This window comes from Cervus elaphus, chromosome 14, assembly GCF_910594005.1.
Source record: "Cervus elaphus chromosome 14, mCerEla1.1, whole genome shotgun sequence".
Taxonomy (NCBI): Eukaryota; Metazoa; Chordata; class Mammalia; order Artiodactyla; family Cervidae; genus Cervus; species Cervus elaphus.
This window is the reverse complement of record NC_057828.1, coordinates 56,277,713-56,339,033: the sequence shown is the minus strand read 5'-3', so window position 1 is coordinate 56,339,033 and position 61,321 is coordinate 56,277,713. Positions and strand designations below refer to the sequence as shown.

At 42.3% G+C, this 61,321-nt stretch overlaps 3 protein-coding genes across 3 annotated transcripts; all 3 read left to right on the top strand.

Annotated features, from left to right (window-relative positions):
* Positions 1-16,542: 16,542 nt before the first annotated feature.
* On the top strand, positions 16,543-21,297 carry LOC122707455 (melanoma antigen preferentially expressed in tumors-like). Its single transcript, XM_043922924.1, has 3 exons — positions 16,543-16,829; positions 17,769-18,341; positions 20,724-21,297. The coding sequence occupies exons 1-3, from the start codon at positions 16,543-16,545 to the stop codon at positions 21,295-21,297; spliced, it is 1,434 nt and encodes a 477-aa protein (XP_043778859.1).
* A 14,246-nt stretch (positions 21,298-35,543) lies between these two features.
* On the top strand, positions 35,544-38,400 carry LOC122707454 (PRAME family member 12-like). The gene is made up of 3 exons (XM_043922922.1): positions 35,544-35,830; positions 36,253-36,825; positions 37,827-38,400. The coding sequence occupies exons 1-3, from the start codon at positions 35,544-35,546 to the stop codon at positions 38,398-38,400; spliced, it is 1,434 nt and encodes a 477-aa protein (XP_043778857.1).
* Positions 38,401-54,247: 15,847 nt separating this feature from the next.
* Positions 54,248-56,880, top strand: LOC122707453 (PRAME family member 8-like). The gene is made up of 3 exons (XM_043922921.1): positions 54,248-54,534; positions 54,956-55,525; positions 56,307-56,880. The coding sequence occupies exons 1-3, from the start codon at positions 54,248-54,250 to the stop codon at positions 56,878-56,880; spliced, it is 1,431 nt and encodes a 476-aa protein (XP_043778856.1).
* Positions 56,881-61,321: the final 4,441 nt, after the last annotated feature.

The following is a 61,321-nucleotide window of genomic DNA, read 5'->3' as shown; positions in this document are numbered from 1 at the left end:
ACTAGTGGTGAAGAGTCTGCCGGCCAAGGCAGGAGATGCAAGAGATGGGGTTTTGATCCCTGGGTCGGGAAGAACCCCTGTAGTAGGAAGTGGCAACCCACTCCAGTATTCTTGCCTGGAAAATTCCATGAACAGAGGAGCCTGGTGGGCTCCAGTCCATGTGGCCACAAAGAGTCAGACACCACAAGCACAGCCAATCAGAAGAATGTCCATGAGCTGATCACACACCCCACAAACCTCTCCCTCATCCTGTCTTTAGAAGTCTTTCCCTGATAGCCATCCAGGAAGTTAGGTCTTCTGAGCAATAGTTGTCTCTGATCTTTGCTTGGCATCTGCAATAAATCCTGCATGTTCCTTCACCAATCCTAGTGTCAGAATACTGGCTTCATTGCATGCTGGTGTGCAGACCCAAGTTTGATTCAGTGAGGAAAAAAACAAAACAAAAAACATCTTTTGTTTTTGTTTGTGTGTGTGTATGTGTTTTCTTTTTTCATTATGCCCAAGTAAGACAGGACTATATTCTCATTGAAAAAATCCCAATAATACAGAAATAATAAGCATCTCTACTGTACTTCCTTCTCATCCCAGGCCCTTCTTCAGGCTTCCCCATTTGGAGTACTTTCCAGACTTTTCTCTGGTTTTCTGTACATTTCTATGTGCATGTACAAATGTCTGGTACATCTTCCGTTATAGAACAGGCACCTAGCATGGTTTTGGTCACCTTGCTTTTACTCATTTAAGAGTAGGTCTCCCATTTAGTACTAACCAGGCCTAGCTTCCAAGGTCAGACACTATCGGGTGTGTATAGGATGGTATGCATTTTTTACTAAAATAATAATAAAATGAGAAATTAAAAAAAAAAAGAAGAGTAGGTCTCAGGAATTTCTCTAGTGGTCCAGTGGTTATGAATCCATCTGCCAGTACAGGGGACATGGGTTCCATCCATGGTCAAAGTACTGATATCCCACATACTGCAGAGCAACTAATCCTGAGTGCTGCAACTCAGATCCTACACCCCGCAACAACTAAAGCCCAACTGACCTAGAGCGCATGTTCTTCATAAGAGATACCAGCACAACTAGAAGCCCACGAACCTCAACTAGAGAAAGTTCAGGCAAGCATTGAAGTGCCAGACTGTGCACTGCAACAAAGATGCAGTACAGACAAACATTCAATTAAAAGCCTTTAAAAAATCTGTCCTCCTTTGTATTAGCTGGCATATAGTAGTTCAGAAAATGAATGTTCCACAGTTTAACCCCTTGCCTGCTCCTGTATATTTAGGTTGTTCCAATTGTTTCTCTGGGGCTTCCAAGGTGGACCTAGTAGTGACGAATCTACCTGCCAATGCAGGAGACATAAGAGACATGCATTCGATCCCTGAATCAGGAAGGTCCCTGGAAGAAGAAACGGCAACCCACTTTAGTATTCTTGCCTGGAGAATCCCATGGACAATGGAGCCTCGTGGGCTATGGTCTGTAGGGTCAAAAAGAGTGGGACACAACTGAAAGCGACTTAGGTGCAATTGTTTCTGTCCTATCAGCCACGGAGTAAAAAAATCCTTGTACTCACCAAAGCTTCTCTTTGGTTTCTCAAAGTTTCCTTGTATTCTTTAAAACTTAAAATTGAATTTAATTGGAGAATAATTCCTCTACAATGTTGTTTTGGCTTCTGCCATACAACAATGTGAATTGACTGTAAGTATACATATGTCCCTTTCCTCTTGAGTTTCACCCCCAAAAACCTCTAGGTTGTCTCAAAGATGATGATGATGGCCCCATCAGAACAAGATCAAATTTCCCCCCCAGTCAGTCTCTCCCATCAGGAAGCTTCCATAAGCCTCTTATCCTTATCCATCAGAGGGCAGACAGAATGAAAACCACAATCACAGAAAACTAATCAAATTGATCACATGGACCACAGCCTTGTCTAACTCAATGAAACTACGAGCCGATCCCTCTGGGTCTTCCCAGTGCACCAGCCCTGAGAAGGTGGGAGGGGGGATCGGGATTGGGAATACATGTAAATCCATGGCTGATTCATGTCAATGTATGGCAAAAACCACTACAACATTGTAAAGTAATTAGCTTCCAACTAATAAAAATAAATGGAAAAAATGAATAAATAAAAAGCAGAGACATTACTTTGCCAAAAAAAAAAAAAAAAGAAACTATGAGCCATGCTGTGTAGGGCCACCCAAGATGGCCAGATCATGGTGGAGAGTTCTGAAAAAATGTGGTCCACTGGAGAAGGGAATTGCAAACTACTTCAGTATTCTTGCCTTAAGAATCCCATGAACAGTATGAAAAGGCAAGAAGATACGACACTGAAAGATGAACTCCCCAGGTTGGTAGGTGCTTAATATGCTACTGGAGAAGAGTAGTGAAATAACTCCAGAAAGAATGAAGACATGGAGCCAAAGCAAGATACATTTCCGGTTATAAAATAAATAAGCCACGGGGATGTAATGTGTCTGTCACAGCACAGTGACAAATGTTAACAATATTGTATCTTGTGTTTGAAAATTGTTAAGAGAGAGATCTTTTTTTTTTTTTCTTTTTAAAGTAAAAAGTTTATTGAAAAATACATGCAGAAAGGTGCATGGGCAAACTTGAGTCATGACTTTGGCAAGTTTAAATCCTTTACAAGGGGGCAGCTTTCTGGGTCTTTGTCTTCCCTCTGGCCAATCATCTCACTTTGTACCCCGCTCCTGGCTAAATTGTCTCAGGACCCTCCCCTGGGTGCACACACACACACCCCCCTCAGCCAAGATGGATCTTGAAGTGAAGGCTTCTGGAAGGAGACTCATTATGGCCTGGTGTTATTCCCTGACTTTTGACCCCAAGGAGCCTTTCTGCTCATGTGCAGTGTCTCCTTTGTCCCAAAAAAGGAGGATACTTTACCCAAACAGGGTTTTACCCCTTTGTCTTTGCCATGACTATTATCTTAAGGCATTTACAAAAGCTTCCCAGGTGGTAAAGAATCTGCCTGCAATGCTGGAGACGCCAGAGACAAGGGTTCAGTCCTGCAACCCACTCCAGTATTCTTGTTTGGGAAAATCCCATGGACACACAAGCCTGCCGGGCTACAGTCCATGGGGTCGCAGAGTCGGACAGAACTGAACACAGTGTACAAGAAACAAAGACTCGCTATTTATCGTTTCTGTTACTTCCATTTTGAAGGGCAAACAGGGGGCTGATTTTAAATGCCTTGACTGGAGTCCACCTACATCTTGTCTCTGGAAATGCAAACAGGAGGCTAGTTATAAACGTCTAACCTGAAGCCCATCTAGCTCCTACCTCAATTAGGACCCCGAGTTTCCACCGCAGGGATGCGGGTTCCATCTCCGGTCGGGAAACTAAGAGCCCAGAAGCCTCGCTGAGTAACAAAAAAAAAAAAAAAAAAAGAGAGAGAGAGAGAGAGAGGATCCAGGAAGGAGCAGCAGGGTAAGGAAAACCACTCAGCCAGCTGCAAGCCCAGGTCACAGCCCCATACGCTTTGCATTTGGCCCCACCGGGGGCTAATGTCCCAGCACTCTTAACCTCAGTTTCCCTGGGTCACTGCACAGACCCTCTCTCCCCCGGCCCCTCGTCCACCCAACTTGAATCCAGTATGAAGAAGCACGTCTAGGCCGGCCTCAGCTTTTTGTGTGGAGGAATACTCCGCTGGTTACCCTGCTCCTCGCCTTCGCGGATCTAGCGGAGACTCAAGAGAGAGATCTTTAAAGTTCTCATCAGAAAAAAAAAAAAAAAAACATAATTTGATGATATGATGGATGATAACTAGCTTCTTGTGATTATTTCACAATATATATATATGTCACAGGCTTCCCAGGTGCCTCACTGGTGAAGAATTTGCCTGCCAATTCAGAGGACACGGGAGATGTGGGTTCACAGAAGATGTGGGTTTCATCCCTGGGTCAGGAAGATCCCCTGGAGGAGGAAATGGCAACCCACTCCAGAATTCTTGCCTGCAAAATCTCACGGGCAGAAGAGCTTCGTGGGCTACAGTCCATGGGGTCGCAAAGAGTTAGTTCGTCAGGACTTTGTGACTAAACAGCAACAACAAATAGTTGATTTACAATATTCTGTCAGTTTCAGGTGTGTGACAAAGTGATTCAGTTATACAGGCACATATATCCATTATTCTTCAGGTTCTTTTCCCATATAAGTTATTAAAGGATATTGAGTAGAATTTCTCCTCCATACTGGACCATGACTGACCCTGGCCTGATTTCCAGGTGCAAGGACCCCAAAAGTACTTAAAGGGAAAGAAACCTTCTGTGAACTCACAGGAGGGGAGGGGACCAGGGGGACAGCCCTCCCCGCAGCCCACACCCACTGACAGATGACTCTGGTCCCATGTGTATTTTGGACCAGGTGGGCTCTGGGGTCTTATCCTGCACAGGGCTGGATGCAGATGTCCCGCAGCTGAGACTCCTCTACAGCAGGAACTTGGGGGTGCATGGGGACCCCTGCCCTCGCTGGCTTCTGATTCTGTACTTGATAGAGGGGAGAGAGGAAAGGGCTCACCTGTACCCAGGGCATGGGGTGGGTTCTGGTCTCTGTACCTCATCCTCCCCCTCCCAGAGTTCCTGAGTCCAGTGGGTGTGGCCGCAAACACTGCCCTAGCCCCATGGCTTCCCAGCTCAAGGAGAACAAACTCCTCCCAACTCCCTGGTTCATTTGATCCTTGTTCCCCAGGGTCCTGTGAGTTTCTGCTGAGAAACAGAAACCAGCTTCCATCAGCTACACCTCATTAAAGCTGGTAGGAATGATTCCTGCCTGATGTTCCAGTGACTTTCTGATGAGTGTTCTTTCTGCTTCAGTGAAGCCAGCCTGCATGGGGAGACAACATGGTGAGGCACCTCCTGTGAATAAAAGATATGTAAATCAGACCCTTTTCCCTTCATTTGCCCACGTGTGACTTTGAATCAGTCAAGGGCGACCCTCTCTCCGTGGCTTTTGTTCCTCTTAGGCTTGCACTCACCTTCTCCCAGAGATGCAGGAAGGAGGAAATTGCATGAAGAAATGAATGAATGAAGAGGACATTCCGGTGGTACAGTGGATACGAATTTGCCTGTCAATGCAGGGACGTGGGTTCTATTCCTGGGACAGGAAGATTCCACATGCCTGGAAGATACTAAGACCAAGTGCCGCAACTACAGAGCCCTCATGCTACAGTCACTGCAAACCGTATGCTCTAGGGCCCCCAAGCCACAGGAGTGAAGCCCCGGGCATCCTAGACTCCATGCTCTGCAATAAGAGAAGCCATCACCTTGGGAAACCCAAGCACTCCAACTAGAGAGTAGCCCTTGATCTCTCTCTGCAAGGAGAGAAAGTCCATGTGCAGCAAAGATGCATCACAGCAAAGAAGGAAATAAATAATTAAACAAACAAACAAACAACAAAAAAATGAAGAAGCCCCAGAGGAGGTGATGCTGGGCCAAAACTTCACACTCACAGAACTTTCAGGGAATTTCATAACATTGGAAGGATGAAGGATCCAATGTGGGAGGCTGATCCAAACTCAGGATGACAATTTACAAAGCATAAAAGAGATGCTCAGACCCTGTTGTCAGCTATGCCATGAGAAGAAAGCAGTCACTGCTCACACTTCTCTAGAGAAGTTTCTCACAAAGAAATAAAACATGCATTTCTCTACATTTTAAATTACAGTGTGCTAAGTAAATATTAATTTACTAGTTTTCATTCATCTGCATACTTATAATTACAGCAAGAGAGTTCTCAAATTTTTTTAAAGGTTGGAGAGTAATCATAATTTTTTGTACTGATTATTAACATAGTATTATAGCTTCTGTTTGCACATTCATTTTTCTCATTGTGGGGAGGAATAATTCCTCTAACCTCCCTACATTCTTTAATTGGTCTAGTAATCAAGTTGACATAAGACAGATTAAAATGAGAAAAGAAAAGAGGTTTAAATGGAAATGTTTGCAAATCTGACAGGCACAGTAAGTCCCCAGCAGAAGCCAAGAAACTGAAGCTTAGGTATGATCTCAGGACATGGATAGGGAGCTGGGCCCCGGGCTTCAAAGAAAAGGGTGATTTATAGAAGAGCAGGCGTTTGATATTTAAGTTTATCCTGCCATACAGGGGGCTTCCCAGGTGGCTCAGTGGTAAAGAATCTGCCTGCCAATGCAGGAGATGAGGCTTCAATCCCTGGGTTGGGAAGATCCCCTGGAAAAGGAAATGGCAACCCATTCCACTATTCTTGCCTGGAAAGTCCCATGGATAGAGGAGCCTGGTGAGCTACAGTCCTTGGGGTCACAAAAGAGTCAGACAAAATTTAGTGACTAATTAACCACAATAACAATCTGCCATACAGATGTCATTCAGACAAAGTTGTCTCTTGGTAATAGCTCTCTCTCAGGCAGGCCCCCTTTCTAAGTTCTTTCAGGTAGTTCAGAAAGAGAGAGAGAAAGTTTTCTTTGTTTTGATTGGTAGTGTCTTGATTGGCTACAGCTCAAAAAAAAAAAAAGCATACCAACATGGCACATTTTGGGGGTGGTGTTTTGATACCTTCACCCTACTTCACTACTATGGGATAGGTATATGTATGCCTGTATTAATTTTGCTTTTCAGTTTATGTATTTTTTTGTCTACACCAATAGAATGTAAGAGGAAACATGAGAGTAGGATCATGTCACATCCATTGGATGTTTCCCTGAAACCCAGAGTATTAGTTGGCACACCCTAGACACTAAGTAAATACATTTATATACTTTTCTAATTGTGTAATAAATGATAAACGTAATTGTAGGTATTTAAATTACACAAAGATGATGATGGGATAGACAAAAATGTTGTGAAATGATTATCAAGATCAGGAGACTTAAGACGTCTATCTGGGACTTCCTTGGTGGTCTAGTGAAGAATCCGCCTTGCAACACAGGAGACCCAGGTTTGATTCCTGGTTGGGGAACTAAGATCCCATGTGCCCCAGGGCAACTAATCCTCTGAGCCACAGCTACTGAAGCCCACAAGCTCCGGAGCCTGTGTGCCAAAACTAGAGAGTCCCACATGCTGCAGTGAAGATCCTGCATGCTGCAACTAAGACCCGAGGAAGCCAAATAAATAAATAAATATATAAAATAAGAATTAAATAAATGGAAAAACCTTAAAAAAAGACATCTATCACTTTATAGTTAACTGTTGTGTGTGTGGGTTGGTGAGAATGCTTAAAATCTACTTATAGCAAATTTCAACTATATGATATTGCATTATTAACTATAGTCACCATGTGTGTCTTAGATCCTTGAAGAGATACCTGAACACCCATGTTCACTGCAGCGTTATTCACAATAGTCAAGATATGGAGGAATTCCCTGGTGGTCCAGTGGCTAAGGCTCTGCACTCCTGATACAGGGGGGCTGGGTTCGATCCCTGGTCAGGGAACTAGATCCCACATGCCACAACTAAGATTCTATGCAGCCAAATAAATAAAAATAAATGTAAAAAAAAAAAAAGATATGGAAACAATCTAAATGTCCTTTGATGGATGAATAAATAAACAAAAGTATATCTATATGTAGGTAACAGTATATTACTAGGCCATGAAAAGAAGGAAATCCTACCATTTGTGAAAACATGGATGAACTTGCAGGACATTATGCTAACCAAAGTAAGTCAGAGAGAAAAAGACAAATGTTTTATGGAATTGTTTGTATTTGGAATCCAAAAACAAAAGCAAAACAAAACAAACAAACAAACAAAAATGATTTCATAGAAACAGAGAATGGATGGTAGTTGCCAGGCACTGGGTCAGGGAGAATGGAGAGAAGAAGTTGAAGGGTACAAAGTTTCAGTTATAAAAAAATAAACAAGGACTTTGAAATGAGTCAGTAGAGAGGAGTGAGGGGCAATAGCAGATGTTGAGTATTAGGGGTGTTGTGTGTACTGGAGACTAGTGCAGGTGTCTCAGACTCCCTCACTATGGTTCCTGCTGTCCTCAGCCCTGGACATCAGAGGGGTTTTCTCACCAGGGGAGGCCAGTGCCCCTGAAGCCACTGCAGGTCCCTGCCCTCCTCCTTCATTTGTGCCAGGCAGCCGGTGGTACATGAAATTTCATATACCATGACCTTTCTATGGATCAAAGTAGGCAATCTGAGGTCACTTGGATGACAAGGACTCAGTGCCAGACCTCATTCTTTCTCATTTCCTCCTGAAAAGCCCAATTCTCAAAGTCTGGAGGCTGTGATGAGTGAGAAGAAATTTCCAAAGAATATTGGAAATTTGGAAATATAAAATAAGAATTTGGAAATTTCCAAAATTTCCAAAGAATATTTATCCCTTGCCTTGCCCTCAACCAAGATAGGAACCCTGCATCATATCCCACACAACTTGCTCCTCGTCTTTGCATCCAGAATGGATGCTCCTCACTCTCTCTCTCCAGATTGTCCGTTAGTGACTCTGTGCCCTTGGGCTGGGGGTGGAGGCAGACACTGGAGCCTAATGCAGGCCAGGGCAAGCAAATCCAGTCTTTTGGGAATTCACACTTCCAAACTTTGGTCCTCAGTGCCCTCAATGGTGTCAGAAAGAAGTCCCCAGACTTTAAGGGACACAGCCCTGTGAGAGTCAGAAGACATGGTCTCCTGTTCAGGTGCCTCCAATCCCTGTTTTCCAATACCACCAGGAGAGAGTCCCAGACATCCTCCCCAACCACTGTGTATCTGTATGCCTATCCGTCAGGATTAATTGCCAGGACCCAGGGTAATGTTGTCATCAAGCCTTTACTGAGGAGAAAGAGAGCAACAACTCCTTGCTTAAATGGAACCAGAGCCTGTTGAGAACTCGAGGGAGAAGAGGGCTGATCCAGACACCTGGACTTTTAAAGAGGCATAAAGGGCAAGACATTTCAGGGTAAGAAGAGATCTAAGTTGGGAGAGTAAAAGACTTATTGGATCCAAGGAAAACTTTGTCAGCTCCAGCACTGGAACAGGAGAGCCACAGAGGGGACTGGTTCCCAGGGTCTCCCAAGAGTTCTCACCTCTAGGAAGAACAGAGGAGTGAGGGTCCTCTTCTGTAACCCGGGTGGAGTTGCCTCCAGCATTCCTGGGTGCCTAATGGATCCAGAGGAGCAGTGGTGAACTCTGAACCTTGGGGTTAGTCATAAACTTCAAATAACCCAGAGGAGTTTGAGAAGAATCCCTTGACTCCTGCTGGTCCCATTGGAAGGGTGCCCCAACATTGTAGCCACGCTCCAGGTTCTAGGAGAGGAGACGGTGGTGGGCTGAAGAAAGAGAGGGCTCTGAGCCAGCTCATGCTGGGAGAGGAACCTGGATGCACAGAAAGAAACATTCGAAACGCCAGAGCTGGGAGCCAGAGGCAGTTTTGGAATCTCACTCGGGATCCTGTGACTGGAGAATCAGAATAGGACAATCCCCTGATGGGTTCAAAGGGCTGCCCTGACCAGGACAGCAAACAAGAGAGGCAACCAGGACAGGGCAGAAATGCTAAACCCAGGCTCCGCACCAGACCCCGGGAGTCCTACTGGCGCAGAACTGGGGCAGGGGAGGGAAGAACAGCACCTCTGTATACACGGGCTCCCTTCTCCTTGACACGGAGTGTGTCTCCTGAGCAAGCAGGCTCTGTGTGGAGATGGACAGAGGATGTTACACTCTACTCAGGGGAAGGGAGAGGGCTGGGCTTTTATAAATTCTAGAATACTCCAACACTTGGACTGTTCCTACTTTCTTGGCTATCGCAGAAGCCAGAATTCCATACAAATATCCTCAGCTTGGACTCTGATATTTCCTCATTTCCACTGACATCATATTAAGTCTGTCAGTCAGTCCACCCGAACACTTAAGTTGTCTGACAACTTGGGGAGCCTTCTGAACCTTTCACCTGAGGGAATCTACCGTGTGGAAGTTGGCAAGTTCCTCTCCCAAGCCCAGTCCTGAATCCACCTGCTTAAAAATGGGAAAGGAGCAGTGAACTTTACATTTCCCATGAGGCTTACTTGAGGTAGTGGGTAAAAAGTGCTGGCACCATTGCTCACCCAGTTTGTGTTCAGTAAATAGAGGTGTTTATGATTATCCTTGTTACTAATTCACTCTATGAAAGCTCATTAATAAAGGTTTTTGGTGGCCTGGGAGTTAAAATGTCTAATGAATATAGTCCAACTTAACCTTACTTTATGCAAAAACCATTTATATCTGTGGTAGAAATATGGTGAAAGGAATCCTCCTGAAGGATACCAAGGGGGAGAACACACTTCAGCACTCCTAGTCCTGGATTTCTCTGATGTTTCAGTGGACAAGTATCTGTCTGTCAAGGCAGGGGACACAGGTTTGATCCCTGGCCTGGGAAGATTCCATATGCTGCCAGGTAACTAAGCCTGTGCACCATAATACTGAAACCTTCATGCCCTAGAGCCTATGCTCTGAAATAAGAGAAGTCGCTGCAATGAGAGGCCAGAACACAGCAATGAAGAGAAATCCCTGCTTGCTGCAACTAGAGAAAGCTCATGCAGCAATGAAGATGCAGCACAGCCAAAAATAAATAAATAAATAAACAAATAACTAAATAAATAAGTAAGTAAGTAGTGAAATAAAACTCTTAGCTTTCTTTGGCTGTTTTATAACTGAATTACTTGGACATCTCAGTGAATGGAGTAAAGAAAGGCATGGAGATTTCTTGGGGGTAGAGGGAGGGTCTTTCTCTGCATTCTGAAACTGCAAGAAATTTTCTAATTTCTGTGCGATGCAGTCAAGGTGGGAATCATCCCTGAACATGGCAGATCCTTAATATACATATGTGGAGAGAAAGCCTCTTAATTTTGTAGGGAAAGGTGTTGGTATTTGTGAACAGTGCATACTGTGAGGAGAAGAACAGAATTTTATTTTGTAGTGAATGGCATTGCTTTGGCCAGAATTTTTTTAACTTTTCTAATTTTGAGGAAATAGAATTTTCAAAACATATGGGAAAGGGGCCAATAGGATTATGGTTTCACTGCCAAGCCCCCAGGAAAAAGGCTGGAGCAAACTTTCATCTGGGAGTATCTACTGTGTGTGCTGACATGTGTGCTAAATCGCATCAGTCATGTCTGACTTTTTGTGACTCTGTAGCCTGCCGGGATCCCCTGTCCATGGGATTCTCCAGGCAACAATACTGGAGTGGATTGTCATGCCCTCCTCCGGAGGATTTTCCCACCCCAGGGATCAAACCCGAGTCTCTTTCATCTGCTACACTAGAAGGTGGGTTCTTTACCACTAGTGCCACCTGGGGAGAACCTAAAAAAATATATACTGGTAGCAGCAACCATGATGAGGGCAGGGTTAGGTGCAAGTTATCTATGTTCACTTTCTCCACAGGGTCCAAGCTCCCAAAGAACCCACCGTGGCCACCACCAGTGCCTCTCAGTCTTGGAAATGTATGGCTTCCCAGTGCTCCTTCCATTCACATTCTCAGATTTAGTCCTTTCTTGCCAATTTGCTGTGTTGATCCCATCTTTCTGGAAGGAGACACCCTCAAAGATGATCCTGTTTCCTTTTTAATTTATTTGTTGTGGTCTTCAGTCACTAATCATATCTGACTCTTTGTGACCCCATGGACTACAGCGTGCCAGGCTTCCCTGTCCCTCACCATCTCCCAGAGTTTGGTCAAACTCATGTCCACTGAATATGTGATGCCATCCAACCATCTCATCTGCTGTTTCCTTCTTCTCCTTCTGCCTTCAATCTTTCCCAGCATCAGGGTCTTTTCCAATGAGTCAGCTGTTTGTATTAGGTGACCAAAGTATTGGAGCTTCAGCTTCAGCATTAGTCCTTCCAATAAGTATCCAGGGTTGATTTCTTTAAGATTGACTGGTTTGATCTCTTTGCTGTCAAAGGGACTTTCAAGAGTTTTCTCCAGCACCACAGTTTGAAAGCATTAATTCTTCACCACTCTGCTTTCTTTATGGTCCAATTCTCACATCTGTACATGACTACTAGAAAGATCAGAGCCTTGACTATACAGACCTTTGTCAGCAAAGTGAGGGAGGTCTTTGCTTTTTAATACACTGTTTAGGTTTGTAATAGCTTTTCTGCCAAGAAGCAATCATCTTCTAATATCATGGCTTCAGTCACCATCTGCAGTGATTTTTAGAACCCAAGAAGAGGAAATTTGTCACTGTCTCCACCTTTTAAATCCCCCTTCTACTTGCCATGAAGCGATGAGACCACATGCCATGATCTTAGTTTTTTTAATATTGAGTTTTAAGCTGACTTTTTCACTCGCCTCTTTCACCCTCATCAAGAGGCTTTTTAGTCCCTCTTTGCATTCTGCTGTTAGAGTGGTGTCATCTTCATATTTGAGGTGGTTTATATTTCTTCCAGTAACCTTGATTTCAGCTTGTAATTCACCCAGCCTGACATTTTGAATCACGTGCTCTGCATTTAAGTTAAATAAACAGGGTGACAATAAACAGCCTTGTAGTACTCCTTTCTCAATCTTAACCAGTCAGTTGTTCCATATAAGGTTCAAACTGTTGCTTCTTGACCTGCATACAGGTTTCTCAGGAGATAGGTAAGGTGGTCTTGTATTTCCATCTCTTTAAGAGTTTTCCACAATTTGTTGTGATCCACAGAGTCAAAGGCTTTGGCATAGTCAATGAAACAGAGGTAGATCTTTTTATTCTGGAATTCCCTTGCTTTCTCCATGATCCAAGGAATGCTGGCAATTTGATCTCTGGTTCCTCTGCCCTTTCTAAAGCCAGCTTGAACATCTGGAAGTTCTCAATTCATGTAATGCTGAAGCCTAGCTTGGAGAACTTTGAGCATAATCTTACTAGCATGGGAGATGAGTGCAACTGTCTGGTAGCTTGAACATCCCCTAGTACTGCCCTTCTTGGGAATTGGGATGAAGATTGACCTTTTTCAGTCCTGTGATCCCTGCTGGTTTTCCAAATTTGCCGACATATTATGTGCAACACTTTAATAGCATCATTTTTCTAGGCTTTAAAATAGCTCTGCTTGAGTTACATCACCTCCACTAGCTTTATTGGCAGGAATGCTTCCTAAGTCTTACTTAACTTTACTACACAATGTCTGGCTCTGAGTGAGTGACCACACCATTGTTATTTTTTGGGTCATTAAGATCTTTCTTATACAGTTCTTCTGTGTATTCTTCCATCTCTTCTTGTTCTCTTCTGCTTCTATTATGTCTTTACCATTTCTGTCCTTTATTGTGATGATCTTTGGATGAAATGTTCCTTTGATATTTCCAACTTTCTTGAAGAGATCTCTAGTCTTTCCCCTTCTGTTGTTTTCCTCTCTGTATTGTTCACTGAAGAAGGCCTTCTTGTCTTTCCTTGGTATTCTCTAGAACTCAGCATTTACTTGGGTGTACCTTTCCCTTTCTCCCTTACTTTTTTGCTTCTTTTCTTTCTTCAGCCATTCATTTGTAAAGCCTCCTCAGACAACCAGCCTGCCTTCTTGAATTTCTTTTTCTTTGGGATGGTTTGCACCACTGCTTCTTGTTCAGTGTTCTTCAAGAACCTCTGTCCATAGTTCTTCAGGCATTCTGTTTACTTGATCTAAACCCTTGAATCTATACATCATCTCCACTCTATATTCATAGTGAATTTGATTCAAGTCAGTACCTGACTGACCTAGTGGTTTTCCCCACTTTCTTTATTTTAATCCTGGATTTTGCTATAGGGAGCTGATGATCTGAGTCACGGTCATTTCTGGGTCTTGTTTTTTGATGACTTATTTCAGCTTCTCCATCTTTGGCCACAAAGAATGTAATCAATCTGAATTTGGTATTGATCATTTGGTGATGTCCATGTGTAAAGTTGTCCCTTGTGTTGTTGAAAAAGGGGATTTGCTATGACTAGTGGAGTCTCTGGGCAGAATTCTGTTAACCTTTGCCTTGCTTCATTTTGTATTCCAAGGCCAAACTTGCCTTTTACTCCGGGCATCTCTTGACTTCCTACTTTTGCATTCCAATCCCTTATGATGAAAAGGACATCTTTTCTTGTTATTAGTTCTGGAAAGTCTTGTAGGTCTTCATAGAACTGGACAACTTCACCTTCTTTGGCATAGACGTGGATTACTGTGATGTTGAATGGTTTGCCTTGGAAATGAATCAAGAACACACTGTCATTTTTGAGGTTGCACCCAAGTACTGCATTTCAGACTCTTTTGTTGATTGTGAGGGCTACTCCATTTCTTTTTTGGGATTCTTGCCCACAGTAGTAGTAGTTATGGTCCTCTGAATTAAATTCACCCAGTCCCATCCATTTTAGCTCACTGATTCCTAAGTTGGTCATCTCCATCTTGACCTTGATTCATGGACTTAACATTCCAGGTTCCTATGCAATACTGTTCTTTAGAGCATCAAATTTTACTTTTATCACCAGAAATATCCACAGCTAAGCATCGTTTCCACTTTGCCCAGCTGCTTCATTCTTTCTGAAGCTATTAGTAGTTGTCCTCTGCTCTTTCCCTGGGATACCTCTGACCTGGGTCATATATTTTTGCCTTTTTATACAGTTCATAAGGTTCTCATGGCAAGTATACTGGGGTGGTTTGCCATTCCCTCCTCCAGTGGATCATGTTTAGTCAGAATCTCCACTATGACCCATCTATCTTGGGTGGCCCTACATGGCATGGCTTATAGTTTCATTGAGTTATGCAAGCCTTTTTGCCACAATAAGGCAGTGATTCATAAAAGGGTTTTAACTGCTAAACCCCACCAAAAATCTTTTATTCTTCTCGTTCTCCAAGAGGAAAAACAAAAAACAAAAAAACAGACAAACAATATTTTATACTGTGTCATTCACAGGGACCCTTTAGGAATGCCTCCCCCTCCCCACCGGCCCCCTGCCTCACTACCGAGTCCCCACCCTTACTCTTTATTGTGATTTTGAGCCAGCTCTTTCAGAGAAGCCTTGGCTTAAGTCCAGAGAACCAAGCACATGCCCAATTGCATTTCCCTTGCTCCTTTTAATGGGCTCATGATCTGCTGTTTCTGATGTAAAGCCAAAGTGACAGCTTGACACAGAGAGGAATTTATGTTGTTTCCTTTGGGAATGACACCACCGTGTTTTAGAAGCTGCTCTAATCATGGGACATTTTGTTTACGTCGATCTGTCAAAGCATTCCCAAACAATACAACGATGCTTTCAAACTTCATTTTAGCTTTCCAAAGGCAGGAACAAATAATGGCTTTCCTGTCTCACACCCATGGCTATAGCAGACTCCATTTGTTGTTATTGTTTAGTGCTAAGTTGTGTCCAACTCTTTTGCGACCTCATGGACTATAGCCCACCAGGCTCCTCTGTCCATGGGATTTCCCAGGCAAGAATACTAGAGTGAGTTGCCATTTCCTTTCCCAGGGGATCTTCCCAATCCTGGCAGAACCTGAGTCTCCTGCTTGGCAGGCAGATTCTTTACCACTCAGACACCTGGGAAGCCCCCACAAGTGACCTACTAGTGAAAATCAATGTTCCAGGAGTGAATCCATGGTTGAGTCTTTGATTCCCCTCCCCCCATGTATTCTCTCCTGAATGAATATCTGATTAAATCAATTCATCTGGTTATATGTGAAGATCTAATCAGGATTTTCCTGGGGACAGTCCCAAATCTAATCAGGCATTACTTTCTGATTGGATGGTAGCAGTTGGACAGGGAAATGATGTGATCAGAAAGGCTTATAAAAACTTCAGGCATCAAAGAAGAGGTGCAGAAATTTCTTTCTCTGGAGTCACTGCCTTGGATCTATCTGAGCACCCTGCCAGCCACAGCAGAGCTGGTAAGTTACAGACCTCAGCAAAGGATACCCTCATCTTACCTATGGTCAGCAGGTTTCCACTGGTGGTGTGCAGCTATGGATGTCAAGGAGATTTTCCTTTTCCTTTCTTTCCAGATGTGTAAATGTAAGGCTTTGGTTTTGCCCTTAAGTGTAATTTTGCCTTAATCCCAAACATCTGAATTTGTGCTTTGGTTTATGTCATTTAAAAATATCTCGATCAACAAGATTTTATTTTTCAAAGAAAACATCTAAATTTTTGAAATTTTATTTCTCAACATTGAAAATAGTTTGTGAAAGTAGCATTCATATAAGGAGTATCTGTTTCATCTTTCCCAGAACATTAACTGTGGGAACTGACAGTAAAGGCTGTGTTGGGCTACATGAAGCTATTATTCCCATAGTTTTAAGGCTTTAAGTGATGATTTAAAGTTTTCTCCCCCATAAAAAGGTGGAGCTTAACATTCAGCTCATGGTACAAGTTTCCCATGAGCAAAGTAGTGGATGGAAATGGATGGGCTAGTGGGTTGTGTTTCTTCTTCCTTGGTCCTTCCTAGATGCTTGTTCTGGTGCCTGTAGGGGCAGAGCTATGGTTTTCTGCCCACTGAGCCCAGAGTGAAATTGTACAAAAACTGAGGATCTTCTTCCACTGCCAGAGCAGTGACTTTGACTGTTAATTCCTCTGAAGGGTGGGGAGACAGATGAAGGGGTGTTCATGCTTACCTGAGAAAGATGCCTTGTTCCCTGCAAGTTCTCACAGGATTCCTTTAGGAGCAGATTCAGGATGAGTGTCCAGAACCCCCTGAGACTCCAGAACCTTGCAGGAAAGAGCCTACTAACTGATGAGGCCTTGGCCATTTCTACTCTGGAGTATCTGCCCATTGAGCTCTTCCCCCAACTCTTCATGGAAGCATTCTGTGGAAGACACACAAAGACCTTAAAGGCCTTGGTGCAAGCCTGGCCCTTTGTCCGCCTGCCTCTGGGGGGCCTGATGCAGGCACCTCATCTGGGAACCTTACAAGCAGTGCTGGATGGACTTGATGTCCTTCTTGCACAGAAGGATCAGCCCAGGTGAGTCTGATGCAGGTAATCTGGTAGGATATGGGTAGTCCTGAAGAGACAGCGAAGTCAGGAGTGAAGAGAGTGAGTCGCTTAGTCATGTCCGACTCCATGCAACCCCGTGGACTGTAGTCCATGGAATTCTCCAGGCCAGAATACTGGAGTGCGTAGTCTTTCCCTTCTCCAGGGTATCTTCCCAACCCAGATCTCCCACATTGCAGGCAAATTCTTTACCAGCTGATCCACAAGGGAAGTCAAAGAATACTGGAATGGGTAGCCTGTCTCTTCACCAGTGGATCTTCCTGACCCAGGAATAGAACCGGGGTCTCCTGCATTGCAGGCAGACTCTTTACCAACTGAGTTATCAGGGAAGTCAGGAGAGTAGATGGCAAATCGATGGGCCAGTGGCCTCTGATGATGCCAATGAAGAAATAGAGATTTGATCATTGCTGAGCTCACTTTGAGAAATACCAGGTAGCACTAGTGGTAAAGAACTTGCTTGCCAATGCAGGAGACGTAGGAGATGTGGGTTCAATCCCTGTATCAGGAAGATTCCCTGCAGGAGGGCATAGCAACCCACTCCAGTATTCTTGCCTGGAAAATTTCATGAACAAAGGAACCTGGGTTACAACCCACGGGGTCGCAAAAGAGTTAGACATGACTGAAGGGACTAAGCACATGTCTTTCAGCAGTGCATCAGTGTCCAAGATGCAAGGGAATCTGAAAGTATGTCCCAGCCTCCTCCCAGGGATGCATAAGGCACGAGAAGTATAAAGCTAGGGGAAATGAAAGGGGGAAAGGAGATGAAGGAAGGTGAGGCAGAGACAGAAGAGGGCAAGGCAGCAGGTGATGTCAGGAATATGAAGTAAAAGCTCAGATGGGAAGTCAGAGTGTTGCCTAAATTATGTGTGGATCTTAAACCATCCTTGCCAATCTGCTGTTTCCCCACAGGAGGTGCAAACTGCGTGTGCTGGATTTAAGGAATTCTGGCCAGGACTTCTGGAGAATGTGGTCTGGATCCAAGATCCATGTGTCTTCAAGCTCATCAATGGTACCAGGGGCTGTGGACAGTTTGAGGGCTGAGAAACCCTTGGCTCCCTTCGAGGTGTTCATAGAACTTCACCTCAAGGAAAGGAGCATGGATGGATTCCTCACCTACCTCCTAAAGTGGGTGGAGGAGAGGAAAGCTTCCATACACCTGTGCTGTAAGACGCTGAGGATTCTTTCATTTCCCATGGAAAATATTATGAAGGTCCTGAGCATGGTGCGACTGGACTGTATCCAGGAGGTACACGTGAATTGCACCTGGTATTTGCCCACCCTGGCCATGTTTGCTCCTCTCCTGGGCCAGATAAGCAAAGTGCAGAGACTCCTCATCTCCCACATCCACCTGCCAGCTCCCATGGAGCAGGACAAGCAGCACGTTGTCAAAATTACATCTCAGTTCCTGAGGATGCACCACCTCCGGGATCTTCATCTGGAATCCCCCTTCTACCTTGAAGGCTGCCTGGACCAGATGCTCAGGTGAGTATGCATGGCTGACCAGGTAACAGTAAACAACACTAGGATATCAAATGCACTATCCTCTTTGCTGTTCTATCCCGAACTGTGGTATCACACAACCATCCAAATCAAGGTAGTGGTCCAAACTGGGACAGAAGTTCTGGAAAGGGACATTCTGTTAGGAAGCTATAGACTAGGGGTTAGAATATAGTGGGGTGGGTATTTGATTTTTAGTTAGTGTTATCTTTCCTAGATGACTTAGGAAAATGGGTAAGGGAATGTGGCATCGGAGATGGACAACTCAACCAGGCCTGAGCATTTATAAACCGAAGCTGTGTGCCCTCCAGTTCTGTGACCACTATAAGCCTATTTCAAATATCCTATCTGTAAAAGCTTGTTTGTGGATCCAGATAATGTAATTAATATATGGAAAATACATGATCCTGGAGTTGATAGTAATAGAGCCGGGGTCAAAGGGATCATAAAATTTGGTAGATAGTTTGCAGGTAAAGCAGGATGTAAGTGAGCCCCTGCAGACTGTCAACCTCAGTGGATGTCATGGGATCTTGCCCAGGTTGGTCCTCTACACATGTTACCCAGAAGCCTCACCTGCCTGAGATGGGTGCCCAAGGCCTAAGCATGATGGGAAGGAAGCCGGCCTAGGAAGCATTTTAAGTATATCTCTTACTTAACATTCAGTGATGTCCACTCTTGATTGAAGTAAGATGTCAGGCTCTCTTCTGAGCTTGTCCTAGTGCATTCCATTATCTTCATTCATCCTCATAAGGAAACAAAGTAAGTTTTACTCTGCTTGAGTAATAAGGAGAGAGAGCTTTGTAATGAAACTTAAAAGCTTTTGCACTACAAAGGAAACTATAAGTAAGGTGAAAAGACAGCCCTCAGATTGGGAGAAAATAATAGCAAACGAAGAAACAGACAAAGGATTAATCTCAAAAATATACAAGCAACTCCTGAAGCTCAATTCCAGGAAAATAAATGACCCAATCAAAAAATGGGCCAAAGAACTAAACAGACATTTCTCCAAAGAAGACATACAGATGGCTAACAAACACATGAAAAGATGCTCAACATCACTCATAATTAGAGAAATGCAAATCAAAACCACAATGAGGTACCATTACACACCAGTCAGGATGGCTGCTATCCAAAAGTCTACAAGCAATAAATGCTGGAGAGGCTGTGGAGAAAAGGGAACCCTCTTACATTGTTGGTGGGAATGCAAACTAGTACAGCCGCTATGGAAAACAGTGTGGAGATTTCTTAAAAAACTGGAAATAGAACTGCCATATGACCCAGCAATCCCACTTCTGGGCATACACACTGAGGAAACCAGATCTGAAAGAGACACGTGCACCCCAATGTTCATCGCAGCACTGTTTATAATAGCCAGGACATGGAAGCAACCTAGATGCCCATCAGCAGATGAATGGATAAGGAAGCTGTGGTACATATATACCATGGAATATTACTCAGCCATTAAAAAGAATTCATTTGAACCAGTCCTAATGAGATGGATGAAGCTGGAGCCCATTATACAGAGTGAAGTAAGCCAGAAAGATAAAGAACATTACAGCATACTAACACATATATATGGAATTTAGAAAGGTGATAACGATAACCCTATATGCAAAACAGAAAAAGAGACACAGAAATACAGAACAGACTTTTGAACTCTGTGGGAGAATGTGAGGGTGGGATATTTCAAAAGAACAGCATGTATACTATCTATGGTGAAACAGATCACCAGCCCAGGTGGGATGCATGAGACAAGTGCTCCGGCCTGGTGCACTGGGAAGACCCAGAGGAATCGGGTGGAGAGGGAGGTGGGAGTGGGGATCGGGATTGGGAATACATGTAAATCCATGGCTGATTCAAAGAATAAAAAAAAAATAAATAAATAAAAATAAAAGCTACAACTGGAAAAAAAAAAAATTCTATGTACTTTAAGGGATGGGATGGGGAGGGAGGTGGGAGGGAGGGTCAGGATGGGAACACATATACACCTATGGGTGATTCATGTGAATGTATGGCAAAAACCATCACAATATTGTAAAATAATTAGCCTCCAACTAATAAAAATAAATGAAAAAAAAATAAAAAAAAGAAAAGAAAATTCCTTAAAATGTCAACCTAAAAAATTAATAACTTGATCTTTTTCATGAATAAAAATATCTGCTAAAAAGGAAAAAAAAAAAGATTCTATGTACTTGACCCAGTCACACAGAGAGGGTGAAACGAATGGCTGCAATGAGATTGGCCATTCTGGGTATTAATCCTTATTGGATCATTTGACCAAACTTGGATTTGGGCAGATCATTTATCTCTCAACTTGCAGTCAAATTCCACCTCAGTTTCTAAGACCTAATTCCTCTTTCTCCCCAGGTGCCTGATGACCCCCTTGGATACCCTTACAATAACTCGCTGCCTCCTTACAGATTCAGACCTGACCCATCTGTCCCAGAGTCCAAAAATTAGTCAGCTAAAGGGCCTGAATCTGAGTGGTGTCACAATGACCTACTCTAGTCCTGAGCTCCTCCCAGCTCTGCTGCAGAAAGTTTCAGCCACCCTCCAGGAGCTGTACCTAGAGCAATGTGGGATCAGGGACTTCCATCTGGAATTCCTTCTGCCAGCCCTGAGCCTCTGCATCCAGCTCACATCCTTCAGTCTGCGTGGAAACTTCCTGTCCATGGCCACAATGGAGAAGATGCTGCGACACACCTCCGGCATGCTCAGTTTAAGTCGAGAGCTGTACACTGTCCCTCAGGAGAGTCTCAGCTGTCAGGGGATCCTCCAACCAAGTAGACTTGCCCAGTGTCGGACTGAACTGCTGGAGATTCTGAAGGACTTGGGACGTCCCAGGACCATCTGGATTTGCTTCACCCCCTGTCCACACTGTGGAGATAACACATTCTATCATCCTGAGCCCATCATATATAGCAGTAACACCCTTACCTAGTTGGGTGCATCGATGAAAAGCTTTTTTCTGAGTACTTGGAAACTGAAATCTAGGACAAAGTACATCGTGAAGGGAAAAGAGACCCGTGGTGTCAGGCATCTTCTCTGTGTGAGTGTGACAAGGAAATGTGATCTTGCAGGGAGCTAGATTGCACGGGGAAATGTAGTCTCTGTGGCAGTGGAATATTTGTGGACATGTGTCCTGTAGAGTTAGAAATAGGAACCTAAATTTCTTTAGGTGGATTTGAGGTTGAGACTCACATATTGAAGCTCTCCCTGGGTAGATGGTTATAAAGAAATGGTCAGAAATAAAGAGACCCTTATTGTAAGCCTACTGCTGCTGCTGTGCATGATGTATTATCTTAATTTTTCAGTTCATACCACAGGAATTTCCAAACACTGATTTTTTTTTTTTAAAGCCACTGAGTTGTCTATGATCCAAAACCTTACCACTCCCACCAGTTCCTTATTCTATCTGGAGCATCTCTGACCTTCTTGCTTACTTCTGGAGCTGTTCATTGGGTTTATACACTGAACGGAACATAATGTGTACAGTGAGCCACTCAAGTGCAGATCCCAGGAGGACCCTCACTACTGACTCAGGCCATGACCCTGAACATGAGCAGTCCTTGTGATTGTCTTGGTCCCTCCATAAGGCAAAAATATAGGAGTAGGTTGCCATTTCCTCCTCCAGGGGATTGTCCAGACCCAGGGATCAAACCCCAGTCTCCTGAGTCTCCTGCATCGCATGCTGGTTCTTTATGAACTGAGTCACCTGGGAAGTCACTTTTCTGTAAATGTTAGCTTACTAAATAATTGTGTGACTAAATAATATCCATTTAAATACCTAAGATATAAATGCTCTTCAAAAAATTACAAAGGATATAACTATTTTGTTTGGAGTTTTAATTAATCTTTAAAATTTTAGTTTTATTTTAATGTGGATTTTTCAAAATGTTTAACTTGATTAGGCATCTCAATAACATAGGGCTTAGAAACTGAGTTTGACAATCAATGAGCATCAGTTTTTCTTCTGTTTAGAAAATATTTAGTATAATAAAATTTGAAAGCAGGAAGGGTTACAGTTATATTTGTAAAAGTAGATTTTCTTTTTTAGAGCGATTTTTGATTCAAAGTAAAACTGAGAAGAAAGTACATTGAGGGCTCATTAACACATGACCCCACAACACACACAGCCACTCTACTTATCAGCGTCTTCACTGGTTCCTACTGTCCTCAGCTCTGGACATTAAAGGAGTTTTTCCACAAAGGGGAGGCCAGGCCAGGGCCTCTGAAGCCACTGCAGGTCCCAATGTTCTTCCTTGATTTGTGTCAGGCAACCAATGGGGTGTGGTTTGACTTTCATCTCCCATGACATTTCTATAGATCAAAGCAGGCAATCTGGTGTCACTTGGATGACAACAACATGGTACTAGGTCTCATTTTTTCTCATTTCCTTCTGTAAAGCACAATTCTCAAAGTCTGAAGGCTGTGATGTGTGAGAAGACTAAATTGCAAAATTTCCAAAGAATATTCATCCCTTTCCCTGGCCTCAGCCGAAATGGGGGGATCCTCCACTTCCCACCCAAATTGCTTCTCATCTTTGCATCCAGAATGGATGTTAACTACCAAGTGAAATAAGTCAGATGGAGAAGGATAAATATGGTATGACATCCCTTGTATGTGGAATCTAAAAAGAAATGATAAAAATGAACTTACTTTCAAAACAGAAAGAGGCTCACAGACTTAGAGAATGGTTGCCCTGGGGGAAGGATAGGAGAAAGGGGTAGTTAGAGAGTTTGGGATGGATATGCACACACTGCAGTATGTAAAATGGAGAACCAGCAAGGAGCTTCTGTACAGCACATGGAATTCTGCTCAATGTAAGGTGGCAGTCTGGGTGGGAGAGAAGTATGGGGGAGAATGTATACACGTACATGTATGGCTGAGTCCCCTCACTGTTTACCGGAAACTGTCACAACAATGTTTGTAAATCTGCTATGTGTATGTTAGTCACTCAATTGTTAGTCACACATTGTTAATCACTCAGTAGTGTCTGACTGCTTGTGACCCCATGGACTATAGTCTGCTAGGCTCCCCTGTCCATGGAATTTTCCAGGCAAGACAAGAGTACTCAGATTGGATTGGCAATGGAATGGATTCTCATTTCCTTCTCCATGAGATCTTCCTGACCCAGAGATCAAACCTGGGTCTCCTGCATTGCAGGCAGATTCTTTACCATCTGAGCCATCAGGGAAGCCCCAAATTGACTTTACCTCAATTCAAAATAAAATTAAAAACAACAAAACAGAATGAATGCTATTCACTCTCTCTCTCCAAACTTCCTTTGGCCACTCTGTACCCTTGGATTGGGGGTGGATCAGTCAGTGTAGCCTAATGCAGGTCAGTGTAAGAAAGTTCCAATTTTTTAGGAATTCACAAGCACAAATCCAGGCCTGCAGTGACCCTCAGAGATCTAGACACAAGTTCCCAGACTTGAAAAGACACAGCTCCGTGACAGCCAAAGTACATGATCTCCAGCTTATCTGCAATTTCCCTCAGCCACCCTCATTTTGGGCCCTACATCCGCTCTTCTTCTTGTCCCTCTATTAAAAGGTAGAAGATTTGTAAAGGGAAAGATATACTCAACTGAATGCAGCATTCCAGAGAAAAACAAGAAGAGAAAAGGCCTTCTTAAGAGAACAATGCAAAGAAATAGAGAAAAACAATAGAATGGGATACACTAGAGATCTCTTCAAGAAAATTGGAGCGATCAAGGGAACATTTCATGCAAGGATGGGCAAGGACAGAAATGGGATGTAATAAAAACAGAATCGAGGAAGAAGAGGCGGTAAGAATATACAGAAGAACTATATAAAAAGGGTCTTAATGACTCAGATAACCACACTGTTGTGAACACTCACTTAGAGCCATACATCCTTGAGTGAAGAATCCTTAGGAAAAATTACTAGGAACAAAATTAGTGGAGGTGATGGAATTTCAGCTGAGTTATTTCAAATCCTAAAGATGATGCTGTTAAAATGATGCACTCAATATATCAGCAAATTTGGAAAACTTAGCAGTGTTCAGAGGACTGGAAAAGGTCAGTTTTTATTCCAAACCCAAAGAAGGGTAATGCTGAAGAATGTTCAAACTACTGTACAATTGCACTCATTTCACATGTTATTAAGGTTATGCTCAAAATCCTTCAAGCTAGTCTTCAGTGGTAGACGAACATGTCCATGTTTTAAGGACATCAGGACAGCAATAGTTTGACAGTGAGGGGTTAATTATGTAGAAGCAGAATGAGCTTTATCTACAAGTACCATAATTTTCACAGATCATTGTGAAATAATACTTACTTACTTTACTAAAATAACAAAAGATTTTTAAAACAAATATAAATCACATAAAGGCAAAGAAATTCACAATCTGTTACCAAAAGCCACATTCTAAGAAAACTGTTCTCTTAACAGAGAGAGAAAACAAAATTCCAGTGTGTATCAGCTTACAGTTAATAACAAAATTTGTTTATCTGGTTAGTGTTAAAACATCTTTTCCATAAATTTGTAAGAAGTAGCAGTATTCTTCCAAAGACATCAGAGTGAAATCATAGAAGGCATGTTTAAAATGTGATTATATTGGAATTGACAAAGCAACCTGGTCATTGCTGTGACACGTAACTCTTTAATATGATAACTAGAACTATAATTGACAATATTTTATCAGGACATATCAAATCTTCAAGAATTCCACCTAATTTTTAGCATACCTATATTAGCAACATCAATCTTACAGTATAACTTAAGAAAACTTACCAGTCCTCCAACAATACTTTGCATGTAATTTAACATGTCAAATGAACTCATGCAGTTTAATATTTCTCTTTGGGATGTCTCAGGGGCCTTTTGAAGCACCCGAAAGTCAGCTAGAGGTCAAAAGAACTTCATTAGAATTTAATTTTAGGAAGTTCTGCCAAAAAATGTCAAAAGGGTTTATAACATTCATTCAGATAGGATAATATAAGGTCACTGTGAAACAACAGTTATTCACTTAGCCAAAGTAACAGAAGCTTTCAAAGGTAAACATGGAACAGATCACTTTAGAGGTAAAGAAATTTAAAATCCATTATCAAGGGCAGTTCAACATCTCAAGAAAACACAAAATTCTTTTCTTGGGGTCCACTTTCCATAGACCTCTTAAAAAAAAAAAAACACTTTGTTCAATTAGAATCAGCCACCTTTAAGTCAGGCCTACTTTCTTTTTCCTTAATAAAATGTAATTTCATTTTTTATACCTTTTTTTTTTTTTTTACTAAAAACACACATACTACTTTCCTTAAGTAACCATAAACTGTCCTTCATATTAGCATTCTGTAGACTGGTGAACATAAATACCAGTGATAATTTCTAAAAACATTTGCTTTGTTATAGAGAACATCTCAGGATGGCACCAAGCATAATTATTAATAGTCTAAAATCTCTTTAGTTTCTATGTAAGAGTGAGTTAGTGCTTAGTGATTAATGTTTCAAAATCTTATTTTACTTGGAAATGACCTAGCTATTCAATAAATTTTCATCACTTAGTTTAGGACAACCCTAGAAATTCAAGTTACCCCAGTCTGGAGAGACTCTTTTAGACAGACATCCTTAAAGTATAATTCTTCTTTTTTTTTTTTGATGTATGATGATTCATACTTTTGAAAATATTTTCACATTCATTCTTTTATTTGATCTTCACCAAATGTTGTAAGATAAGTAAGACAAATATTACCCCCATTTTATAGATAATCAAAAAATAATAACAAATCTGAGCAAATGAACTGACCAGCTCTAGTTTCACTGGAAGGTCATAAAGTAGTTTAGAGCAGAGAATCCAGGCTACCTGGATCATAATGGGATCCCCTAACACACTTTGCAAAATTATTTCAAAAAACATGAAAGTTCTTGATCTTTTTGGGCTTCAGAAGTTTTCATCCTTTGGTGTTCCTGTTCAGTTTCTTCTGATAGGGCCTTCCTTACCCTTTAATGTCCCTCCTCTGCTTCATATCCCTGGAAAACACACACTGGTTAGATCTCTCCTCTTCCAGGAAGCCCTATGAATCTGCCAAGAACTGCCTTCCACTGCTACCTACAGAGATCTGACCGTAACAGTTTAAATAAAATTATTCTTAATAGAGTTTATCTAAAAGCTCGTCTCATTTATATATTTTGTCTGTTTTAAAAGTTTCTTTACTTGAGTTACTTTCCTTGTTGGCAAATTTAGCTTAAATTAAATCTAGGCACAATAAAAGTATTACACAATGCTGATAACTCAAGACATGATTAGATTAGCAAATAAACATTAATACCTGATATTTAATATTGACTATTTCCCAGTACATGTGAACCTGAAATTCATTTAGGTTAGTTTCTCTTGTAACTGTTTGATTTGCTAAGTGCTTACTTTTCTTTAAGCCAATTGAATTAGAACTCATTTACAAATTAAACTCAGCAATATTATGCAAAAACAAAGACACACACTGAGACATAGATAAATCCAGGGAGACAGCCAGAGATCTAATAGCTTTCTGCTTAAGATTTAAAATGTCCCTTTGACTCTTACCCCCATCCCTCCTTGTCTTGAAATTCTAATTTGCCCAAGGCTGAGGTCTCAGGCAAAGTATTTCAAGGACATGGCAAAGGTTGGGTGCTGTGCTAAGTCCCTTCATTTATCTCCAGCTCTTTGTGACCTCAAGGACTACATCCTGCTAGCCTCCTTTGTCCATGGGATCCTCTGGCAAGAGTAGTAGAGTGGGTCACCATGCTTCCGTCCAAGGGATCTTCTCAACCCAGGGATTAAACCCATATCTCTTGTATCTCCTGTGTCTCTTGCATTGGCAGAAAGATTCTCTCCCTTCAGCCCCATCTAGAAAGCCCAGGCAAAGTTTAACTTCAAGTTTTTTTTCTAGGCAGGCCTCTTTAATGAGCTAGCTGTTTTAAATTGCATATGCAAGAAGAACTGATTTTGCAGTTTCAAAGGAACTAAGAATCATTTTAACCAGTTTTCTCCAGAGTCTAAAGAATATCATGGCCATCCTGTGTCAAAAAAGTTATCTTTCCTTTCTGTAGTCATAGTTTTACAGATAAAATACAGACCCAATAGTGTTCAAATTGACTGTGATAATAGGGGCAGATAGAAACTTACTAGAGTAGGGGAAGGAGTGGGGGAAACTAAGCTCCCCATCTCCCCTGAGAGATAGGGGAAGTTGGAAGGGGATTAGCTGATAGAGAGAGAGAGAGAGAGACAGGGGGAGATGGGGGGATAAGGTGGCAACTGGACAAAGAAAAGAGAGAGAAAGGGGAGTTAGGGTTGTGGGCCAGCTCAAGAGAGAGTCGACTTCAAAAAGGAAGACTTGATCACCTGAAGTATAATTTTACTATTGTAACATGGACAATGGTCCTCACAAATTGCATACTTCTTTTTCCAATTTTAACTTCTCTTCAGACAATTTTAAGTTAGATTCATGTACTCTAAAGTAGGCAGAGAGGAGGACCTAGCCTCTCACCTAGTGCAGTACATTCTCCAACCAATGGACATGAATTTGAGCAAGCTCTGGGAGATGGTGAAGCACAGGGAAGCCTGGTGTGCTGCAGTCTATGTGATTGCAGAGGGCAATACACAACTGAGCAACTGAATAACAACAACATCTTATCTATAGTGCTAGAAGACTTGCACTCACAGGAGGCAGTCACTCACAGTCAGGGCAGTGTCCAGGCAGGTTAGAAGCAAGGTTAGAGGCTTGCTCTGCTCTGTCTCTGAAGGCCAAACAAGGCTAATAATTTAATTTCCCTAACACATGCATGCAAGGTTATTTATATCCATGGGAGAATATGGTGAAAGGAATCTTCCCCAAAGTGACCAAGAGGGAGAACACCCTTCAGTGAGTCTTCATCTTGGCGGCCAGTGGTATACAAGAACAGCTTGTGCACCAAATAAATATGGTAGAAGAGAGGCATGGATAATTCTTGAAGATGGAGAAAGGGTCTCCCTTTATTTGCGACCTTAAACTTCAAACGAATCTTTGTGTGATGCAGCTCAAAGTTGAAGTCATCCTGAACATGGTAGAACATTCAACACCAATAAGAGCTTCTGTATTTAGTGCAGGGAAGGTGTTGGTGTTTATAAAGAGAAAAACAGAATTTTATTTCTGTGCCTAACGGTATCACCTTGATCAGAATCTGTGTTGAACATAGCTAATTTTGAGGAAACAGTAGTGATCTAAATACACTTGGAAACAGGGCAGTGAAAATAAGATGTGGCTTCTAACACCCCTGAAAAATGACTAGGGAAATTTGCTATCTGTAAAATGTCATCAGTGAGATAAATAAATAAATAAACAAATCTCACCTGACAGCAGCTGCCTCTGGATGGCAAGGTTATTTGGGACTGCCCCAAGTTTATTTCTTCTCTGGCTCCAAGTTCCCAAAGAGCCTACAGTGCTGACCCTCAGTACCTCTCAGTTTTGGAAAGGTCTGAGAGAAGGACTCATCCTCTCTCTCTTCTCACATTTTTAGGCTTTTTTTTTTTTTTTTTTTTTCATGCAGTGTGTTGTGCTGATGCCAAGATTCTGGGGAAAAAAATGCCATCTAAGGTGATGGTGTTTCCAGAATCTGTCTGACTCACTCCTTTACTTTCTCAATATCACCAGGAATAACATTTCTAATTTCTCTCTTTCCAAAAAAAAAAAGAAATATTCATTTTAGATTATTGTTATCATTAGTGCATCACTTAGGAATTCCCAGCTTCAAACTGTCCACACACACTTTTATTTTTCAGGGTGATTTTGACCTGTCAACCTTGAGAGAACACTTGGCTTAAGACTGGAAAACCAATCACATCCCCAAAGCTCTTCCCTTGCTGCCTGAATAGGTTCACAACCTCCTATGTTTTCTACCTAACACCTGAGTGACAAGTTGATACAGGAATGGGTATTTCACCCCCCCCCCCATTGGGAACAACACCATTGTGTTCATGAAGCTGCTTTAATTCAGGGATTTTTTTTTGACAATTTTGATTTGACCAAAGATCCCAAACAATGATATTTTCAACTTTTGCTTTTTCTTGTCCAATGGCAGGACCAATAATCACTTTCTTATTTGACTCCTAAGAATATAACTGTCTGTATTGGTAGAATTGGTATCAGTATTTGTGAAGTGAATCCTTGAATCAGTCCTTGATTACCCAGTCGTCCCATCATTCTTTGTCGCCTGAATGTATATCTGATCCAATCAACTAACCTAGAGAAAAATGAAGATCCAATGGGACCTCAGTAATCTAATCAGGTGCCCATTACTGATTGGTTTAGCAGTGGGATGGAGGGATGATGGGAATAGAAAGGCTTATTAGAAGTTTCAAGCTCTGGAGAAGAGAAGCAGACTTTTCTAGCTCTAGAGACACCAGCTGGGTTCTCCACAGAGTCTGAGGTCTGAGTATCCCGCCAACCACATCAGAGCAGTAAGTAATCACCTTCAGATAAGGGCACCCTTTATCTTGCTTATGGTTAGCTAATCTTTCGAGGAGGCATGTATCTCTGGATGGTAGGGAGGGTTTTCAAAAGATTGTTTCTTTCCAATTAATATATTTTAGGTTTTGGTTTTGCCTCTCATTGTAGTTTTGCCTGAATCTGAAACATTTTAATTTGTGTTTTAGTTGATGACATTTTCCAGTCAAAGCTCCTCTAAAAAATAAAGCTTAAGAAGAAAAAAAAATTTGGGAAAAAGCCAGGCAAGAATGCTTCCTTATAAAAGCTTTGAGTTCCCTAAGGTCAGGGTTCCTAAGCTGTGAAGTAAACCTGGTGTAAGAACACCATCACCTGTGGGTCTCTGTAGTTCCCATGAAAGAATCATAGCTAAAATGAGGTTCATTCTGTTTACTGTGCTATAATAATAAAGTTTTTTTTTTTTTTTAAGCCATGCTGTGGGGCATCAGGTATCTTAGTTCCCTGACCCTTCATAGATCATAGTCTTGTCATGGCACAAGGGCTTCAGTAACTCAGTGAAAGTAGGAGACAGTCCATGCAGGACCACCCAAGACAGGTGGGTCATAGTGAAGAATTCTGTGAAAACATGGTCCACTGGAAAAGGAAATGGCAAACCACTTCAGTATTCTTGCCTAGAGAACACCATGGATAGCATGAAAAGGCAAAATGATATGACACTGTAAGATGGGTCCCCCAGGTGAGGAGGTGTCCAATATGCTGCTGGTGAAGAGTGGAGGGCCATTACTAATTCATCCAGAAAGAATGAAGCGGCAGGGCAGAAGTAGAAATGACCCTCAGCTCTGGATAAGTCTGGTAGTGAAAGTAAAGTTCAAAGCTGAAAAAAACAATATTGCATAGGAACCTTGATGTTAGGCCCATGAATTAAGGTAAACTGGATGTGGTCAAGCAGGAGATGGCAAGATTGAATATGGACATTTTAGGAATCAGTGAACTGAAATGGATGGGAATGGATGAATTTAATTCAGATGACCATTATATCTACTACCATGGGCAGGAATCCCTTAAAAAGAAGTGGAGTAGCCCTTATAGTCAACAGAAAGAATCTGAAATGTAGTGCTTGGGTGCAATCTCAAAAACAACAGAATAAACTTGATATGATTCCTAGGCAAATCATTCAATAGCACAGTAATTCAAGTCTGTGCCCTGACCACAATGCCAAAGAAGCTGATGTTGATCAGTTCTATGAAGACATACAACACCTTCTAGAACTAACATCAAAAAAGTTGTCCTCTTCATCATAGGGGATTAGAATGAAAAGTAGGAAGTCAAGAGATACCTGTAACAATAGGCAAGTTTCACCTTGGAGTACAAAATGAAAGACAAAGGCTAATATAGTTTTAAGAGAACAAGCTGGTCATAGCAAACACCCTTATCCAACATTCCAAAACATGACTCTGCACATGGAATCACCAGAGAATCAATACCAAAATCAGATTGATTATGCTATTTGCAGTCAGAGATGGAGTAGCTCTATACAGTCAGTAAAAACAAGGCCTGGAGCTGACAGTGGCTCAGGTCATGAATTCCATGTTGCAAAATTCAGGATTAAATTGAAGAAAGTAGGAAAAGTCACTAGACCATTCAGTTATGACCTAAATCAAATCCCTTATGATTATACAGTAGAGGTGAAGAGTAGATTCAAAGGATTAGATCTGGTAGACAGAGTACCTGAAGAACTATGGACAGAGGTTATAACATTGTACAGGAGGGAGTGACTAAAATCATCCCCAAGAAAAAGAAATGCAAGAAAGCAAAGTGATTGACTGAAGAGCCTTTATAAATAGCTGAAGAAAGAAGAGAAGTGAAAGGTAAGGGAGAAAGGGAACGATATACTCAACTGAATACAGAGTTACAGAGAAGAGCAAGGAGAGATAAGAAGACTTTCTTAAATGTATGAATGTGTGAAGAATTCAGCAACCCTGACCCCTCCTAAGATGTCCCTTAATTACTGCTCATTTTGTCTTAATCGGCTCATCCTCTATTAAAAGCCCATTCGGCAGGGGAAAAAAAAAAAAAAGAAGACTTTCTTAAAGGGAAGTGCAAAGAAATAGAGGAAAACAATAAAATGGAAGAGACTAGATATCTCTTCAAGAAAATTGGAGATATCAAGAAAACATTTCATTCAAAGGTGGCCACAAGAAATGATAGAAACAGTATGGACCTAAGAGAAGCTGAAGAGATTAAAAAGAGAAGGTGAGAATACATGGAAGAAGTATACATTAAAAAGTCTAAATGACCTGGATAATCACGATGGTATGATCACTCACATAGAGCCAGACATCCTGGAGTGTGAAGTCAAGTGGGCCTTAGAAAGAATTACTATGGACAAAGCTAGTGGTGTGAGATGAATGGATTTTAAATAGCTTAGTTGGAGCTATTTAAAATCCTAAAATATGATGCTGCTAAAGTGCTGCACTCAATATGTCAGCAAACTTAAAAAAAACTCAACAGTGACCATAGGGCTGGAAAAGATCTGTTCACTCCAATCCCAAATAAGGCAATGCCATGGAATGCTCAAACTACCGCACACTGTACTCACTTCACATAATAGCAACATTATGCTAAAAAATCTTTCAATCTAGCCTTCAGCAGTACATGAGCCAAGAAGCTGCAGATACTCAAGCTGGGTTTCAAACAGGCAGAAGAATCAGAGATCAAATTGCCAACATTCCTTGGATCAGGTAGAAAGCAAGGGTGTTCCAAAAGAACATTTACTTTTTATTGACCACACTAAAACCTTTGACTGTGGATCACAAAAAATTGTGGAAAAATCTTAAAGGGATGGAAGTACCAGAAAGCCTACCTGTCTCTTGAGAAACCTGTATGGGGGTCAAGAAGTATCCTTAGAACTAGAAATGGAAAAATTGACTGGTTCCAAACTGGGAAAGAATTAAGACAAGACCATATATGGTCACCCTGCTTATTTACCTTCTATGCAGAATACATCACAGGAAAAGCTGGACTGGATGAGTCACAAGCTAGAATCAAGATTGTCAGGAGAAGTATCAAGAAACTGAGATATGGAGATAATACAGAAAATGAAGAGGAACTAAAGAAACTCCAGATGATGGTGAAAGAGAAGAGTGAAAAAGGTGACTTGAATCTCAACATTAAATAAACTAGTTCATGGAATCCAATCCCATCGCTTCATGACAAACAGAATGGGAAAAAGTGAAAGCAGTAACAGATTTTATTTTCTTGGGCTTCCAAATCCTTACAGATGGTGACTGCAGCCATGAAATTAAAAGGTGCTTACTCCTTGGAAGGAATGCCATGACAAACCTAGGCAGCATATTAAAAAGCAGAGACACCACTTTACTGACAAAGGTGCACATAGTCAAAGCTATGGTTTTTCCCATAGTCATGTATGGATGTGAGAGTTGGACCTTATGGAAGGCTGATGGCGGAAGAATTGATGCTTTTGAACTGTGGTGTTGGAAAGTCTCTTGAGAGTCCCTTGGACTGCAAGGAGATCCAATCAGTCTATCCAAAAGGAAATCAGTCCTGAATATTCATTGGAAGAACTGATGTTGAACCTGAAACTCCCAATACTTTGGCCATCTGATGAGAAGAGCTGACTGATTTGAAAAGACCCTGATGCTGGGAAAGATTGAAGGCGGGAGGAGAAGGGGATGACAGAGGATGAGATGGTTGGATGGCATCACCGATTCAATGGATATGAGTTGAGAAAGCTCCGGGAGTTTGTGATGGACAGGGAGGCCTGATGTGCTGCAGTCCATGGGTCACAAAGAGTCGGACATGACTGAGCGACTGAACTGAATTGAAGTGAAGTTGAGAGTGACTCCTCTGAGCCATTATCCTTTGCTATGTTTTTTTAAAAAAATTATTTTCCTGAGTTTTGGTTGCCATGCTCTTCATTGCTGTGCAGGCCTTTCTCTAGTTGTGGTGAGTGGGAGCTACTCTTCCTCGTGGTGCCCAGGCTTCTCATTGCGGCTTCTCTTATTGTAGAGCACAGGCTCAGTAGTTGTGACTCCTGGGCTTAGTTGCCCTGGAACATGTAGTATCCTCCTGGGTCAAAGATCAAGCCAGTGTCTCCTGCATCTGCAGGGGGATTCTTTACTCTGAGTCACTAGGGGAGTCTTCTTTTACTATCTTAATATCACCTTGAATAACATCTTTAAATTTCCCTGTTTCCAAAAAGTAAAAGAAACTTTTATTTTACATTGTTGTTTATCATTCACGTGGTCCCTTTAGAAATGCCCAACTCCAACCTGCCCAGACCCACTCTTACTTCTGAGAAGTAAGTGTCCTGAACTGTCCACCTTCAGAGAAGATGTGGCTTAAGGCTGGAAAAAAACAACCATATCCTGGACAGCTCTTCCCTTGCTGCCGGAACACGCTCACAATCTCCTGTGTTTCCTACATAACACCTGAGTGACAAGCTGATACATGGATGAGTGCATTTTGTTTTCTTTAAGAGCAACATCACTGTTTTCATGAAGCTATTTTAATTCAGGGATATTTTGCTAATTTTGACTTCACCAAAATTCCCCCAATAATGATACTTTGAACTTTTGTTTTCTTTTGTATTCAATGTTAGCAACCAACAATCCTTTCCTGTCTGACTCCCAAGAGTTTAACTGTCCATATTGGTAAAAGTCATTCTATGTTTGGGAAGTGAATAGGTCCTTTATTACCCAGATACCTGATCATTTTCTCCTTCCTGAATGTATATAAGATGCAATAAACTAACCTACAGAAAAAATGAAGATCCAATCAAGACCAATACAGTGGGAGGTCTATAACCTAATCAGATGTCCCTCTCTGATTGGTTTAGTAGTGGGACAGAGAGATGATGGGAATAGAATGGCCCTTAAAAGCCTCATGCACTGGAGAAGAGGTATAGACTTTTCTGGTTCTGGAGACACCAGCTAGGTTCTCCACAGGATCTGAGGTTTGAGTGCTCCACCAGCCACAGCAGAGCAGTAAGCTACCACCCTCAGATAAGGATGTCCTTTTCTTACTCATGGCTAGCTAGTGTTGGAGGGAGGCATGTGTCTCTGGATGGTAGGCAGGGTTTTCAAAAAGAATCATTTCTCTCCTATGAACACATTTCAGGTTTTGGTTTTGCCTCTCAGGGTAGTTTTGCCTGAATCTCAAACACTGTGATTTGTGATTTAGCTGGTATCACTTTAAATGTCTATACCAAGCAGATATTTTTAGTGAAATATATCAGTTTGGAATTTTATTTTATGAAATTTAAAATACATATTAGTATACAAATGGCATTCATCTTAGGAATAACTGACAATGGAGGCTGTATGGATCCACATGACTCTCCCCTTCCCATAGAGTTAGAGCTCTAAGTGATAGTCAGAATATTTTCCCCAAATAAAGATGGAGTCAGTTTTCATGCACTTTAGTATGCATTCATTTCTAGATGCAAATGAATAAGAAAAGCGGTAGATGGACCCAAATGGGCTAGTGGTTGCCTTTGCCTCCTCAGTACTAGTAAAATGCATATTCAAAATACAGAAAGAGTCATCACTTTGTCTCCACTGAGCCTTGCTTAGTGTAATATGGCTAAGTGCCTCTCTTGTACTACTGCTAGATAAATGACCTTAGCCCTGAGTGGAGTCCTTGGAAGAGTAGGGAGACATTCTAAGGTGTGCTCCTGCATTGTCTAAAATGGATCCCTTGCTCCCTGACAGCGTCAACAGGAGTCATTTTGGAGCAGAGTCACGATGAGTGTCCACACCCCACCCAGACTCGTTGACCTGGCGGGAATGCGCCTGCTGAGGGACAATGACTTGGACTTTTCTACTCTGGAGAGTCTGCCCATAGAGCTCTTCCCACCACTCTTCCTGGAAGCCTTCCATGGGAGACGTGTTGAGACCCTGAAAGCAATGGTGCAAACCTGGCCCTTTGTCCGCCTGCCTGTGGGGGCCCTTATTGACCCGCCTCATGTGGGGCCCCTACAAGCCATGCTGGAAGCACTTGATGCTCTGCTTGCCCAGAAAGTTCGATCCAGGTGAGTCTGACTCGGGTAATCTGGTAAAGTCCTGGGTGTCTCAGGGGAGACACCTGGGGTGGGGTAACAACATCTTCAGAGGGTTCTGAAACTGGCAATGAAGAAGCCTTGGCTCACTAGGGGAAATGTTTTCTGAAAGCATAAGAGTGCCTTTCAAGAAGGGGATCCTGAAAGAATATTCCCCAACTCCTCCCAGTCATGGTTAGAGTTACTAGAAGTGAAGAATCAGAAAGGTTAAGAGGGGAAAGGGAGATGGAGGAAAGGGAGATGGAGGAAAGTGAGGCAGAGAGGGAGGAAGGCAAGGCAGCTGGTGACGTCAGGAATGTGACAGCACAGATGGGCAGTCTTCTGTCAATTTGTGAGGCTGTTTTTTTCTACCCTGTGAAGCTTTTACTGCATCCTCATCAATCTTCTTCTCCCAGGAGGTGCAAACTGCGGGTGCTAGATTTACGAAATACTGGCCAGAACTTCTGGAGCATGTGGTCCGGAGCCAGCAGTTATGGGTGCTCAAGCTCACGAATGGCACAAGTGACTGAGCCCAGGTCAATGACAAAGCAGCACTTGGCTCCACTGAAGGTTTTCATAGACCTGTGCCTGAAGGAAAAGACCCTGGACAACTTCCTCACCTACTTCCTTTGGTGGGTAGAGCAGAGAAAATCTTCCATCCACCTGTGTTGTAAGAAGCTGAAGATTATTTCAATGCCAATGGACAATATTGTGAAGATCCTGAGCATGGTGCAGCTGGGCTGTATCCAGGAGATGCAAGTGAGTTGCACATGGAATCTGTCCACCCTGGCCACATTTGCTCCTTTCCTGGGTGAGATGTGTAATTTGCAAAGACTGGTTCTCTTCCCCATCCACGTGTCTGCCTTCAAGAAGCAGGAAGAGCACCACATTGTGCAAATTACCTCTCAATTTCTGAAGCTGGGCCACCTCCGGGATCTCCATCTGGAGTCTCCCTCCTTCCTTGAAGGCCACCTGGACCAGATGCTCAGGTGAGTGTGGACCACTGGCTGGGTTACATTGAACACAACATTAGATGTCAAAAGCACAGTCTCCTCTGTTGCTCTCTCCTAGAGTGTGGTGATCCCAAACCACACAAATCAAGGTAGGAGGTTAAAGTGGTCTACTGGCTCTTGTGAGACACCCTGCTTGGAAGGTATGGAGTAATGACTGGGATGCTTGCATCCCAGAGTTTGCAATTTCCTCCTACCTTGAAGGTGTCTATGTCAGAATGGTAAAAATAAGATAATTAGAAATGACATTGAAGTTGGGAAACTACATTAGATCAGAGCATTTCTGAAGAAAATCTCCATGCTCCCAAGGTTTGTGCACACAGCGAACCTGTTCTAAATTCCCTCTGTGTAAAACATTGTATTGTGCTCTGGATAAGTTAATCCAGGTATAGGAGAAGAATGGTTCTGGAGATTGTGTTAATTGAGCTGAGAGAAAAGGATCATAAACACTGATAGAAAGCTTGCATACCATGCAGAAATGTCAGTGAGCCCTTTAGACAGGCATCACTGGGATCTTGTGTAAGTTGGTTCTTTATGTATGTCTCCCTACAGCCTCACCTGGCCAATGATAGGATCTGGAGCTCCACCTTGGCCTGAACGAAGCCTTACCTTACACCATTTTGAAATCTCATCTCCCGACACTAATATTCAGTAATGTCCACACTTGATGGAGACACTCTCTGGATCTCTTCATAGCATGTTCTAGTGATTCCATGATCTTCATTTATCTCTGGAGGGAAGTGGAATATGTTGTAATCTTCTTGATAGATGGGGCTAGAGAGTCTTTCTGGTGTTATGAAGTGACTCAATACAGAAGTGAGGTTGACAAGGCTCAGACTAGGATGAGACTGGCGCATCAGTGTACTGATCCTCAGAACAGACAATCAGACAAAGCTCAGCCCTGTGGAAACCTTTTGTCTATCAGCTGTATGCAACTGGCACCCCAGTTCCCAAGAACTAATTGCTTGGTTTCTCCCCAGGTGCCTGAAGTCCCCCTTGGACAGCCTGTCAATAATCAGTTGCTGGCTTACAGAATCAGACTTGACCCACCTGTGCCAGAGCCCAGACGTCAGTCAGCTAAAGAGCCTGGATCTAAGTGGTGTCACCATGACTGACTTTAAGCCTGAGCTCCTCCAAGTTCTGCTGGAGAAAGTTGCAGCCACCATGCAGGAACTGGACTTTGACATGTGTGGGATCACGGACTCCCAGCTGGAGGCCTTCCTGCCTGCCCTGAGCCGCTGTTCCCAGCTCAGGTCCTTCAGCCTGTGCGGGAACCTCCTGTCCACAGCCGGCATGGAGAAGCTGCTGCGACACACCGCTGTGCTGCCCTGTTTAAGGCAAGAGCGTTATCCTGCCCCTCAGGAGACTTACAGACCTTGGGGTATTCTCCTGGAAGCGAGACTTGCCCAGCTTCGGGCTCAGCTGTTGGAGATTCTGAGAGACTTGGGACGTCCCAGGATCATCTGGATTAGCCTCAGCCCCTGTCCTCGCTGTGATGAGGCTGTATGCCATCACATGGAGCCCATTATATACAACTGTCCTGCCCCTGCCTAGGGGGTTGCCTCTATCAGAAGCTTTCTTCTGTGCACCTTGAAATGGAAATCCAGAACTTGGGGACATCATGAAGGGAACACAGACCCAGGGTTTCAGACATCTGCTCAATGCAATTGGGAAAAGGAAAGGTGATAGTGGGGGTGGTGCAGGATTGCAGGGGGAAATGTAGATTCTGGGAGGGGATGGGACTTTCATGGACATGTGCTTCTAGCATCTGATATGAACCTGGGTGGTTACACGCTGGAGACCCATGTGTTGGAGTTATCCTTGAGGAGATTGTTGTAAAGAGTTGGTCAGGAAATGTCATAAGACACCCCTTATATATGGAATTTAAAAAGAAATGATACAAATGAACTTACTTGCAAAACAGAAAGAGACTCACAGACTTAGAAAACAAACTCAAGGTTGCCCAGGGGAAGGGATGGTTGGGGACTTTAGGAAGGTCATGTGCATACAGCTATGTAGAGCGATAACCAATGGGAACCTATTGTATAGTACATGGAGCTCTGCTCAATGTTATGTGCCAGCCTGGATTGGCATGGGGGGGGGCGGGGGTTGAGTGATACATGTATATATATGGCTGAGTCCTTTCACTGTTCATCTGAAACTATCACAACATTGTTAATAGGCTATACCCCAATACAAAATGTTTTTAGTGCTAAAAATATAAAAATACAATTCAAAAAAATTAAAAAAAAGAAATTGTCAGGAATAAAGAGATCCTCCTGGTAAGCTAAACAGGAAAGAAATTTAAAATGAGACTGGATAAATGTATAGATGTGACATTTATTTTGTTGTAAAAGAAGACATAATGTGACATTGTCCTATCAAAAATAATTAACAGAAATAAATAAAGAGACGATCATGGAAAATCAACTGCTGTCTTCCATGATGTATTATTCTGTGTTCAGTTTATGCCTCCATTATCTCCAGCTACTGATAAAATTAGGCACAGTGTTGTCCATGATTCAAAACCTTACCATTCCTATAATTTCTTTTTTCTGTCTGGGGCATCTCCTGTGTTTGTATGTGTGTGTGTGTATGTATGTGTGTGTGTGCTTAGTCACCTAGTCATCTTTGACTCTCTGGAATCCCATGGACTGTAGCCCGCCAGGCTCTTCTATGCATGGGATTCTCCAGGCAAGAATACTGGAGTGGGTAGCGATTCCCTTCTCCGCGGTATCTTCTTGACTCAGGTATCAAACCTTGGACTCCTGCAATGCAGGCAGAGTCTGTACTGTCTGAGCCACCATGTAAGCCCCGTGGGGCAATTCTCACTTCTGTGCTTATTTCTTTGGCTGTTCAGTGCATTGATAACACAAAGGGGAACACAGAGTGTATCCAGTGACCTACTGGAATGAAGAGCTCTTGGCAGAGCTCTCACTGATGACTCAGGCCATGACCTGGGGCATGTGTATTCTTCATGCTTGTACCAGGGGATGTACAAGTTGCAGTTGCTTTCCTTTCTGTGTGCTTTACTGCCAAAGGCAATCTCCTCAGTTCTGCAAGATGTTTTCCACACTGCCAATAAGGTTGAACCTGGTTCCCACCATCCCATGCTTGTCATGGGTGAGTAGTGGTCCTCATGGATATAATCTAGTTGTGGCCAGGCATCCAAATTCCTTTTAGTAAATTGCTAAAAGAGCAAAAACATTTAACGTGCATTTATTATTTCCATACCACATTCCATAGATATATAATTTTGGGTGGTTGGTAATATTGGAATAAATTGATAATTCCCATTACAATTCCAGTCCTTCCCTAACAGAAAGGTCAAAGATAGCTTGTCTGGATATAAGAATGCTCAAATATGCAACAAATATGTGTTATGTATTACATATGCCTCACAGTTGGCTCTCCCTATCCTCAGCTCATCGTTCTCGGATTCAACCAACTACATATGATGCAGACTAAATTCACTGTTAAAAATACCCTCATCTAAGTGACCCTGAGCAGTTCAACCAAGGGTTGTTCATGATTCACCAGTTATACAGACAAGTGAAGAGAGGCTGATATGATTACAGAGGCTGAACAGTCTCACTGTCTGCTGTCTGTTGCTTAGAGAACTAGGAAAGGCTATGGTATAATTCAGACATTAAGGTTGAAAATCAGGGGAAATGATGGCAGAGCTCTAAGTCAAGGCTAAAGGCCAGAGATCTAGGGCACCACTTGTGTATGTCCTGGAGTTTCAAGGTTTAGGAACCAGAAACTCCAGTATTTATGGCCAAGAAGAGAGAGAGGGAGAGCAATTGCCCTTGTTCCATTCAGGCCCCCAGAAGATAAGACGATGCCTTCCCACACTGGTGAGGGCTGATATCTTGACTCAGTCTACCGATTCCAATGTTAATCTTCTCTAGGAATTCCCTTGCAGATTCCCCCAGAATGAATGTTTGACCCGAGATCTGGGCATTTCATCTCACAGTGAAGTTGACACATGAATTTAATCCTCACAGTGTGTCTAAACAGAATGAAGCCAAATAAAGTTTCACTGCTAAGCATTCAGAGGCTGTAATTGTTTATTTTTGGAGGAAGGGGATATAGGGCTGAAATATAGCTCTTAGGCGGATCTTTGTTTCCCCCACAATGAACAGAATGATGCACACACGGTTTAAGAGATTTTTAGTAGGATTCAGTGAGATATTGCTTGTTGAGGGATTGGCTCTAGATTTATTTAGAAAGATCTCCTTATCATGAAAGAACTCCATGATGCTTTCCCCTCCCCCACATCTTCTCCTTCCCAGTGAATAGCTAAGTCTTTATCCCTCTGTTGCTCACAACAGGGAGGAAAGCAAAACCCAGGGACTGAAATTGGACTCACATATTTCATGGGGTCACCAATGAGTCAGGGTTCACCTAAACTGTTCCAGTAGCCAGTTTAGGGGGATAGGGTGTGGGGGGAAATAAGAGAGACTGGATTCATCTTCAGTGATAGACATTCTGAGCCTTAGATCTCCTAGGCCACATGCTGGTTAGATCAGGCCAGAGGAGAGAAATCAATTTCCTAATCAGGACTGTATACTTTAGAATTTTTAATAACTCTTGCTATCCTGGAGCTTCCCTGGTGGGCCAGTGGGTACAATTCCATGCTCCCAATGAAGGGAGCCTGAGTTCAATCACTGGTCAAGGAACTATATCCCATATCCTGCAACTAAGCTTTTACCTGCCACAACTAAATGATCCCTCAGGGGCGCAAGGGAGATCAAAGATCCTTCGTGCATGATTAAGATCCAGTTCAGTCAAATAATAAAAATAATAAATATTAAACAAAGAATTATGCTGTCCTTTAAATGCCACTTGAGTACAAAATACTTGCACAGTGATGTAATCCTCCAATCCAGCAGATGTCGCCATTCCCTGCGGTGATTGCTGAGGAGCTGAGAATGAAAGAAGCAGCCATCTGCCATGTCTGCCACCCCTAAGGTGAACAAGGGGACAGGATTGGCCCCAGAGAGCTGAGGTGCACATGAAAGGAATCAATTTAGTGAGCCCAGAGGCTTGCATCTTCCCATACATACAAAACTAAATATAACTTGATATCTGGCTTTTCTTACCTCATAGTAATCTTTAATGTTCAGACTGCCTGCTCCCTTTGTTACAAACCTGTATATAGCCTGACTCTCCTTCCTGCCTCCTTGGAGCAATTTTCTCAGAGTTTCTGAAATGCTATCTCCCTGGCTTGGGTCCTAAACATTTCCACCAAATAAAATAACTCTCTGCTTTCGGGTGGTGACTAATGTTTTAGCTGACAGTTTCCATGTAACACCTGGAACTCAGGTGAATGGGAACAGAACACTGTGGATTGGGAAAATGTCATGGAAGAGCATGTAAAATGATAAGAAATGCACAACCTAAAATAGGACAAATGTTTTATTTGGTGAATTTACAAAAGATTATAGCCAGAAAGGTGACTTCTCAGAAAGATCTGAAGAACTATTCAAAAGTTATAAGGAGGGCCAGAATACATAATGTCATTTGCTTAAAAAAATTCAGAAAATATCAAAAGATTACTGCATATTATAAAAATGACACATCTCAAATTAAATATTTTCATGTTTTTTAAAGTTGTTATTTATTTTTATGATTTTATTTTACCTTTTTTTTTTTTTGGCTCTTCTGGGTCTTCCTTGCTGAGCACAGCCTTTCTCTTGTTCTGGTGAGCAGGGGTTACTCTCTAGATGAAATGCATTGGTTTCTCATTTTGCTGGCTTCTCTCATTGCAGGGCACGGGCTCCAGTGCATGTGGGCTTCAGTAGTCACGGGTCCCAGGCTCTAGTTGAGTGCTCAGTGTTTGTGGGGCATGGGTTTAGTTGCTACACAGCATGTGGGATCTTCCTGGATCAAGGATCCAAGCTGTATCCCAAGAGGTGGATTCTTAACCACTGAACTTCCAGGGAAGTTCCTTCTCATGCTTTTTTATGTATGGAAAGAGTCTAGACTTACTGAAGTCATCCATATGATATGCATCTTAACTGCTTCAGAAAACCATCCTGTTTTCTCCTTCTTGAATTACCCTCAGGGCAGACTATCTTGAGAGAAGGGGAACTGCAGTGGATAATGGCCTTTTGGCTCCAACATCCTCTATTTACTGAAAAGGCAAGTGAAATACTTGTCCCCAAGGAAAAGCTTAAGAGAAGATTGGAAGGGGAACTGAGTTGTTGTTCAGTCAATCAGCTGTGACTGACTCTTTGTGACCCCATGGACTGCAGCGCACCAGCCTTCCCTGTCCTTCACTATCTCCCAGGGTGTGCTAAAACTCATGTCCATTGAGTTGGTGATGCCATCCAACCATCTCATTCTCTGTCACCCCCTTCTCCTCCTGCTCTTGATCCTTCCCAACATCAGGGTCTTTTCCCATGAGTTGGCTCTTCCCATCAGGTGGTCAAAATATTGAAGCTTCCGTTTCAGCATCAGTCATTCCAATGAATATTCAGGACTGATTTCCTTTGGATTAACTGGTTTGACCTCCTTGCCATTGAAGGGACTCTTAAGGATCTTCTCCAACACCACAGTTCCAAAGCATCAATTCTTTGGCACTCAGTCTTCTTTTATGGTCCAACTCTCACATCTGTAATAACTACTGGAAAACCATAGCTTGACTATATGGAACTTTGTCAGCAAGGTGTGCTTTTTAATATGCTGTCTAGGTTCTTCATAGCTTTTCTTCCAAGGAACAAGCCTCTTTTAATTTCATGACTGCAGTCACCATCCACAATGATTTTGGAGCCCAAGAAAATAAAATCTGTCATTATTTCCATTTTCCCCCCATCTATTTGCCATGAAGTGATGGGACGTAATGCCACAATCTCAGTTTTTAAAACGTGTTTTATGCCAGCCTTGCCACTCTCTTCTTTCACCTTCATCAAGAGGCTCTTTAGTTCCTCTGCACTTTCTGCCATTAGGGTGGTATAATCTGCATATCTGAAGTTATTGTTATTTCTCCTGGCAATCTTGATTCCATTTGACCTTCAACCAGCCCGAAATTTCCCAAGATGTACTCTGCGTATAGATTAATAAGCAGGATGTCAGTATACAGCCTTGACGTACTCCTTTCCCAATTTTGAACCACTTTGTTGTTCTGTGTCCGGTTCTAAATGTTGCTTCTTGACCTGCATACAGATTTCTGAGGAGGCAAGGTAGGTGGTCTGGTATTCCCATTTCTTTAAGAATTTTCCATAGTTTTCTGTGATCTACTCAATCAAAGTCTTCCTTGTAGTCAATGAAGCATAAGGAGATTTTTTTTTTAATTCCCTTGATTTTTCTATGATCCACCATTTGTTGGCAATTTTGTGTCTGGTTCCTCTGCCTTTTCTAAATCCAGCTTGTACAACTGCAAGTTCTTGGTACATGTACTGTCGAAGCCTAGCTTGAAGGATTTTGCGAACTAACTTGCTAACATGTGAAATGAGGGTGATTGAGCGATAGTTTGAACATTCTTTGGCATTGCCTTTCTTTGGGATTGGAATGAAAACTGACATATTCTAATCCTGTGGCTGCTGCTGAGTTTTCCAAATTTGCTGGCATATTGAGTGCAGCACTTTAACAGCATCATCTTTTTGGATTTTAAATAGCTCAGCTGGAATTCCATCACCTCCAGTAGCTTGGTTTCGGTAATGCTTCCTAAAGGCCACTCGACTTCACATTCCAGAATGTCTGGCTCTAGGTGAGCCGTCTCACCCTCATGGTTATGACTCACTAAGACCTTTTTTTATGCAGTTCCTCTGTGTATTCTTGCCATATCTTATTAATATTTTCTGCTTCTGTTAGATCCATACTATTTCTTTCCTTCACTGTGCCCATCTTTGCATGAAATGTTTCTCTAATTTTCTTATAGAGATTTCCAGTCTCTCCCATTCTATTGTTTTCCTCTATTTCTTTGCATTGTTCACTTAAGGAGGCTTTCTTTTCTCTTCTTGCTATTCTTTGTAACTTCAGATGGGTTTATCTTTCCCTTTCTTCTTTGCCTTTAGCTTTTTTTCTTTTCTCAGCTTCCTCAGACAACCATTTTGCCTTTTTGCATTTCTTTTTCTTGGGGATGGTTTTGATCACTTCCTCCTGGTCAATGTTAGGAACACCAAATGAAAGTATTCTCTGGGCTCAGTACACATTCTATTGCTTAGCTCTAGATCCACCTATTCTTTTCAAGGCAGTTGACAAGGTGGAGGGACAGTGGTTCAGGGTGGAGGTGAGAGCCTATGACTGTCTGCACATCCCCCAGATGTAGTAAGGGATGGAGAAGGTTTTCATTAAACACCGATGTTGGTTCTTCTGTTTCTGAATGAGTAGATCTGGGGAGAAGCTGAGAATCACTTTTTTAAATGTTCTCAAGTGATGCTGATGCTGCTGGTCAGGGGACCAGTCATTGGGAACCACTGCAGTAAGTAGAGCTACTACACTTTTTTTTTACCTGCCTAGTTTTTGGAATAACAGATTCTGAAGAGAAAGCAACATGGTAAATACCTGAACCTCATGCTTGTTCCTTCTCCCTTTTATAAGAGAGGAAATTATGACTCCAGTATTTTATTACAAAGCTCACAGTGGTCAACTCACAGGAGGGTGCTGGGACAGCACAGTTTAATATTCAGGAGCACTGACAAACAGAACTTCAAGTTCCTCCACCAGCAGGCTGTGTTACTGCCCTCCAGGAAGAAGTTACTGCCCTGCACTGAGTCTATCTCTCACTGTATTGAATGAGTACCATATAATCCCTAACTCATAAAAAAGCACTGAGCCAAGTGCATAGTGCATAATAAATTGTCCATAGATGGCAGGGCTGTTGTTTGACCTAAAGGCTGCAGACATAATCAGACCATAACCAAGGCCTCAGTGACGATCAGAACCTGAGGCAGAATCTCACAGGTCAGTCATTCCCTCTGCCAAGGTGTGATGCTTTGATTACAGAAGCCAGCACTTTAAACTTCACCTTGGGTGTCTCTGCCTGGAGGTCAGCCTATTGGCTGGGACAAGCCTGTCCTGACTGGTGGTCAGTTTGATGATTCTTTCCATTGGCTATGGCTTCACACTCAGGATTCTCTTGATTGGCACTAACTCCAGGGAGCAGAGAAGAAAGAAAATCCAGATCAGATTTCCCCATCCGATGACTTTCTATTTTTTTTTTTTGAAAAAGTTCTGGGGCCTTTAGTTGATCATAGGTATAGGGATGCTCAGAGAATGGTAAACTCTGTTGACCTACAAACCCTTTGGAGCTCACTGGGAGTTCCCAGTAACTTTCTGGCAGCTCATTTCATGCCCTGGGTCTCAGGTTCTTTATTGGAAGAATAAATTGTTTTTGAGGTTCTTGTGACACTGTAGGTGCCCTGGGTGGCTCCTGAATCTGCCTTTTATACTGATTTTTTTTTTAAATCCTTGATTTGAACTCCCATAGCTACTGGAAAAGAATCTTGGGTAAATGTGGTTTGTGAAACCCAAGATCCCAACTCACACCAGAGGGTCGTCCCCTCCATTGCCCACTGCAGTTATGGGGAGAACAGTATTATTCTCTTCCTGTTACAACACCCCAGGCTCAGGTCAAATTGTCTGGCATTTTTCTCCATGAGAAAGGAACCCCACATTCCCCAGGATCAGGCTGGGTGAGTGAAGGATGGCAGGGGAGCAGGGAGACCTGGAGGGCATGGGACCCCACATTTGTGAGCTGCTTTTTAATTAATGCCAAGTAATGCCATTTAGGAAATTGGGACCAGTGTTGCTATATTTTTCTTTAAATATTTTTCCACCAAGGGACAGTGGAGAGGAAATTGTAGTATAAAACACTTTTTTTTCTTTTTTTTTTGTCTCTGACAAGAAACTTTCTTTGTTAAAACATTGTGTGTGGGATATATTTGGAAACCCCATAGCCTCTGATATGAGAAAAGTGTTCAGCAAGGAACGCTAATATGACCCACAATGACCCTCACAATATCAGAAGGGAAATTGCATGTCTTTGTTGTTCTAGACCTGAGACCTACATTGGTTTGTGTGCCTGGTTTTCATGTTGTTGGGGTTGAAATTGCCTTTGCACCTCCACAATCCTGCTATGCCAGGTATAAAGTTGAAATTTTGTGAGATGAATTTACCATTAGCTCTTGAACGAGTATGTATATATTTTTACATCAATAGAATTTTGTTGCAAGTGCTATTTGGTACTTGATATTTCTTTTTACTTAGTGTTGTAACCATATCAAGTCTAATATGATCTAACAGACTCCTGTCTATCTCTCCCATCAGAAAGCTTCCATAAGCCTCTTATCCTTATCCAGCAGAGGGCAGACAGAATGAAAACCACAATCACAGAAAATTAATCAAACTGATCACAAGGACCACAGCCTTCTCTAACTCAATGAAATTATGAGCCATGCTGTGTAGGGCCACCCAAGGTGGATGGGTCATAGTGGAGAGTTTTGACAAAACGTGGTCCACTGGAAAAGGAAATGGCAAACCACTTCTGTATTCCTGCATTGAGAACACCATTAACAGTATGAAAAGACAAAAAGAAATGACACTGAAAGATGAACTCTCCAGGTCAGTAGGTGCCCAAAATGCTATTGGAGAAGAGTGGAGAAATAACTCCAGAAAGAAAGAAGAGACAGAGCCAAGGAAAAAATAATGCCCAGTTGTGGATGTGACTGGTGATGGAAATAAAGTCCAATGCTGTAAAGAACAATATTGCATAGGAACATGGAATATTAGGTCCATGAATCAAGGTAAATTGGAAGTGGTAAAACAGGAGATGACAAGAGTGAACATTGACATTTTAGGAATCAGTGAACTAAAATGTACTGGAACAAGTGAATTTAATGCAGATGACCATTATAGCTACTACTGGGGGCAAAAATCCCTTACAAAAAATGGAGTAATCCTCATAATCCACAAAAGGGTCTGAAATCCAGTACTTGAGTGTAATCTCAAAAATGACAGAATAATCTCTACTAGTTTCCAAGGCAAACCATCTAACATCACAGTAATTGAAGTCTATGCCCCAACCACTAATGTCAAAGAAGTTGAAGTTGAAAAGTTATATGAGACCTACAATCTTCTAGAGCTAACACCAAAAAAAGATGTCCTTTTCATCATAGAGGACTAGAATGCAAAAGTAGGAAGTCAAGAGATACCTGGAGTAACAGGCAACTTTGGCCTTGGAGTACAAAATGAAGCAGAGGAAAGGTTAACAGGGTTTTGCCAAGAGAACACACTGGTCATAGCAAACACCTTCTTCCAACAACACAAGAGACGATTCTACACATGGACATCACCAGATGGTCAATACCAAAATCAGATTGATTATATTCTTTGCAGCTGAAGATGGAGAAGCTTTATACAGTCAGTGAAAACAAGACTGGGAGCTGACTATGGCTCAGATCATGAACTGCTTACTGCCAAATTCAGACTTAAATTGAAGAAAGTAGGGAAAACCACTAGACCATTCAGGTATGACCTAAATCAAATCCCTTATGATTATACAGTGGACATGACAAATAGATTCAAGGGATTAGATCTGATAACTATGGATGGAGGCTTGTGACATTATACAGGAGGCAGCGATCAAGACCACTCCCAAGAAAAAGAAATGCAAGAAAGCAAAAATGGTTGTCTGAGGTGGCCTTAAAAATAGCTGAGAAAAAAAGAGAAGTGAAAGGCAAAGGAGAAAAGGAAAGATATAAGCATCTGAATTCAGAGTTCCAAAGAATAGCAAGGAGAGATAAGTCTTCCTCAGTGATCAGGGCAAAGAAATAGAGGAAAACAATAGAATGGGAAAGACTAGAGATCCCTTCAAGAAAATTAGAGATACCAAGGGAGCATTTCATATAAAGATGGGCACAATAAAGGACAGAAATGGTATGTACCTAACAGAAGCAGAAGATATTAAGAAGAGGTGGCAAGAATACACAGAAGAACTATACAAAAAATATCTTCAGGACCCAGATAACCACAATGGTATGATCACTCACCTAGAGACAGATATCTTTGAATGTGAAGTCAAGTGGGCCTTAGGAAGCATCACGATTAACAAAGCTAGTGGAGGTGATAGAATTACAGTTGAGCTATTTCAGATCCTAAAAGATGATGCCATGAAGTGCTGCACTCAATATGCCAGCAGTGGCCACAGGACTGGAAAAGGTCAGTTTTCATTCCAGTACCAAAGAAAGGCAATGCCAAAGAATGTTCAAACTGCTGCACAATTGTACTCATCTCACACACTAGCAAAGTAATTTTCAAAATTCTCCAAGCCAGGCTTCAACAGTATGTGAACCGTGAACTTCCAGATGTTCAAGCTGGATTTAGAAAAGGCAGAGGAACCAAAGATCAAATTGCCAACATCTGTTGGATCATGGAAAAAGTGAGAGAGTCCCAGAAAATTACTTCTGCTCTATTGACTACCTCAAAGCCTTTGACTGTGTGGATCACAACAAACTGTGGAAAATTCTTCAAGAGATGGGAATAGCAGACCACCTGACCTGCCTCCTGAGAAATCTGTATGCACGTTAAGAAGCAACAGTTAGAACCGGACATGGAACAGCAGACTGGTTCCAAATCAGGAAAGGAGTACGTTAAGGATGTATATTGTCACCCTGTTCATTTTACTTCTATGCAGAGTACATCATGTGAAATACTGGGCTGGATGAAGCACAAGCTGGAATCAAGATTGCCAGGAGAAATATCAACAACCTCTGATAGTCAGATGACATCACCCTTATGGCAGAAAGTGAAGAAAAACTAAAGATCTCTTGATGAAAGTGAAAAAGGAGAGTGAAAATGCTGGCTTAAAATTCAGCATTCAAAAAATGAAGATCATGGCATCTGGTCCCACCACTGCTTGGCAAATAGATGGGGAAACAATGGGAACAGTGGGAGACTTTATTTTCTTGGGCTCCAAAATCACTACAGACGGTGACTGCAGTCATGAAGTGAAAAGACGTTTGCTCCATGGAAGAAAAGCTGTGACCAACCTATACAGCATATTAAAAAGCAGAGACATTACTTTGCTGACAAAAGTCTGTTTAGTCAAAGCTATGGCTTTTCCAGTAGCCATGTATGGATATGAGAGTTGGACTATAAAGAAAGCTGAGCACTGAAGAATTGATGCTTTTGAACTATGGTGTTGGAGAAGACTCTTGAGAGTCCCTTGGACTGCCAGGAGATCCAACCAGTCAATCCTAGAGGCCATCAGTCCTGAGTATTCATTGGAAGGACTGCTGCTAAGCTGAAGCTCCAGTACTTTGGCCACCTGACTTGAAAAGCTGACTTCCTTAGAAAAGACCCTGATGCTGGGAAAGATTGAAGGCAGGAGGAGAAGGGGATGACAGAGGATGAGATGGTTGGATGGCATCACCGACTCAATGGACATGAGTTTGAGCAAGCTCCGGGAGTTGGTGATGGACAGGAAGCCTGCTGTGCTCCAGTGAAAGTGAAACTGAAAACCACTCAGTCCTGTCTGACTCTTTGGGACCCCATGGACTATGTCCATGGAATTCTCTAGGCCAGAATACTGGAGTGGGTAGCCTTTCCCTTCTCCAGGTGATCTTCCCAACCCAGGATCGAACCCAGGTCTCCCACATTGCAGGCAGGTTCTTTACCAGTTGAGCCACAAGGGAAGCCCAAGGATACTGGGAGTGTGTAGCCTATCACTTCTCCAGCGAATCTTCCTGACTCAGGAATCCAACCGGGGTCTCCTGCTTGCAGGCAGATTCTTTACCAACTGCGCTATATATTCTTGACCTATATATGTATAAAAAACTCATCTTTTTTCATTCTTCTGTAGATGAATATCTAGGCTATTTCCATTCTTGGCTATTGTAAATAATACTATGAACATAAGGGTGTGTGTATCTTTTTGAATAATAGATTTTTATGGATATTGCCCAGAAGTGGAATTGTTAGATGATATATCAACTCTATTTTTAGTTTTGGAGGAACCTACATATTGTTTTCCATAATGGCTGCACCAATTTACATCCCACCAACAGTGTAAGAGGCTACCCTTTTCATCACATACTCATTAGCATTATTAAGGAGATTTAAACTTCTTTTGATTTATTACTTGACAGGAGATACTGACTACAAGGGGATGAAAGGTGAGCCTTTAGAACAATGCTCCTTTTGGATCTCACAGAAGCTGTGATCCCATAGAGACATTCCCAGCTTAGACTTCTCAATTTCCGAATTTCCACAAACATCACATGAAATCTCTCTGATTGTCATTTCCAACATTTAGGTTTCCTGGCAACTTTGGCGGGATCGGGGAGTGGGGGGGTGGGGAGTGTTCTTCTGATATTGTCAACTATTTATTCTCTTCACAGAAATGGGCAGTTTCTTCTACTTGGCAGTGACCTTGAATCAACAGCTTACATACAGGGAAAATATGAGTGAAGTTCAGATTTTCTCTTAAGGTTATCTGAAGGAATGAATGAAAAGTGCCTGTGTGGTTGTTCACCTGGTTTCCGTTCAATAACAGAGATGTTTATGCTTATTGTTGTTACTAATCTCAATCTAATTGCAAGTTATTAATAAAAGGGATTGATGGCCTGGGATTTAAATGTCACTTGAGTAGAATCCAGTTTAATCCTATTTTATGTAAAGGCCATTTATGTACATGAGAAGAATATGGTGGAAGCTATCTTCCCGAAAGTGACCAAGACTGAGAACTACCTACAGAGTGTCTTCACCTTGGTGGCCACAGGTGTATAAGAAAAATTTTGGCATCAAATAACTGGGTGGGTGAGAGGCATGGAAAATTCTTAAAGATGGAGAAAGGGGCTCCCTTTATGTGTGGCCATAGACTTCAAAGAAATCCTTGTATGATGCAGCCCAAAGTGGGAATCATACCTGAATGTGGTAGAACATTAAACACCAATAAGTGTTTCAATATTTAGTGCAGAAAAGGTGTTGGCATTTATGACAAGAAAAGCAGAATTTTATTTCTGTGCCTAATGGTGCCACTTTGATCAGAATCTGTGTTGAACACGGCTAGTTATGAGTAAAACAGTCATGATCTAAATGCACTAGGGAAAGTGCCAATGAAATTATGGTTTGTTTGGCTTCTACTCCAGTATTCTTGCCTGGAGAATTCCAAGGATAGAGGAGCCTGGTGGGCTACAGTCCATGGGGTTGCAAAGAGTTGGACATGACTGAAGTGACTTAGCACACAAATGCATGCACCCCTGAAAAATGGCTGGGGAATTTGCCATCTGAAAATTGTCCTCAGTGAGAAAAAATAAATGAATAAATAAATAAACAAACCTCAGCTGGTAGCACTTGCCCCTGGATGACAGGGTTATTTGGAGCTGAACAAGGTTTATCTCTTCTCTGGCTCCAAGTTCCCAAAGAACCCAGAGTGCCCACCTTCACTGCCTCTGAGTCTGGGAAATATCTGATTCCAGTATTCACACCTGTTCCTCTTCTCACATCTTAGATTTAATCTTTTCTTGCAGTTGGTTGTTCCGATCTCAACTTTTTGGAAAAAATGCTGTCTAAGATTTTACTATATTTCTTTAGTTTATTTATTTATTTTTATTGCCCTGGGTCATCATTGCTGTGGGGGCTTTTCTCTACTTGTATCGAGAGGGGGCTACTTTCTAGTTGCTCTGCATGGGCTTCTCATTGCGGTAGCTTCTCTTTTGTGGAGCACAGGCTTAACAGTTGTGGCGCACCAACTTAGTTGCCCTGTGTCACATGATATCTTCCCCAACCAGGGATCAAAGCTGTGTCTCCTGCATTGGTGGTCAGATTCTTCACCACTGAGCCACAGGGAAGCCTTCTTTTACTATCTTAATATCATCCAGAGAAATGTCTTTAAATTTCCCTGTTCAAAAAAAAAAAGAAATAAAAATAAACCTCTATTTTACATTGCTGCTATCATTCACGTTGTCTTTTAGGAATGCCCAGCTCCAAACTGTCTAGAACCCCTCATATTTTCACTGAGATTCCAGCCTGTCCACCTTCAGAGGAGGCTTGACTTAAGGCTGGAAAAACCACCGCATCCCCAAAGCTCTTCCCTGGCTTCCTAAATAGGCACACAACCTCCTGTGTTTCCTACATAACTCCTCAGTGAAAAGCTGATATAGGGATGAGTATATTTTGTTTTCTTTTATAACACACCACCATTTTCATGAGACTGTTTTAATCATGGATATATTGCTAATGTTGATTTGACCAAAGTTCCCCAACAATGATTGTGTCAACTTTTTTTCTTGTCCAGTGGCAGGAACCAATAATCCCTTTCCTGTCTGACCCTCAAGAATATAACTGTCCATACCGGTAGAATTCAGTCAGTATCAGGGAAGTGAATCTGTGAATAGGTCCTGGATTACCCAGCCACACTATCATTCTTTTTGTTTCCTGACTGTGTATATATTTCAGTCAACTACTCTAAAGAAATATGATAATCCAATCAGGATCAATCCAATAGGTCTTCTATCGTTAAATCAGACGTCCCTTTCTGATTGGATTAGCAGTGGAACAGAGGGATTATGGGACAAGAAAGGTGTATAAAACTCTGACGCACTGGAGAAGAGATGCAGAATCCTCCTGCTCTGGAGACACGAGCTGAGTTCTTCACTGCGTCTGAGGTCTGAGCACCCCTCCAGCCACATCAGACCGGTAAGTTACCTTCGTCATTTAAGAATAACCATTCCTTCCCCATGGTTAGCTAATCTTGAAAAGTGACTTGTAGTTCTGGATGGCAGGGAGAGTTTTCAAAAAATCATTTCTTTCTGATGAACCCATTTCAGGTTTTAGTTTTGCCTCTCAGTGTAGTTTTTTGCCTGAATCTCAAAACATTTTGATTAGTGCTTTAACTGGTATCATTTTTTAATGTCTTTACCCAGCAGATATTTAAACTATCTGTTTGGAGTTTTGTTTCATGAAATTTCAAATACGTATTTTTTATACAAATGGCATTTGTGTTATAGGTAACTGAGGATGGAGGCTGTGTGGGTCCACATGACCTTCCTCTTCCCATAGACTTAGGGCTACAAGTGATAGTCTGACATATTCCACTCATAAAGACTGGAGTGAGTTTTCAGGCTCCTGGCTTCACACTTCTAGCTGGGACATGAATTAAACAAAGCACTGGATTGAATTGAAATAGCTAGTGGTTGCCTTTCCTCCTCAATGGTCTTGTGAGAAGCTTGTTCTGAATTGAAAAGGGAAAGAGTTATAACTTGGTGCCCGTTGAGGCCTGAATGTCATATGGTCTAATTAAGGCACTCCCACCCCTGCCAGAGCTGAGACCTCAGTCCTGAGTAGATTTCTCTGAAGGGTTGGGAGATTGTCTTAGATGTGTTCCTCTTTGGCTTCACATGGATGCTTTGTTCCTTAGCAGTTTCCACAGGATTCCTTTTGAAGCAGAGTCAGGATGAGTATACCGACCCCACCCAGACTCTTGGACCTGGCTGGAATGCACCTGCTCAGGGAAGATGCCTTGGTCGGTTCTGCTCTGGAGTTTCTGCCCACAGAGCTCTTCCCACCCCTCTTCATGGACGCCTTCCATGGGAGACACATCAAGACCCTGAAGGCCATGGTGCAAGCCTGGCCCTTTGTCCGCCTGCCTCTGGGGGGCCTCATTGACCTGCCTCATGTGGGGCCCCTACAAGCAGTGCTGGAAGCACTTGATGTCCTACTTGCCCAGAAGGCTCATTCCAGGTGAGTCGGATCCAGGTAGCTTGATAGGGTTCTGGGCATCCTGGAAGAGACATCTGGGGTGGGCTAAGTGGATGGCCAATGGATGGACCAGGGGGTTCTGAGGATGGCAGTGAAGAAGCTCAGAGGCCTTGGCTCACTATGGGAAATACTTTACTGATGTGTAAATGTGCCTACAATGAAAGCGGGATTGAAAGAACATGCCCCATCTCCTTCCTATGATGCTTAATCCCACTAGAAGTGGGGAACTAGAAAGGAGAAGAGGAGAAAGGGAGTTGGAGGAAAGAGGCAGAAGAGGGCAAGGCAGCAGGTGATGAGATATGTGAAATAAAAGCATGGGTGGGCAGTCAGTTGTCAAATTCTGAGACTGTGGTTGCATTCTGTGTGGATTTTAATACATCCCTGTTAATCTCTGTCCTTATAGGAGGTGCAAACTGTGGGTGCTAGATTTGCAGAATACTGGCCAGAGCTTCTGGAGAATGTGGTCTGGAGCCAGCACCCATGGGTTCTCAAGCTTAGGAATGGCACCAGTGGCTGAGCAGAGCTCAAGGACCCACCAGCCCTTGGCTCCCCTGAAGGTATACATAGAGCTTTGCCTGAAAAAGAGGACATTGGATAACTTCCTCACCTACCTCCTCAGGTGGATGGAGCAGAGAAAAGCTTCCATACACCTCTGCTGTAAGAAGCTGACCATCTTTGCAATGCCGGTGGAAAATATCATGAAGGTCCTGAATATGGTGCAGTTGGACTGCGTCCAGGAGTTGCAAGTGAATTGGATTTGGCATCTGTCCACCCTGGCCAAGTTTGCTCCTCTCCTGGGTCAGATGAGCAACATGCAGAGACTCCATCTTTCCCGCATTCACATGTCTGCTCTTGAGCAGCAGGAAGAGCAAGTTGTCCAATTTACCTCTCAGTTTCTCAAGCTGCACCATCTCCAGAATCTCTATCTAGACTCTCCCTCCTTTCTTGAAGGCTGCCTGGACCAGATGCTCCGGTGAGTGTGGAACACTGGCTGGAAACAGTGAACACATCACTGGCATGTGAAGCACACAGGGTCCCTAGCTGCTCTATCCTGAGCTGTGGTATCACTTCACCACTGAAATCAAGGTAGAAAAACAAACACAGACACAGTACTAGAAAGCTACGTATGATGTGGCTTGGATCCAGTGAGGGTACATTCTTAGGAAGGGAAATCTATGTAACATGACCTACAAAAATAGGTAAGTGAAAGGAGATCAAAGAAGGGAAACCACCTCTAATCAGAGCAATTTTAAAGAGATGGTCTGGGAAATTACCTGCCAGTCCGGTGGTTAGAATTCTGCTCTTTCAGGGCTGAATGTCCAAGTTTGATCCCTGGTGGGAAAAGTAAGATTGCACGAGCTACACCTGTGATATGGCCAGGAAAAAAGAGAAAAAGAATGTGAGGGACAGAGAGAGACAGAGACAGAAAGAACTTTGTACTCTCCAAGTTTCTGAACACAGTGAACTTGTCTCAAATTACCAGTCCCTAAATGTTGCTTTTTCCAGATAAGCAGTTAATATTTAAGAAACGCATGATTCTGAGATGATAGTAGTGGAGTATGACCAGAGAACATACAAACCACAGGTGGTTTGCAGGTGATGTAGAGATGAAATGTCAGGTTAAAAAGGAGACTCATCATTCTGAGTACTAACCTTCAGGAGACAGTTAGTAGGACCTTGTCTTTGGGCCAATCACTTGCCCAAAACAGCTGCCCCCTGGGTTTCTAAGACTTAATCACTTTTTTTCTCCCCAGATGCCTGAGGACCCCCTTGGACCACCTGGCAATAACTAACTGCCAGCTTACAGAATCAGACCTGACCTATCTGTCCCAGTGCCCGAACATCTGTCAGCTCAAAGGCCTAGATCTGAGTGGGGTCACCATGACTGACTTTAGTCCTGAGATCCTCCACATTCTTCTGGAGCAAGTTGCAGCCACCCTCCAGGAACTGAACTTAGAGCAGTGTGGGATCACAGAGTCCCAACTTGAGTCCATCCTGCCTGTTCTGAGCTGCTGTTCCCAGCTCAGGACCTTCAGTCTGTGTGGGAATGTCCTCTCTATGGCCATCATGGAGAAGCTGCTGAGTCACACCACTGGGCTGATCAACTTGAGTGATGAGTTTTACCCTGCCCCTCAGGAGAGTTACAGCCCTCATGGAGCCCTCCACCTGGGCCGAATGGCCCAGCTTCGGGATAAACTCATTGACATTATGCGGGATTTAGGACGTCCAAGGGCCATCTGGTTTAGCTCCAGCCCATGTCCTCGCTGGAGCAATAAGACATTATATCCTGAGGATCCCTTTCTGTGCCACTGTTACATGTCTGCCTAGTTGGATGCACCTGCCAAAGCTTTCTTCTGGGCACTTGGAAACTAAAATATGGGGAATAGATGAATCATAAAAGGAAAACTGATCCATGGTTTCAGACATCAGCTCAGTATGAATGGGAAAAGGAAAGATGATACAGTGGAGATGCAGGATTGCAAGGAGAAATGTAGACTCTGAGAGGTGTTGGGACTCTCAGAGATTTGGGTTTATAGCATCACAAAAATGAATCTAATTTTCTGGATGGAAATCTTGTATGCATATGTGTCATTATCCTTGAGTGGAGACTGTAAATAAATGGTCACAAATAAAGAAACCTTTGTATTTGTATTTGGTGCCCTTCTGATATATTATCGTGTTTTGTCTGTTTTTACCTCAGAAATCCCCAGTTACTCATGAAAGAAAACACACAGAATTTGTATGATCAGAAACCCCACTATCCTCACTAGTTCTCTATTTTGTTGAGAACATGTTATCTCCTTACTTACTTCTGTGGCTGTTCACTTCGTTACTGCACACAACGAGGGTGACACACTCAGTGGCCAATGAATCACTGGAGTGAAGAACTCTAGACAGGGTACTCACTGCTGACTCAGGCCATGACCCTTGATGTGAGGTGTTCTCATGGTTCTCCTGGTGGGTCCGTAGGTCTCAGTTCCTGCCCTTTCTGAGCTGGGAAAGGGCTTCACTACACAAGTCAAGACCCTCCATTCTGGAAAATGTCATCCACATTGCAGATGAACCAGAGGCCCTGTCCTCACCAATCCATGCCTGTCATGCATGTGTAGTTGTCCTCCTTGAATTAAACTAGTTGTGACCAGCAAAGAGACACAATTTTCTTTGCTGTTGTTTAGTTGCTAAGTCGCATCCGACTGTTTGTGACCCTATGGACTGTAGTCCTCCATGCTCCACTGGGATTCCCAGGCAAGAATATGGAGTGAGTTGCCATGTCCTTCTCCAGGGGATCTTTCTGACCCAGGGATTGAACCCACATCTCCTGCGTTAGTAGGAGGATTCTTTACCACTGAATCATCAATACTAAATCATACAGGCATATAACATGGTTTTACTATTTCTAAACCGCATTAAGAGATTGCATCCTTTTGTGGGAGTAGGTCATGTCATTGAGTGATTGACATTCCTGTAACACCTACTATCTCTTCCTATCTGGGAAGACCAGTAACATGTTTTATCAACATATCAGTCTGCTCTCCAAAATAATTCTTATATATATCTTATAACTCATAGTCAATTCTCTCTGTCCTCAGTTCCACATCCTCAGATTTAATCATCTGCAGGTGGAGTGGTGCTACATTTACTGTAGAAAAATGTCCATGAGAAAGAGGATCTGAGCAGTTCAAAGGCATGTTGGTCAAGAGTGATCTGTATATGTAGATATGTATTAGAAGGGATTATTGTGGGAATGGGTACAAAGGGGCTACAGAGATGGACAAGTCCCATGGCCTACTCTAAGTGAGAAAACCAGCAAATCCAATTTTATATCTCAGGCCAGTGCTTAGGGCTGAAAACTGGGGGAGCTGGTGATGTAACTCAAAGTGTGAAGTTAAAGGCCTGAGAACCAGGGAAACACTTATGTAAGTCCTGGAGTTTCAAGTCTCAAGATCCAGAAGCTGCTATGTTCATGGACAAGAAGAGGGAGAGAAGATGATATCTTGTTCCATTCAGGCCCTCAGGAATTGGATGAAGCCCAGCCACATTGGTGAGGGCATATTTCTTCACTCACTTGATGGGTTTAAATGCTACTCTCTTCCTGAAACACCATCTCAGAAACCCACCCTTAAGGTCACATAAATGTAACCAACACAAAGACCATTAAAAAAGGGCACCCAAATGAAGGCTCCTGCTGAGGATTCAAGGGCTTGTATTGTTGGCTCTGGGCATGGTGTGGATATTGGACTGAGGGATCTTAAGCAAGAGGCTCTGCTTTCCATAAAATGGAAGTAATGATGCACCCACAGTGTATGGGGTTCCTGTAAATTAATGAGATAAAAGATGTTGAGGCCTTGGTACTGGAGCTGGCATACAGTAGGAGCTCAACAAATGAGTCATTTCCTTCTTTTCCCTTTCAAACAGACACCCCCAGGATTCTTCATTCCTTAAGCTTACTCTATATTTCTATAACAGAAAGAAAGAAGGAGGGCTCGGCATTTACCTGAGGTCTTGGATGAATCAGAATTCCCCCAAGCTGCCCTAGTAGCCAGCACAGGGAGGGTCAGGAGGAGGTTGTAGGAAAGAGTCCATTCCTCTCTAGTGACACATATTCTGAGCTTCAGGACTCCTAGGCCACCTGCTGGGAGATCAGACCAGGTGACATGAACTAACGTTGCAAGCAGGTCTGTCGGGTTCAGCATCCTATAAGCATCTGCTGTAATGTAAATGCTTATTTAATATGAATATTTGTGTTGTGATTGATATAAATATAGAAGATATACATTGTCTTAAAATTATGAAGATTTAGTACTTTGAAAGAATACATGTGGATATTTTTAAAAAGTATTTAACTTGATTTTGAGTCTCAAAAGAAAAATAGCTTTATAACTGATTTTGAAGATCATTCAAACTAATAATTTATTCTTGAAAATATTTAGAATAAGAAAATTTCAGAACTGGATTATGATTGTAAATTTTAAAGTAGACTTTCTACTAAAGAGCAGTTTTGTGTGCAGAGTAAAATAGAGGACACAGTACAGAGCATTTCCACTTAAATCCTTCCACTTAAATCCCTCCACATGCATTGACCCCCCAGCTATCAACATTCCCCATTTGATTTGATTAGTATATTTGTTATAACTGATGAACCTACATTGACATAAAATCATCACCAAAAGTAGAGAGTTTACATGGAGGTTCCCCCTTAATGTTGTGTGTTCTATGGCTTCTATCAAGTATATAATAACACTGCAGAATCACACAAAGTATTTGCTTTGCCTATTTATCCCTCCTCCATCTCAACCTCTGGAAAAAAATCTGATTATTTCACTCTTCTGTGATTTTGCCTTTTGCAAAAATGTCCTGTAGTTGGACTCACTTTATGTAGGCTTCTCAGATTGATTCTTTCACTTAGTAATAGACATCGTGATTTCCTCCATGATTTTTCATGGTTTGACACCATTTCATTGTCAGTATACATCACAGTTCATTGGTTTTTTCCACCTATTAAAGGACATCTTGGTTCCTTTCAAGTTCTGGCAAAGATGAGTAAAGCTGCTATAAGCTTCCATATGCATGTGTTTGCCTGGAAAGAGTGTTTCAACTCATCTGTATGGAGCACAATTGCTGGATTGTAAGATACTAATATGTATTAAAATTATTATTTTTTTCTTAACAAACTCCCAATTTAGACAATTATTGTCCAATAAATGGTAGGGAACTGTGTTCCTGTGGCCCATAACTGATCATGGAGAAAGGCAAGGCAGTAAATAATTATAAATGCATAGTCCCTGGAACACTTTACAGCATCTGACTTTACTTCCATTGCCAGTCACATCCACAACTGGGTGTTGTTTTCACTTTGGCTCCATCTCTTCTTTTTTTCTGGAGTTATTTCTCTACTCTTCTCCAGTAGCATATTGGGCACCTACCCACCTGGGGAGTTCATCTTTCAGTGTCCTATCTTTTTGCCTTTTCATACTGTCCATGGGGTTCTCAAGGCAAGAATACTGAAGTGGTTTGCCCATTCCCTTGTCCAGTGGACCATGTTTTGTCAGAACTCTCCACTATGACCCATCTGTCTTGGGTGGCCCTACAAGGGATGGCTCATAGTTTCACTGAGTTAGACAAAGCTGTGGTCCTTGTGATTAGTTTGATTAGTTTTCTGTGATTGTGGTTTTCGTTCTGTCTGCCCTCTGATAAACATAAGAGGCTTATGGAAGCTGAGTGCCTCTGATCCTGCAGCAGGCCACCGCCAACCCATGCCTCCGCTCGAGACTCCTGGACACTCATAGGCAAGTCTGGGTCAGCCAACTTGGGGAAAATCAATGCTAGCCAGCTGCCAATAACAGAAATATAAACATACAGAAGAAATAACTTTTCTGGTCAATATATATGTCCATGAAAAAGGCTTATGAACAAAAATCCCATTTGTTTTCCATGTCTTTCTTAATTTTCCCAAATAATAAGAAAAAAAAAATTCTAGTACTACAGGTAGAATAAACAACTCCCCTGAACTTTCTCCTCATAAGTGTGTGTGTGCAAATACATATATGTATATATGTGTGTGTGTGTGTGTGTGTATATATATATATATATATATAATTATGACATGAAAAGAAGGATAACCTACCATATTCCACAAAACAGGATGAGTTTTGAGGGCATTATGCTCAGTGAAATATATCAGAGAAAGATAAACACTGAATATTCTCATTTACTTGTGAAATCTAAATAACTGAATTTCTCTTTTTCTTTCTTCATGCAAGCTTGTTAA

Bases quoted from the DNA above. Each gene is read 5' to 3' on its own strand.
- LOC122707454 (XM_043922922.1), top strand. From the start codon at position 35,544: ATGAGTGTCCACACCCCACCCAGACTCGTTGACCTGGCGGGAATGCGC. The intron at 35,831-36,252 runs GTGAGTCTGACT...TTCTTCTCCCAG, and splicing joins GCCCAGAAAGTTCGATCCAG to GAGGTGCAAACTGCGGGTGC. The intron at 36,826-37,826 runs GTGAGTGTGGAC...GTTTCTCCCCAG, and splicing joins CACCTGGACCAGATGCTCAG to GTGCCTGAAGTCCCCCTTGG.
- LOC122707455 (XM_043922924.1), top strand. From the start codon at position 16,543: ATGAGTGTCCAGAACCCCCTGAGACTCCAGAACCTTGCAGGAAAGAGC. The intron at 16,830-17,768 runs GTGAGTCTGATG...GTTTCCCCACAG, and splicing joins GCACAGAAGGATCAGCCCAG to GAGGTGCAAACTGCGTGTGC. The intron at 18,342-20,723 runs GTGAGTATGCAT...CTTTCTCCCCAG, and splicing joins TGCCTGGACCAGATGCTCAG to GTGCCTGATGACCCCCTTGG.
- LOC122707453 (XM_043922921.1), top strand. From the start codon at position 54,248: ATGAGTATACCGACCCCACCCAGACTCTTGGACCTGGCTGGAATGCAC. The intron at 54,535-54,955 runs GTGAGTCGGATC...CTGTCCTTATAG, and splicing joins GCCCAGAAGGCTCATTCCAG to GAGGTGCAAACTGTGGGTGC. The intron at 55,526-56,306 runs GTGAGTGTGGAA...TTTTCTCCCCAG, and splicing joins TGCCTGGACCAGATGCTCCG to ATGCCTGAGGACCCCCTTGG.